Source organism: Magallana gigas, chromosome 6, assembly GCF_963853765.1.
Source record: "Magallana gigas chromosome 6, xbMagGiga1.1, whole genome shotgun sequence".
NCBI lineage: Eukaryota > Metazoa > Mollusca > Bivalvia > Ostreida > Ostreidae > Magallana > Magallana gigas.
Window position 1 is genome coordinate 42,637,534 of NC_088858.1, and position 72,089 is coordinate 42,709,622.

At 31.5% G+C, this 72,089-nt stretch overlaps 3 protein-coding genes across 4 annotated transcripts in view; 1 reads left to right on the forward strand and 2 right to left on the reverse strand.

Annotated features, from left to right (window-relative positions):
• Window positions 1–915: 915 nt before the first annotated feature.
• Window positions 916–16,872, reverse strand: LOC136276106 (allene oxide synthase-lipoxygenase protein-like). 2 transcript variants are annotated; one of them, XM_066087077.1, is made up of 15 exons: window positions 16,352–16,872; window positions 15,678–15,722; window positions 14,758–14,886; window positions 14,527–14,624; window positions 14,021–14,153; window positions 13,800–13,895; window positions 13,620–13,716; window positions 6,537–6,654; window positions 3,743–3,835; window positions 3,494–3,554; window positions 3,262–3,373; window positions 2,749–2,840; window positions 2,477–2,653; window positions 2,085–2,248; window positions 916–1,509 (listed from the first exon to the last, which is right to left on the reverse strand). In XM_066087077.1, the coding sequence occupies exons 1-15, from the start codon at window positions 16,805–16,807 to the stop codon at window positions 1,395–1,397; spliced, it is 1,986 nt and encodes a 661-aa protein (XP_065943149.1). In that variant the 5' UTR covers window positions 16,808–16,872; the 3' UTR covers window positions 916–1,394. The 2 variants fall into 2 exon arrangements, with proteins under 2 accessions (XP_065943149.1, XP_065943148.1); XM_066087076.1 differs by having other exon boundaries at window positions 917–1,509; window positions 16,346–16,872.
• An 8,458-nt stretch (window positions 16,873–25,330) lies between these two features.
• LOC105327235 (allene oxide synthase-lipoxygenase protein) lies at window positions 25,331–44,027 on the forward strand. The gene is made up of 15 exons (XM_034470609.2): window positions 25,331–25,836; window positions 27,745–27,789; window positions 32,295–32,423; window positions 32,737–32,834; window positions 33,022–33,154; window positions 35,195–35,290; window positions 36,281–36,377; window positions 37,293–37,410; window positions 37,519–37,611; window positions 38,094–38,154; window positions 38,414–38,525; window positions 38,641–38,732; window positions 39,858–40,034; window positions 41,034–41,197; window positions 43,654–44,027. The coding sequence occupies exons 1-15, from the start codon at window positions 25,375–25,377 to the stop codon at window positions 43,766–43,768; spliced, it is 1,992 nt and encodes a 663-aa protein (XP_034326500.2). The 5' UTR covers window positions 25,331–25,374; the 3' UTR covers window positions 43,769–44,027.
• Window positions 44,028–62,283: 18,256 nt separating this feature from the next.
• The window catches only part of LOC105327236 (allene oxide synthase-lipoxygenase protein), a 15,282-nt gene continuing 5,476 nt past the window's right edge, over window positions 62,284–72,089 (reverse strand). The window contains exons 3-16 of the mRNA XM_020066806.3: window positions 71,883–71,927; window positions 71,634–71,762; window positions 71,328–71,425; window positions 70,973–71,105; window positions 69,976–70,071; window positions 69,633–69,729; window positions 69,358–69,475; window positions 69,143–69,235; window positions 68,166–68,226; window positions 67,054–67,165; window positions 64,351–64,442; window positions 63,881–64,057; window positions 62,814–62,977; window positions 62,284–62,545 (exon numbers count right to left, since the gene is read on the reverse strand). Of these exons, the coding sequence (XP_019922365.3) occupies window positions 62,431–62,545; window positions 62,814–62,977; window positions 63,881–64,057; window positions 64,351–64,442; window positions 67,054–67,165; window positions 68,166–68,226; window positions 69,143–69,235; window positions 69,358–69,475; window positions 69,633–69,729; window positions 69,976–70,071; window positions 70,973–71,105; window positions 71,328–71,425; window positions 71,634–71,762; window positions 71,883–71,927 (1,530 nt within the window). The 3' untranslated portion in view covers window positions 62,284–62,430. The remainder of the gene's footprint in view (window positions 62,546–62,813; window positions 62,978–63,880; window positions 64,058–64,350; window positions 64,443–67,053; window positions 67,166–68,165; window positions 68,227–69,142; window positions 69,236–69,357; window positions 69,476–69,632; window positions 69,730–69,975; window positions 70,072–70,972; window positions 71,106–71,327; window positions 71,426–71,633; window positions 71,763–71,882; window positions 71,928–72,089) is intronic.

The following is a 72,089-nucleotide window of genomic DNA, read 5'->3' on the forward strand; positions in this document are numbered from 1 at the left end:
AAATTTATCACATGTTTATTTCAATTTGCGGTGGATATCACTCATAGGATAAATTTTTGATATTCTACTGTGTGTTCTTACGCCACATGACGTCATAATTAAACATTACGAAGCTCTAGGCAGACTATGGACGTAGAATGAAAACGTAACAAAATGATTCAGATGAAAAGCTTTCACTTAAAAATGTGCAGCATTTAATGTTGTGTCAATTGATAAAAATATACCAGAAAATGAAATGTTTGTTTGTTAATCTTCAAGGAACTTTTTTCCATGCATAAAGGTGTTGATGTCTTGTAGTGAATGTGTTGTGCGGCTCACAATTATACTGTTCACAGAAAGATTGAGGTTTATAAAAAGATTGAGATTTAACTTGTGGTAAAACATGTGCTAAAAAGAATCTATCATGATTTGTGATTGTATATGATTTTATCGAACTTGTTTGTTTTTTATAGAAAACACACAACTCGTTGGATAAAGGTAATATACCATCGCAAATCATGAGAGATCCTATATATATTGAAAGCCCTTTCAGTTAGAGGAGAAACCACATCTTCAGCTGTAAGAAGATTGGATTTTAAAAATGTCACCCTCATACAAGCACTCCCCCGGATGAAATGGTTGAAGGGCACTCTTGGAAGACAGCCTTAGGCTAAAAGAGTATCAAGGTTCCCTCTTCTTATAAAAAATTTCTTGCATACTATTTTCAAAACCAGTTTATTATCTCTGACAATAAATATCTTTCGATTTATGAGCGATATTAAGAGTATTTATATACTATATGTGACGGCATTTCAATGTCTTGACACTGTTTAGAAGGGCGATCCCGGTCATATTAGCCCTTTCAATCGGAATTTTTTGAAAGAAATAACGCAGTAACAAAATTTATCTTTACAGTTTATTAACATGTATATCATGTGTAGCATATTGATACATGTATCTCATAGTTATAAATGTAACCAATAAGAACAGATTGTTGTAGTTTGAAAAAAAATCAATACAATGAATACATTTGAGTTATTATCAGATTATGAACTACATTTGTAGTTAATTTAACATTTTAATTTTGATATTAGTCTTCCAAAACGGTTGTAAAATTATCTTTAAAAATAAAAAATATGTAAGTGAAGGTAAATATTGTGCATAATGGAATATTTAAAACATAGGTTGATATTGATATGAACATTGACATACCTTTTTATTGTACGGTATGTTTTATTTAACAATGCTTTAAGATTTTTTTTAAAAACCCGAAACATAAGAAACACCTTTAATCGATATTGTTCCTGATAAATTATAAAAGTCAATTCAGGTAGAAAAATAGCAACATCCAGCTGAAATTGACCAATCTGATCTTTTCTTCCGGTGCATGTATAAGGATTACAAAAGCTTTAAACTCATAAGCTTACGGAGTTTGGAATTTCTTCTGGGTGGAGGTATTCAAATTTTCGTTCCAGTTTCTCATTTCTTTGATTGATGTTTTGACCGATATCTTTCAATTCCTTCCTAAACCTGGGAAAGATTAAAAAATATATATTGTGCAGTTTACAACTTAAACACTTCAAATTTTTTTTAAATCTATGTCTGATTCTCCAGATTCAATTAATGAAAACTTAAAGATTTTAAGTTGTGGTTATTATGCATTATTTTTGTTTTCATAAATAACTAAAATAGAAATCTAATTAAAAACTTTCTTTTATTTTTCGTTCTGGTATTGGTATTTTTAATTTGTGTCAGGTGTCCGCTCCAGAAAACTTAATGCACAACCCGAAACAAAGTCAGTACTCTTACATTTGTGTTCCTGTAGGGATAGTGGTTTTGTGGGTTTTTTACATAGTGTTACCTGAAGGTTTTTTAATGACTCAATTTGTATTGAAATTGTCATTGTGTATTAAAAAATTTAATAATTTTATCTAAATATCATTTTATATACCGATACCCATTTGACAACATTTCATTGAAACAAAAGATTTCGGGGAAAATACACATAAACAATTTGAACGCTTTTATAGTTGCCGTTAATGAAAATTAAGATTTCTTTTACTTCAAAATATCAAAATATAAGGAACAACTGTAAATAAACTTACTCCTCTACAATCTTCACTGCAGCTGGGTCATATGTGTAGTTGACTTCGAAGTCTCCCAGAGCATTTTTAATTTTTTCGCTGAGAATTACAGCGAGGGAGATGACTTCTATGGTTGTTTCCCTATCTACCACACACTTTACAATATCTTCCTCTGTTAGTGGGCTCTGAGGGAAAAAAGGGACTTTGAGAGGGAATAAGACTAAAATTATACCATATTACAGTCAAAAACAATTTTTTTTAAACTTATTTATATTTCAAACTAATCTTTTGACCATAGCGCTAAAACACCTGAGGCTAAGTATTCAAATAAATACAATAGTTGTAGTTCATAAATAGAATGTTTAATCAATTGTGTATAAAAAAAAGTTATTGAGTTTAGGGTGTATACACACTTTATTTTTTGGCGGTGCTCCGTCAAGTCTTGTTGGATAGTTTGGTGGAAATCCATAGGTATCGTATTGAGCAGTGTTAACTGCCGAATGTACAACAGTACTCGTAAAAATGATGCTAGTGAAGACAATTGTAAGCTGTTCAGCTGAAGTGAACCTCCCATTTTTAAAGGGTACGCCCTTACAAAATAAAAATGTTTAATGATTCTTAAATTATATAAGCTAAAAACTGTACATTAACTAAAAATTGCATGTTTTAAAACATGAATACTAACTAAAATACCACAGCCTCCATCCGACTTGGATTTGGTCAGCTCTTGTCCAAAGGTTTGGATTTCGTTATCACCAATGATTTTGTCACTAGTGTCTAAAAAAGTTGTGTCAACGCAATGTAAGGAAATATTGTGTGCCTTATCGCCCAACTTTTTAGACATTATACTCAAGTTATATTATCATGAGCAGCAGAAACAATTAATTTGTTAAGAGGTAAGCATCTCAACAACTCTTAAGATATAAACAATATTTTTATTTTGATTATTGAAAATATAATTTTACATGTAAGTACATGTAACATTTCATATTAGTTAAAATTGCATTCATTTTACATCTGCAAGCTTAATTATTTCTGTTTACAGTTCTTATACCAATGCTTTGAAAGATTAGAAACATCTTTTCTATCCAAAAGAGTTTGCGATACACTATGATTCTCAGAGAAGTGTAGCTTATCGGAAACCATTGGCTAGCGAAGATGGATTTAATAGTATCTAATATAAATTTACTTTACTCACCATAGTAAAGATTGACGTATTTGGTTACGTAGCCATGAATAGCTTCATATAGCGTAAGCATATCGTCACGTTGGTAAAAAGTTGGAAGAATTGATCCGTCTTTGCAATATACCTATCAGTGTATTAGTTTAGCTAGTTTAGAGTTGTGATCTTAAAGGAAAATAAAAAAAAAAAAAACACACCAAAAAAAAAAAAAAAAAAAAAAAAGAAAAGAAAAGAAAACCAAACAAACCCCTTTGCTCTTCAATAGTTCTGGATAAATTCCATCAACATTCATCCTCCATTTACGAACTCTGAACATTAAACAAAAAATCAATCAAATACAATAAAATTTTGTTCCCCATGATTATAGAATTTATATAATTTGAAATAATTTTGCTGATCTCCATTGCCGGATATAATTTGTTGATGATTCAACAAATTGACTAAATGTTCAGGTCAACATCTTAAGTAATAATGAAATATGTGTAGTTATGCTCACCCCTTTATTATAAGCTCTAACGCACCAGCATGCCCAATAGCCATGGTAGTGTCAAAAATGCCCCCTGCGTCTATTAACGAGCTTAGGCTATGACTAGAAATAAAAAAAAAATTAGCTTTGGAAAATGAATAGTTTTGTTATATAACCCAGTATATATATATATATATATATATATATATATATATATATATATTTATATATATATATATATCAGGCTTGGGGTAATGCTAAATGTATTGGTAATTTGCAATGCATTACATGATTTCAAAGTAATGCTCGTGATGTGTAATGCCACAAATTTAGCATTACAAGTAATGGTAATGTAATGCATTACTTTCCAAAATCTAGTGAAATGCTGGCATTACATGGCATAACTCTGCATTACTATGCTTATTTATGCATGTTCACTTTTAAAAAATGTTCTAAATAAATGAACAACTGAAATTGTTTTTAATTAAAATTACTTTAAAGAAGAGAAAAACAATTCTTGAGAAAAAAAAATGTTTTAGTTGTACATGTATAACATGTATTTAAAAAAGATTTAAAAAATTAATTTTTAAATTGTTAATATAAATAGATATAACAACACAGTTTAATAACATTTTTAAGAGTGTTGTTATTAAGACTTAGAAACCATTTAGAAAATTTACTCCAATTAGATTGCACTTCAATAAAGAATGTGTCAACAACACACTTTGCCCCCAGGATAATCATAGAAACATTCTATTGTTTTAAGAAGTGCTAAACACCCCAATTCCCTTCCCTTGGCTATGTTCCAATAGAATAGTTGACAGATATGCACCGTTAAAAACAACATGAATGCACTGTCCATCCATGATGAAATCAAAATCACTTCCAACATTAAAACCCATTTGAAAATTATTAATATCTCTCTCTCTCTCTCTCTCTCTCTCTCTCTCTCTCTCTCTCTCTCTCTCTCTCTCTCTGTTCTATATTAAGAATATTAGTTTGGACTGATAGAAAATACAAGATTCATGTATTTTTTCTATTATTCCACTTAATATATCCTAAGATAAAGATTGCCAAATAATCTTTCAGTCCCAGCTTCAACTGTTCCTGCAGAACGTTTATTTAGTATAGCTGGGAATTTTTTCAAACCTTTCAGGATGCATTTGAAAGATGGACCCTTTGAGACTTTGATGATCATAAAGTGCAATAGCAATCTTTTGTCTTAAAGTGTCCCCAGTATTAAGAAATCCAATTAAAATATATAAGGAAATATTACTGTAAAAATTCCTCTGTTCATATTAAAATTATTACAATTAAATGTCAACAATTTTAAAGATTTGTGTAGTCTGGGGAAACATCTCTATTTAGCTTTTAATAACCCCAACATTAAACCATAATTATGATTATATAGTGAGCAAATAAAGAATTAATCTTGTACAATGTTTAAGTCATGAAATTTGAACCTGATACTGAACAAGAACCTGTACAGATGTTAAAGAGTGTTTTATACTGGAAACATTTGCAAAAACTCTTTATTTAGCTTTACTTTTCAAAGACATATTTTTGACTTTTCACAAAATAATGGTAATGGTAATGCATCTTTACAATGAAATTCGCCCCAAGCCTGATATATATATATATATATATATATATATATATATATATATATATATATATATATATATATATATATATTGGTATCTATTGATAATACTTTGTTTAATAGTATGCTTAAACTGAGAGGTAATTAACAAATGGTGCTGTGGTTCTATTTTTCGATAAATCACGCAGATAAGGTTAACAAATGTACTGCTAAGTATTCAATTCAGTTATGTATTCTCAACAGGACTTCACGGACATTCATGAGAAAAGTACTTCACTTTAAGTATATGTTAATGCAGTCTACGCGATCCTTGACTTTTGATCAACATACATATTTATCAAATATACCAAGAGGTTGGAATGTTTGGGGAGATTTTTGTGTTCACCTAGAGTCAGTCTTATAATTTTGAATCATCATTTAATTTCTACAATGCCAAATCAGATATTTAACTAAATAGTTTATTATAAATTTTATTTATACGAACTTTATTTTGTGGCAAAAGGTTTTCAAAAAGAAAATAAACATTTCTTCTTTTTCGACATTTGTAGGGTAAAAAGGTCTGGTTTTCCAATTTTAATGCAAACTAGACTTCCTGATATTTTGTTCATTGTGATATCTGGATCTTATTATATTCCAATAACATGATACAGAAAAAGCTATTTATCTGTAACTTGCAAAGTTTAGTGAAGAAAGGTCGTGTAAAATAAACCAAAACGCCAAAAAAAGCGTTAAAGATCCCAAGTTTTTCCTCAGATTTAGAGTTAGGTTGGTTGTGAAGATATCTGAAAATTTTTGTAAAATCAAAATATTTCAGCTGCAGGATCAAAGATCATTTAAATTGTGACTGACTAGGAATAATCGAGTACGACATTTCTTTTCCACTATGAACCTCAACCATTCTGTAAACTGATTGTTAACATAGAAAGTCTAGGAGCAAAACTTAGCCATTCAGTTACCTTTCAGTTTTATTTCAGCTACCTTTCACTTTGTAAAATGGCACAGGTTGATTTCTGTTTAGGGGAGGGGGGGGGGTTAATTCATTTAAATCGATTTGAAAATTTCCTCAAATAACACTTATTTGATTAGGTCAATAAATATAGAATGGATACAAAAAACGAATATTCAAGTACACACATGGAGTATTTTAAAAATAAATGTCTCATTCTTAACTACTTAACACAGTGGCAGAATACAAATCTTACTGTAAATTTAAACACTTACTCGTTTACGGCAATATGGTAGAGAAAATGAGGCGCCAACAGTTTAAACATTGGGTGTGATGGCGAAAGACATCTATTTGATGCTATACAAATCCCTTCCATTAATAAATGGGTGCATCCTTTTATTTGAAAAAAAAGACAAATAGTTTTTATATGAAATGTATTGCATGATATGAATATGTTTGATTAACGATAGAAATAAAAAAAACACATTAACATAAATTTTTTGAATATCTACAAACATGCATAAACTTTAGCAATATGTCATTTCAAAACTACATTCCAAAGATAATGAAAGATAAGATCAAAAAACACAAGTCAGTTGGTTTCTTTTTATGCTGGGACTTAAAGGACTATGTGCGGTTTTATGCATTTTTTGCCCCCAAAATCAGTTTTAGAAAAAGCTTTAAAAATATGGTGAAAGATAGTTAAAATCATATTGGAAATAAAGGTGTAAAAGGTTATCACCACAGTGACGTCATAATATAGAAATGACGTCATGAAGATTGCATTATTTTGATAAATTAATGTTTTGTGGCAAAATATGGGTGTTTTCCGATGGTTTTTCGACTGGGAAACATCGAGCGCAGGCTTGCTCAAGTACCATTTTTTAGTATAATGTGTATAACTATCTGAAGAAAAACATATGTTAAAATCGCACTTGAGCAGACCTGCGCCCTATACTTCCGAATGCAAAATATAGAGCAAAAATGAGAATATTTTCGTTTGTGTGGAAATTTGCAGGAATTATGTCATTTAGGTGACGTCATAGACAAACAGCGAATGACCAATGATGACTAAAATCAGCATTAAAGTTATAGGCATCCTCTATATATACAATGATTTGTAAAGATTTTATTTTCATACGATACTATTTAAAAACTGGTTGAAATCGGGGGCAGATATTTGACCATACAGCACATAGTCCTTTTGAAAAATTTTAAATAAGAGTGAATAAAATTGACAAAATATGATTTGTATCAATAGTTTAAAATGAAATGATATATATAAAAATATGCAAGAAGGGCCTTCTGCGATTTTTACACAGATATTAATTCCTCGCGTTTAATTAGGAATTTACAGTATTGTACAATATGTATCGTAATAAAAGACACGTTTTTGATAACTTTTAGACCCAAAACGCAAATATTGAACAAGTTTTAACTTTGTGTTTTAAGCTGAACATGGCACATAAAGAGGAACTAGCACACGAACACATGTATATAATCCCCCGATTTCGTTACACACGATTGCACACCTTAAACGCAAGTCGGAAATGCAGTATCTCTAGGTTGTCTTGGATTTTACGGTATGGTTAACGGCTTGGAAAAAGAAACTCGGCGGACAATACCTTTTACGAATTAGAAATAAAATGAATAAGATGGTGATATAGGTAAGCGCAGTTATGTAATCGATGTTCACGTGAAAAAATAAATGGATTGGACAAAACCCCTTAACCTATCACATGGCATCATTAAACACTAAACAAGAGGCCCATGGGGCCACATCGCTCACCTGAGCAACAATGGGCGTTCAAAAGAATTGTGCCATATGGCTCCTCGGTAGAATAACAAACAACAAATATTGTAAAGTATTCGAATTTAATATTTATTTTTGCATACACATAATCTTTGACATTGTACCTTTATAGAATACCATTTTTACCGAGAATAACAAAATCCTACCCAAGACACAAAGCTAAACATTTGGTAGGGGTCAACTGTTAACTTTTAAAGATTTCTCCCCCCCCCCCCCCCACTTTATAAAGCGATCAAAATATATGAGAGCATATACGTACATTTTTTCCTCAACTACTTACTAGATACTGTATTTTAAAAAAAAATATAATACAATAGTTATTGTATTTTATTTTTAAAAAATCCTATAGAAAGTGAAAATTGTGCCTCAATACTCTCAATTCCTCAAATTAAAAACATTCAAACATTTAAATTGTCTTTTCCAGTATAATTAAATGACTGCTGTTTACCTAGAGTAAACTCGTGTGACTTTTATAACTTTACTCAAACTTGATTGATGGATACACTGGAATGAAATATGTTTTCACGTAACATGTTAAAGAACTATAAGAATCAATGTTACATTACTGACAGGCACATCACTCTATTTTACTAAGGCCAATCTATCATTTTGATATTTATTGAAAAATAACATATGACTACAAACCAAGATATTTTTCAACTGTAATATTTTCTTAGGAATAGTGACAATTTTTATTTTATCCCCGCAACAGAAATGTGTCAGAACTATAGAAACTGTTTTAACGGTGTCGTTTTTAATAATTCGTGTTTGAAAAACTATCAAAATTGATGTAGATTTTATATTATTCATTGTATAAAGAGGGGGCCCCAGAGAGTTGTTATATACAGCATATCATCCCTTAAATTTTTTGTGCAAGTATTTAGCATTTAGCATTTCATTTCTAATGATCAACCAAAATTTCAGCGTCAATCGTAGAATTATAAGCAAGATACAGAGCTCACATTTCTGCTAAGTTTGAGTTATATTTTTTTCACATGAGTTTATTACATTCAGCTTAAGATTTATAACTTGGTATTTCCTATTCAGCATTTAAAATGGAAAAAAGAATGGCCTCAGATCTGTGTACAAACATAGAATCATGAGTAAATCTTGTTTATATCTTGCTTATAATTCGAAGCTGAACACTCAAATATGGTTAGTAAATAAAAATTGTAAACAATTTAACATACGAAATATGCACTATAACAAATAAAGAGCACAGTTTATTTTTCAAAATGAATCACATACATTTATAAACCTACATTTTTCTGTCAGCAATATGTAACTCTATTTAAACTAAATAAACTTGAGAAAATGCTGAACATCTCAACAAAATACATGACATTAATCTACCATGTTACGCAAACGATTTTACCGAATTACCGATAGAATGAATTGTATTTTAGTACTTTTTTAATGCATACAGACTTTGCTTAATTTGCGCAGGTAAACAGTTAACTGTCTGCTTTACCGAAGTCTCTGTTTGATTTGATACGTAAAATTCAGAAAATACAGGCGATGGTTCCCAGGTTACAAAGCATAAATAATGAAAACAAAACAAAAAACAAAACAAGCTAACACCACCGTCATATGTAAAACTGCCAACGCATCGAAATATTTAACACATTTACTTCACAAAATCGTCACCAATGTATTTTGCATGTTTCAAAGATTCCCTTCGTACGCAAACTGATGCACAACAAACAAATTCATCATTGTCAGATCGACCCGTTTATTATATGTCATGGCTGTTTAAAACAAAGAGCTTCGTTTTAGAATGATGGAATACGAGTCTTGGTAAAATGGGTATGCTAACCTGGGCCGGGGCAAAATAAAAGCCGGGGCTGATCGGCAATCGTCAATTCCAAAATACGCATTGTTTTGCAGCGATATTTACAGCGCATACAAATAAACTTGTTCGGAAAATATCCTGAAAAGTTTAATGAGATTGGCAGATTAATAACTGCCAATCTTTTCTTTTGCCCCCGCCAGGTTTTGCCTACCCATTTTACCAAGACTCATTGATACCGAACCCGAAGCTATAAACTGATTGAAACACGCCCTTCCATTATTATTATTTTCGTAATAACTCAGATTTGAAACAGAACTTGCCCATAATTTTTACAATTTATATTTTCCTTTCCATAAGGATTATTTATGCTAAATTACATTGAATTTGACTCTGTAGTTCTTGAGAAGAAGATTTTTAAAAAAGCACCCCCATTATCTACAGTTTCGATGTTTTCTCCGCTTTGAATAAAGATCGGTCTTTCACTTTTGCAATTGATATTTGCCTTCCAATAAGGATGCTTTGTGCCAAATTAAGTTGAAATTGGCCGAGAGGTTTTAGAGAAAAAGTTGCAAAATGTAAAAAGTTTACAGACGGACAGATGGACAGACAGACGGACGGATGGACGACTGACAAGATGTGATCAGAATAGCTCACTTGAGCTTTCAGCTCAGGTGAGCTTAAAATCCTTGTAAATTCTACTAACAAATAATGTTTTAGCAGACAGAAGCACAGGGACATTATCTGTCGCGTCGAACGCGAAATTAGCTAACGGGGAAAAGCTGAAGTAATGTAATGTCGCCCTCTCCGACATTTCTATATCTGATGTCTACTGGAGAGGACTACAATTCCATAGGATCTCTATAATGGTGCAAAATTAGTTAATGCGACTGACTTCGGTGTGGAAAGATAGTTTTCGTATCTAACTTTGTTTAGATAAAATGATTTTTTAATTCAGGTTGAACAAACTAACCGCATATAAATCGAAAACAAATAAAATCCATCAGCATGTTTTTTAGTTGTGTTTTTCAGCAGCCATGACACTTCTTGCGTGATTTTATGGGATTTACGCTTTAAGTTTTAACCGGCTTGATAAAGTGACTGTCAGTATAAATAAACGGTCTTACCAAGTTCTATCACTAAAACATCATTTAGGGAAATGATATATAATGGAAAATGCATATTTATTTATGTTTAAAATTTAAGAATTACTATAATTAGTTCAAGATCCGCTCCTGAATTCTAATTGGCTGTCCCAAAATAAAAGCGATCAAGGTCGGTAAACATGGCGGACAAATTCAATTTGCCTTGTTGACATACACAAAAAAAACCCGAATGTTACTGTCATGTATATACAATTTGAGCCGAAATCGTTGCAGGAGTGAATCACTCCCGCACTTGCCCCATTACGAAGATCCTATGGAGTTTTGACCCTCTCCCAAACAAACAAAAAATCGGGAGAGGGCTACATTATTGCAGCTAACAGGGATAAATAGAAGTGACATGCGTATAAAGGACAGGTAAAACAACATCAATTTTTATACAAAAGATCAGCTCGTTTTATGCATTAGTGTGCATCTTTCAAAGACTTACAAATGAGCGCAGTGATTTTTTCTACCTTCACATAAAGATGTTCGATGAAATTCATCGATCAGCTAAGGACAAACATTGACCTAATTGTACTCTTATATTACAAGAGCTTTAAGGTGATCTTATATGTCAGACTCTGAAACAAAGCCTGGCCTGGCATTATTATTACATGTATTATTATTATTATACACAATTTATAAAGCGCTAAATATAATCTTAAATTACTCTAATGCGCTATACATAAAACCAATTACAGACAGAGAAACAACAAAAATTACAAAAAGTCGGGCATATTAAAACACTTATAATATACAATGTATATACTATAATTAAACGAACTAGTAAGTTTTAAATGTTAAATGATGTGGTCTCTCATTGTTTTAAGATAATTAAAAATAGAAACATGACCAACCTTAAAAATGTGCAGTTTAGAATAATATGGGTATGCAATAGAAAAAGGCAATTTTTTATATTTTTTCGGAAAAAAATCTTCTTAAATCTAAAATTCCTAGGTAAAATGTTGTACAAAGTAGCCCTGGCCACGTCGAACCGCATACATTGTACGTTCATATGGTTTTGAACAAGGAGCATAGACCCATTAGCCTGGCTTAGCCTAACTTTTGGCCGCAAATTAACCCTTATACTTTCTTTACAATTTTGTAGTTTTATTGATTTTTCATTGATGTCGCTCAATGCACATAGAAAACAAGTGAATTACAATATAAGGCTTTTAGTGTTTTATAGTTATATTTCTATTGAAAATTGAAAATTTCTATTGAAAAATTTATGACTACAGACATGAGGGATTAAGATTGGTCTAGTCTGTTATTTAACTCTAAAGTACTTAAGAATGTGAACATGCCATTGTATTACTATGGCATGTTTTTTTCACAATATACTTTACTCAAATTGTTCTAAGAATCAAACAATACCAATGTAATTATTCTTAAATCAAATACTTGTTTGGGACCAAAATAAGGTAGATACCTATTTGTTTATTCTTACCAATATCAAAGGTCACAAAATAGTTTGCTTTGTATAAACTCTGATAACAAAATTTCTCCCATATGTAAAAATTGTTCCTAAAAATACAAACAACAAATGCATGAAACTGTACATGTAATCAAGAGGTGATGGTTAAGACCACTGCTAAATCAAACTGTAGTGAATGCAATTGCTGTAATTTACAGATAACGTCGATTAAATTACACCATATTAAATGTTAAACGGCGATAATGGTATTGAATCTGACCCCAATGTAACAGATTAGCGACAGAAAATGTGGAAATTGTATTTCTGCTTCGGAGGGAAATTTTGGTTTGACTGTTGCTTGAGAGTACTGTAAGCAAACTGGCATGTTGAAAGCGCATTACAGGAGGGTAGAAATTTGATGCTTTAAACCAGTTTACAAATGTTTTAGATATTTATTGATCATTTAATCAGATCTGTCCCTTAAAATGATGTTTTACTTTGTTATCATAATCATATTTGAAAAGGGAGGGGGTAGGGGTGGCATTGGGCATAATCCATTCCTTGACAATAATAAGAGTAATGTTGTCATGCATTTTATATGTATTTGTTGTGTGTATTTAAAATCAATTGAAACTCACTCAGTCTAGTATGTCACATGTTACATGTGTTACATATGTTAGTATATACACATATTCTTTAAACTTAAAAAAAAAGAGAATTTTCAATTTCTTAGAAAAAGTATTAAAATTCACTGAAAATCATGTTCAATTTAGGGCAAGGAAAAATATGAAGCCAAAGGAGGGACCAGGCTGGGCCAGGCCTGGTGTTAGATTTTACTAGGTCGTTTTGACGTATGGTTGCATAAAAAATATTAAACGTGAATTCTGTTGAAACTCCTTTTAAATTACTCAACGAAAAAACACAGCTTATTGCTTAACATTTTCTAAAATATAAAAAAAAATAAATAGGGGTAAGTTGTAGTAGGAAAGGAGGAAGAAGTATAAAAATGCAATGAAATAAATGCCTGGACCGGGAATCGAACCAGGAACCCTGCAACTCTAGCCAGTAGCTCTACCAGTGAGCTATCCAGGCCGATATCCACGGTCCATGTGGCCCCAACTACTACAAAGTAAATGATAATGGTATTCAATTTGTATATAAAGTTTTAATTTTATTACGAGGTCGGTTAAGTACCTAAGTGGGATATAGATTGATGATAGCTAGTATCAGCGACATTGTACCACATTTTTGCAAATAACCAGGTATATGGTGGATCACTGGGGAGAAAAACCTAAAAAGAAAACAAGTTCTTTGTTAAAAGATAATTCATCAAATTCCTTTTTTCAAAATCAAAAATCTGCTGATAAAATTTACCGGGTTGTCGGGACCTTTCTGCTGGAACAGTTGGATAGCTACCGGCATAAGTTGTCCCTTATCGTTAACAAAGAATAGAGCGATGGGAGCTGGGCACTGTATCAACGGATTCAAATAAGAAATAAATACACGATTATGTAGTTGTGTACATTTCTCTCCTCTAACATCTTCAAAGTAAATATAAAACATTAATGTTTCCTCAAAATCAAAGTAATTCTTACGACATATTCCTTGAAGCACGTCACTCCGTCTAGTATTTCGAGATCAATAAGAAAAAGACGTTTCTCTGAGATGGCTTCAGAGATAGTCAATCCCTCGAGAAAAGAGGCTATATCATCTTCTGTCACTCCAAATCTGAGGAATATTTAAGTATAATGGAACAATATCTGTGTGAACGTAATTTTCGTATCACCGAGAGAAGGCGAATAAATTAGAGGGTAAGCGAAGGCCAATATTACCTTTTATCAAGGAATAAAACACAAAATTTCATTAGTTCTTCTGTTGAACATAAATCAGTTTTTGAATTATATCGATTTACAACCATTTTATGATTGATAAATTATTTTTTTTAACTGTAAGAAGTATGTAATTTAATGAACTTATAATCGGAAGAATAACATGTTCAGGGATATGTTAAATGATTTTTGAAAAAAAAATAGAACAACAAATGATGAAAAGGGGGGAGAACCGGATATATTTGTTTAAAAAACATTTAAAAACATATTACTTGGTGGGTATTTCTGTGCATAGATAAATCAGGTTTGGATTGACGCTGTTTAATCGTTGCCAACCAAAACTTTCATCCCTTTTCCAATCATCCACTGCCTATTTCACCAAGAAAATTGTATAGAGTTATCACAATCTACTAAATCATTTAAAAAACTTTTTATGCAAAATGACATTCAAAACCTTTTTCTTCTTTTAAGAGAAACTCAATATAAGAATATAAATACATTACCTTTGGGCGTTCAAAATAACTTGAGTAGACACTAGTTAAATCGTCAAATGTTTCCCAACGACCACAGCCAAAGATTCTATCCAAGCCTTTCTCCGCACGCAGTCTTAGTATTTTAGTTGCAATATCCCACTTAATACAAATAACAAATTCCAGAGAACTTAATTCGAGTTAACTTAATTCTGCCATATTTTAAGATCAAAATTATTGTTTTAAATGATTAATACATCGTATATTTCGTAATATTTTTTTTACTGCAAACAAACGTATTCGTTGTTTTATCATTGGAACATATATTTTAAAGGTACTGTTTACCGTGAAGAAATAAAAATCAGAAAGTTTGATAAACTTTCAGAGTAAAACAATGCAAATATATATGTTGAAAAAATCTTAAACTGACACCTATATTTTATTTTGTTTATTCAATTGCGCATTCTAATTAAGAAACCCGTACACGGTGTATATAAAGATAAACTGCATATAATTTAAAAAGTGTCATAATTCAGAGATAAGCAAGTTTTAAGAAGGCTGTTTTGTTAACAAATAACTTATTAGAAGTTTGTTATATTTTAATATATACGAGTATGACTATCTAAGCTTTTACCTATTATTTAGTAAAGAAAACTTCCATGATATTTTTGCTTAAAAGTTTGAATTATTTTTTAATCTCTATACAGAACTCTTCCTCTCAGTGACTTCAATCTCAGATTGAATCTTACTGAACTAAGTTGGATGAACACCGACGCCACCTTCTCGTTCTAATTTTTTTAAGTTCATTTGTTTTAAAGTTTCAACAATATATTTTCTCAATGTCTTGTTCATACATCCACAGTAAGACGTGCAATACCTTAATAGAATTATGCAATTTTTCTATAATCTCTTTATTTATTAATATATCATACATCATTGCTGCCCTGTCTTACCTTTCTGGATATTGAATACTCCTCGTCCTCAGGAACATTTTTTATCTAAAAACAAAAAGTGCATGATAATCTGATAAACTTTAAAAAAAATAGTTAGCCCAAAAGTTTTTAAAACCGTAAGCCTTGATAAAATCATGTTTAAATAAATGTCAATTTGTCTCTGACACTGATTAGATAAATTCCAGAATCTCGTCCAAGCCATGCAATGAAAAACGGCGGCAGCCTTTAACATTACATGTACATGTATCACAATGGTATCATGTGTTACTTTTTTTCTTAGATATGTGTATTGTTATCGATTTCATTGTTAAAGCATTAGTTGTCTTTTTTTTTCATCTTGTTCTGTATTTTTAATTCCTGATGCAAACACAGCTTTTATTGTGTCTGATTAATACCACGTACGGTTTCTATTCATCAACTCTCTTTTGTTGTTGTATATCCACGAACATTTAACTTTCTTACCTATTATGGGTCTATTATTAAAGGCAATATTATCTTAATAATTTTTTATAAAATGATGGATTTAATGAAATTTGAATACATGTATTTTGATTAATTTCTTCTGAAAGAACATTGAAACATGTAATTGCCGTACTTTTTATTTCCAATGTAACAGCTTTTCAAAGATTTGTTTGAACTATACAGCTTTAAAAAAAATGTGAAAAAACCTGTACAGGTAGACCGGGAATCTTTTCCTCATATTCATAAAGCGTTCTCTTCTCTTGAAGTTCAGCATTTCTCTGTTGAAGTCTAGGATCAAATTGCGGTAGAAAAGTATCATGTCTTCCAATGAACAGGTCAACATTAGGACGAATCCATCGGAGAACTGGAAAAATAGATGTGATTTTAGTGTTCTTGTTCAGCACTTCTATTTGATCAACGAACCAATCGCTGAAACGTCCTGCCGTGTCTCTTCGCAACTTAATCTCGGTCACTTCTGGTATATCTGTTTCATCTTTGATGGTGAATACATCCAGATGGCCGCGCTCAAAATCGTCCCTGAACCAGTTGTCTAATTTGGCAGGTTTCGTATGCTTTCCAGAGCCATCAAAGAGAACTATTTCTATATTAGCGTTTGTACCGCTGCCTAGCCTGTCCCCTGTCTTTATCTTGATTTCGTAGGTTGTCATTATGAACTAGAATTGAATATGTATAGTGTGTACGTACATATCCAAGCTTTAACTGGCGGATGAAGCTTTACTGACGGTCGTCTGGGTTAGGGTTAAGATATCAGCTGATCATAGTCAATGCCGTAGTATAGGATTCTATACCTCTCAAAGGGATCATAGGATCTTTGTATCCGTTAAGTTTACAAATCAAAACAGGAAACAAATTGAATTAGGAATCAAAAGGACGGCTGCAATCCATTATTTTATCTCAATCAAAATATATTAACACAACACTATTTGAAGCACACCAGTTCTAGTATATAATGACAACTAAAAAAGCAAAATAAAAACAGGGTACAAAACATTGTTGCAAGGCTGATTTCTATACATATAATCATGCTTATGCCCTCTATACGAATGTGAAGTAATATACCCTTAAACTGTTAAATGCTTAATTTTGGATTCTTTATTATGCGTGTCATTGAACAGTATAAACATACATAGTATTAAATGATAAGGATATTACAATAGCCAAAATATCCCTAAATACCAATTCGTAATCATTCGGGATTGTTACAGGAAACAAACATTCATGTATATACATGTATTTAACCATAGTTAACTGGGGTGCCACCTATTAACGGCTTTTACAACTGTTAATGGATTATTTATTTCGTATATTCCAAAGGTAACTTGAAAACGGTAGGACAGATTGTTTTTTGACGAGGAAATGACAACCATATATTAGAACATGTTCACACTGGAAAAGTGGTTTCTTGTTGATACCAAATGATTTGGTAAACTCCAGCTTACAGCTCAGCGGCCATGGTAGTATAATCATAATCATTTCGATTATAATTGACATCGATTGGTAATTGACCAACCATTGTTGCATTTTGGGTTAAACAATATGGCCCCGCTGGTTCCTATTTGAACGAACAAAAGTTGCTTGAAGGAATGTCTTAAAGTAAGCAAATAAATATCAGTTAATAAGCATGAAAAGGATACTTTAAAAAAATTGAATGAATTATAAGAATGCAATGTATCCCGTTATATAGATTAAAAGGGGAAAACTATAACCGGACCTTGAAAGATAAACAAAAACCCCACAGAAACCGCTCCTTAGAACGACAATACAAAATTGATTACACTTACAGAAAACGATATCCATTTCAACCAAATAATCACTACCTTTGATCTTCATTAAAGACACATGTACAATTAAGATTTTACGAAAAAACATATAGTGGCCCTTCTGAATTCTCAGTAAGGAATAGATGCATTAGCTTGCTCCAATATCATTGAAAAATATTACCAATTCTTATCCCTCTGTCCCAAAAGACACGTCAACTCAAAAATGACCAAACTTTATAAAGGTATGCTACTTGGGATTTTTGTATTTTGATGTTACCGTATACAAGTAACGATTTTAATTTCTACTTATCAGCGTCCTTTAAATATAATACTTCTGAGCTAAATAGATACATCTTATTCTAACCTTTGAAAACAAAGTATGGGTTTGATTGTTTTTTAATCACTAGATGATATCGGGAATTAACACTTTACACATTTAAAATATGATACAATGCTAATTATGTAGAACCGTATTTTTTGTTCGTTTTTGTGTATACTGTGTCCAAAATATTTCTAAATTGGTTTTTTTCCAATCTATTCTGTAAAAATTTAAATTAAAAAAACTGCTTGGCTGAACAGAGTTGAAAAATCTAAACTAAAATGGATTTAATTTATATATATATATATATATATATATATATATATATATCAGTACAGCTCACGAGTATCCCGACAAAAACACCGACCACCGTGTTTGAAAGTCCACGCTGAGCGTGGAAGTGTCGGTACCTTTGATCTAGTGTTCTCTGTTACGGCCACAGAACGAGAAAAAACACGGTGCGACACGGTGCAACGCGATGCAACACGGACAATAACACGGTGTAGCACGCGGTATTTACCTGTGAAAAAAGGAGGATTTAGGAATAAAACTTATAAAGAATAAAATATTTATTGATGTACGCAAGAGAATCAAAGAAAAAGACAAAGAAATAGAAATAAATAAAAAATTTCTGCACGCAATTTTCAGACGTATGCGATTGACACGGTTGATTTTTGTTAATATTAAAAATCAATATCGCCCACATAAGGGTTTGATCAATTAAAACACTAACACTTTCTTTTCCTTTTTAAAATTCAAATAAACGGTTCCATAAGTTTTTGTTTCATTCCGTTTTTAAACGTAGTAGTAATCGTAGTTACTGTAGTTTGGCAGTTTCAATAGTGCATAAAACCATAACGGTGATCTTTTCTCACTTATACTCTATTTAACGATAACAAATCTAACGGGTTGTTGAAAACAAATGTACTTTCTCTAAATAATATAATTATACAGCTTTATATCTAATATATTTTCAATTTTTCTTTCTTTTATACATATGTGTGATGTACTTGTCCATGTAGTACTGCACGGTACATATTCATAGCGCTAAGAATCCGTGGATCGGTACTTGATAATTTTTTATTTCGTCTTTATAGCAACTTGAGTTTAGAAATTATTTGTGTTCCAAGAAACTGCTCAGTATTGCAATAATTACTGTTTGATTGTTTAATGATCGTCATATAAGAGAGAGAGAGAGAGAGAGAGAGAGAGAGAGAAAGAGAACCAGTATGAGTTTTATTTAAGTACATTTTACTTGTAATTCAGTGTAATAAGTTAGATTTATAGTTTCCATTATATTGAACCCTTTCCCCTAAAATTGCGATAGAATATACGCAGTCAGGGTCCACGTGCTATCCCTGTCAATCAAATGAGCCCGCGAGATAAAAGTCCGCAAAATAGAAAATGTTTAACAATGAAGTATTCAGTGTTTGAAATGTTTAGTTTCTTCATTCTTATACTGCATGCATGAGGGTTGGAATATTACGTTGTATAATCTCTCTCTCTCTCTCTCTCTCTCTCTCTCTCTCTCTCTCTCTCTCTCTGTGAAAGTGTGTACTTTTGTGCAATCATTTTAGAATTGTAAGTCTAAGAGTTATATTTGTATGAATTTAATTCATTTATTTTAGATCCATGGTTTTAATAACGATTTAAACACAAAGACTAAACGTTTGTAAAGTTCACGATGTAATAAGATTTTTCGTTACAATTTCGACGCTATTTCACATCAATAAAGTTGTGTTTGTTCTAAATGCTTGCAAAAAGTTACCGTATTATCTCATTCATCTTTTTAATCAATCAGGTTTTTTTTGTACATACATGTAGGTGTACCCGGTACTGTAAATAATTTCTTATCGCAAATTAATACTTTGTGAAATTCCCGCATTAATTTTATAGAGCTGCTGAATTGTTCCCCGGATCCACGCGCCGATAGTCTTACGTGTAGTTGTTTGTGTACATATCTACAGACAATTTTTTTGTTTGTTAGAGAATAGGAAAAATCATTGAACTAACAAAGTAGAAGTAAGATATATTCAGACCATACACACGACGGGTTGTGATGAGTTACCAAACAGGTGTTCGCGGAAAGGTGTGAATAACGGCATCTCGAGTACACCTGTTCAGACGTCCAAATATACACAGTTAGTTGTAAATTCCAATGACACCTAACAAGACAGACAATAACACCTGTTGTGTATAGAACCCAAGATGAAAGACAATGTTGTGTATCTGATCAGCTTCCGTACATCGCACGAGTGATTTTTTCATGTGAAATCACGAGTCCATTACGAGCTATACGGAAATAAAGTTGAAAATTATTTTATGAAATGCGGGTATATTTTTAATACATGTACAATGCTTAAATATAATTTAACAAGAGTTTGTACAAGTATTTATCTATAATCTATAATATAAAAGTGAATTTTTGTTTTTGTATTGCTACATAAATAGCTGAAGTCCAAATTATTCGAGTCACCGGTAATATGGGGTTGTTATTTACTACAGCACATCAACAGCACATGTTGTTAGAAAAAACATGATCTGAAATGTTTTCATTTCTCATTTTTAATTGGTTTAAAGTAAGGCTGTAAATTAATTGATAAATCAGAAAGTGTTTACAGATAACAGAAATAAGACGTTTAGGCTCCCGACATTTTAATAGGATCGTCAGTTACAACATCACGTGTTGTTGTACAAGATGAATTAAATTGATTTGAATTTTGATTATATATTAATTGAATATTAAATATTTTTGATGAATTTATTTCAATTTATTTAAGAACAAATGAATTAAAAGGTACCCATTTACGTCGAGTTTTCAGATCACAAAAAATTAACTACACGTTGACAGCCCCGACAATTTTCTGGGTCCGTGCAACTTAGGTCGACATTCTTTTTTTTTTTTTAATATGAAAAGGATATATATGTTTCAACCCTTGTTTAGCCATAATTTCTTTATTTCTAAACATACGCTATTTCTATCAGCGTCTCAGGTAACGATATCCACGGAGTAACACAGTGGCCACGGAGTAAGACAGGCGGCCACGGCGCGACACGGTGCTTTTTCTTGAATTTTCCAATACACATACACGGTGTCACACTGTGTACACGGTGCGACACAGACCGTTTTCCACCGTGTTTTATACACGGTGGGTGTCGGGATACTCGTGAGCTGTACTGTGTGTATATATATATATATATATATATATATATATATATATATATATATATATATATATATATATATATATATATATATATATTTATATATATATATATATATATATATTGTTGCACTTGACCATGCTGGAACAAAATAACAAAACTTTTTAATTTTTATTTTAAAACAGTAATTGGGTATCTAGTGCGTATAATTTCTCAAAGTAGTTTTCATGTCAAACTGAACTATAATTTTATTACTATTCTAAATAAGGATATCAGATAAAAACTGTTTTTGTGACAATGTTCAACGTTTAATACAAATAAGAAATTATATAAGGAAGAAGGAATCATTCTTTGAGTATTATGAGGTGATAATTTCGGTCGGAGCGTGATCAAATCCAATAAAGCTCGAAGGGCTTTATGATAGATTTGATCACGCCCCGACCGAAATTATCACCTCATAATATTTAAAGAACGATTCCTTATTACTTATATTTATATAATTTTAAGACATCGTACGATTAAATATAAAAATATAAATAAGCAAACCCCGCTGGCGCCTCGATTTGGCGTCATTTGTATTATGGATTTTATAGTACAAAATCGATACGTAGTGTTATCACAGGCAAAGACAGTGGAAAATGTAAATATAAGATATTTTAATTCAAAGTATTTTTTTTTTCATATCAGTTCTATAGTCTCAAATACTCATCCGGGGTAAGAAATGCTTATAGAGTTACATTAGAACTAATATTTTCTGTTGTTTATGGCTTACGAAGGTTGGTTAATGTAATTAAAAAACAGGTACACTTGTTAGCCAAGGAGTCTGTTGCTTGACAATTAAAAAAATGAAATGCTTTAATTTGATTTAATTTTTAATTTCTTTTGAGCATGGCAATTTTCAGAGCCATCAGGATTCGTGTTAAAATTTTTCTTGCAAAACTCCTTTTATACATGTAGTTTGCTGTGTTATCTTTAAATATACGCAATATCATTATTTAGCAGTTTGAAAAGTCAAACAAACACGCAAACTGAGAAGAGACTGACTAATGCGAGGTTCTCGTTAGCATTATGACAAAGTAATAAATAAAGCACAACCATGAATTTTAAAAAAGTGAGAATCTAGCATTAATCAGCAAATTAATGTAAATGACAATCTGAAATTCGAAAAAAAAATTCCTGATGTTCCATCCTTTTCTTCTTCGTCGTTTCTAATTCAGTGATTTAGCGATGTTTACTTCCAAATGTTATCATAGCTGTCATGTGATCACTGAGTGTCATGAGATCAGATTCCTTTCTATCCTTGTGGCGGTTAAACAAATCACTTTCCGGATGTTATTGTACACCAGTCGGATATTCTGATTACTAAATGTCCAACTTATTAGACAACATTTACACTTATTGAAATCTAAATGATTTTTTTTCTTGTGGGTGATATGTGAGACTGGTTTGCAACAAATATTAATTTTCATCACACATAACCATCACTTTAAAAATCAAAAGACACTTAATTTAAAGAAAGATAAATAGATATAAAATTTAAACACTTTTTTATAATTATTTTTTTTTTTATCAAATATTAAAATTGTTTTTTCTAAATAAATCTGTATATGATTTTTTATTAATCAGCAAATGTAAATCACAATCTGAAATTCGAAAAAAAAAGTTCCTGATGTTCCATCCTTTTCTTCTTCATCGTTTCTTATTCAGTGATTTAGCAATGTTTACTTCCAAATTTTATCATAACTGTCATGTGATCACAGAGTGTCATGAGATCAGATTCCTTTCTATCCTTGTGGCGGTTAAACAAATCACTTTCCTGATGTTATTGTACACCAGTAGGATATTCTGATTACTAAATGTCCAACTTATTAGACAACATTTACACTTATTGAAATCTAAATGATTTTTTTTCTTGTGGGTGATATGTGAGACTGGTTTGCAACAAATATTAATTTTCATCACACATAACCATCACTTTAAAAATCAAAAGACACTTAATTTAAAGAAAGATAAATAGATATAAAATTTAAACACTTTTTTTAAATAATTTTTTTTATCAAATATTAAATTGTTTTTTCTAAATAAATCTGTATATGATTTTTATTATTATAGCTTGTCTTTTTTTTTATAGTTTTTGAGTCAATTTGTGGATTTTCAACTATCCAGCAGTATTTCTTATCTAAAGACCCCCCCCCCCCCCTTCTTATGTCGTACAGTTACATGCTTTTAGGGTAGTGTGGAATCATGGTCGATGTTATTAACTTTGGATAGTTTTGTAAAAAGTGCTACGTATGTGTATACAAAACATGTCGCAGTTTAAGAGAAGAAAGATATTTGCTACACACAGCTACATTGCTGATATTTAAACGTGTAACATAAGCCAAATAACAAATAAATTGTAAATAAAAATATTTTTTAAAGTTTACGGATTGGTTAATATCAAATATCAGAAAGAAAGATATTTGCTATATATACATGTAGCTACATTGCTGATATTTGAATGTGTAACATAAGCCAAATAACAAATACATTGTAAATAAAAATATTTTTAAAGTTTACGGATTGGTAAATATCAAATTTTATTTTTACGAGGTCGAATTGGCATATTTGTGTAAAAAATACTAGTACAATAGACAGTTTCTTTAATCTATCCATACAATATGTATCTTTTATATAACAAACAGTAAATTCAACCATCTGAGTTAAGTTCACCTTAGCTTAAAGCTCAAGGAATAAGCTTTTCTGACCACTTTTTGTCCGGCGTCAACCTGTCTGTCTGTCCACCTGTCTGTCTGTCTGTCCGTGTGATTGTAGACGTTTCTTTGTCCACACTTAAGCATGGACAATTCTTAAAGGTTTTCTGTAAAAATTTTATATATATATATATATTATTTTAAAACATGCGCCTGCAATTTAGATATAATTAGGACAATAATTAATGATTTTTGTTATAATGCAACGTTTTTCATGTTCCTCAAATTTTGCCAACCACGTCGATAAAAAAAATAAACAAAAGGCTTTGGCATGATAGTGTCTCTGCATTTGTAAATTCAAAATTGTGCAATATTTTACTTGTTTTCTACTTTGTAATGTTTCAATGTCATTATGTTATCTTCTTATATTCATGTATTTCATTAGCATATACGTGATAGTATTTCTAATATCAATTATTTTTTCTGAATGTATTTAATCATTTTATCTACTTTCATTAACCTATTTGTTAAATCCAATATTAGAATTTAGATAACCGCAAGTTTTACTCTGGAGCTAAATTAAAGTTGACTGAGTTACATTGTAAGTATTTGTTTCATTAGTTCTTTGATTTGATTGGTCTTTTCTATATCTATTATCCAATAATAATCTTTAAGTATAGTTATAAATGTACCGCGTTTTACCTATGTAATTCAGAGCACTTATGCATATTGAATATCCAAATTCATCGTATTTATAATAAATCATGTGGTATGACACTCTCAAATCTTTAAATAAGGTGTTTTATTGCCGTGTCAGTTTTTGACTTTAGTAAAAAAAAATTATTGCAGGTTTTGTATATTATTGTATTTTTGTAGTCAATGTTCAAACCTTTATATTTCAAATTTGTAATATCTAATTTGAATTAATTACATATTTTTTATAATAACTATGGCATACTAAAACGTTAAATATGGGTAAATAACGCAATACATTTTCATCTATGTAAAAAACTTGATCTTGAATTATAACTTTATTTGACTGTTATTTTAGGTCACTGCATTAATTATTTACGTTAGAAATATTCATATCGGAAACCATCATCTGCCTTTATTCTGCTCCATTACATGTACACATTGGATCCTGATATCTTACCGGATAAATAAAGGGAAGACATCGTAATGACCTGTATGTAATCCGGACATTGGATGATAATAAACAGTGGTTTAATAAATAGAACTCATTCGAGATTTTATAGTAGTTCTGGTCAGGTTGAACAATGACCACCTACGAAATCAAAGTCAAGACAGGAGACCGATTCGGCGCTGGCACGGACGCTAATGTAGAAATAGTCCTCCTTGATGGCTCTAAAAAGCAAACCAAACCTGCTTATCTAGACAACTGGTTTAGAAACGATTTTGAGCGCAACCAATTGGACGTCTTTACAATCGTTGATGAAACAGATATACCCGAAGTCACCGAGATTAAATTAAAAAGAGATCAGACAGGGCTATTCAGCGATTGGTTTGTTGACACGATAGAAGTGACTAATGTAACAAGTGGAGTTTCGTCACTTTTTCCGATTCTTCGATGGATTCGCCCCGACGTTGACATACATTTTACGATATATGATACTTTTCTGCCTCAGTATGATCCCAGACCAGAACAGCGAAATTTAGAAATTAAGGAGAAACAAAAGCTATATGAGTATCAAGTGAAACGGCCTGGATTACCTGTACAGGTACGTTATTTGTAACTGTTACTTAATTTTGCAGTTGAATCGATAATTTATTCTGTGATGATTTTTAAACATTTAAAGGTCATATAAAACGATATCCTGAAATGAGTTATATACGATAATGAGTTCTTTAGTGCCTGTTTAAGGTGGCTCTATACACCCACAGTTTATTCCAATTTTCAATATAAGACCACAAAACATATACTTATCAAATATGAAAATGATGATAGGGATACTATAGGTATTTTCAAAGATTTTTTTAAATAATTTTTTGTGTTTTTGTAAAATATTTTTTAAAAGACAGCTATTATCAAATTTAGAGAATTTTTTTGGTCATATGATGAATATTTCCTTCGGACACATAAAAAAACCCCACTTCTTAACATTCAAAAATGTTTTCATTGCAATTTTTTAAGTATTTCCCCAAAACATAATTTTTCATATTTTCTTACTCTGTTGACAAATCATCTGAAAAAGTTGCTTGATGTTATAAGAAAATGTATTTTAATAAATGTGACATAAAAAATTGAATGAAAATCATTGCAAATAAACACAAAAAATATTTTATTTGGCATGAAAGTTCCTCAGGTAAGGGTTGTCTTTCCTAAGTTCCAAGGCCCAAACAACTTAGGGACATTTCATTTATGAGTTGAAAATTTCCTAAATATAATGTTGGAATGATAAATAAATAAGTATTTCATTATAGACCTGTATTAGTGAATATATTCGCTTTAATGCAAAACTAAGTCAAATAAATAAAGGGGAAAATTGACTAGGCTAATAGGATTTAAGTATCCCAACCTGAGAAAAATTCAAAGCAACCCCCCATCCCCTTAAGATGTCGATATTAATGTGCATTTAAGTATATTATAATTGAAATATTTTCACCGGTTTAGAATTTTCTCTCACAGTATTCAACCAAAAAATTCGTTAAAAATTTATTGTTCCCAACGGGAGTCGAACACATGACCTACAGGTTTGTAGTGAACCCACTAACCCACTGCGCTACGGTATAACATATCAATAATGGGAAAGAAACTATTTAAAAAATAATACTTGATTTTATTGTTTTAATTTGATAACGTGAAGGTGTCACATACCACATTACTCATAAGTAATGAATTTTCCAATTATCAAATTAAATCTATTCATTTAACAATTTTTTCAAAAGAGCGGTCCCTATACAATTCGCCTTAGTTTAAATCAGCCAGTACCAGAATTGCATGCTTCCAGATTTACTTTTTTGCGTACTGCGTCATCAAAAAGTGGTGTATAGAGCCACCTTAATAAGATTGCCATTGTTGGAGTTTTTTGTTTTTGTTTTTTATGTGGGGTTTTTTTTTGTTAAGTTTTTTGTTTTTGTTTTTTTTTTTTATATTTTATGCAAAATATCAGCGCCACAGTCGATCAAAATTATACAATTAGAAAAAGGAACATCGACCTATGCGGCTTACTTCCCTTACTTATGACGTCAGTAAGACCCAATCGCCTAAAAAAACACTGTAGTGAATACAAATATCCATGTCAATTTACAGTAGATTAAAAGAAAAAAATAAATATGACCTTTCAAAACTTAAACTTCTATATCAGAATGATTGTTTGTTAAGTTACTGCATCCGTGAGAAAACAAACTCTTAGATCCTACAATATAACATTTGGATAGTTACCAAAAAGGTAATTTAGTATCATTATATAAACTTACTTAAGTTAAGTTAAGGTAAGTATTTTTTTAGGTTTGAACGTAAAAAGAATTGCATCACTTAAATTGAGATTCGAGATTTAATAAAAAAATTATTTAAACTTGCATTTTTTTTCATAACTTCAATTATATGAATGTACTACTGCACTATATTGCATGCTTTCAAGATTAGAAAGTGGCAAAACAAGGTTACAATATTACTTCTTTTTCAGATAAAGAATCTTCCTGATGATGAACAGTTTTCCGATTCACATATGGTAATACTATATCAGTATATATTTTGTTCTTAATTTAATTTTAAGCTAGTTTAATACAATATCAATTAGTTCAGTTCATCTTAAAATCATCTGAACTACTTATGAACAAATTATCAAAAATGAAATAAAGAAAGAAAGAAATTCGGGGAATCGCCTAATGAAATGATATCTACACGGTATTCTGTTGATATTTGAGGGAAGGTGAAGTTTTGAATTATTACAGTGTAATCGTGCAATAATACGATGACGTCACGGGTTTAGGTAAAAATGTAATATTTTCTAGCTAGTGGTATGACTAAAACAAGGATGCACCTGGTAGTTAGCAACATTTGTCATAAAATATATACCTAGATTTATGAGTGTATATCAAAATGTATATTATTGTGATGAAAACCAAACAAATTATTTCTTTTAGATAAATGGGTTTAACACTGAATAGTTAAAATATATTATCAAAGATAAAATACAGAAACAAAATAAGTTTGTGGAATCGTCCAAAAAATGATAACTACATAGTATGTCAATTTAACTTTTATTAGGCGATATAACTGAGGAAGCCAGGCAACAGTTCTTGCCATACAGAACATTCCTATCAAACAAGCAAAGCAAACACTTGATTCATGAGGCGTGTTCAATAGAACAAGCGCTCGCAAGCTCTCGCCAAAATTTGTGTTGCGGGTATAGGAAATTTTGGCTGTTGAACATGCCTCTGGAAATATATGCTCAACTGCTTGCTCAAATTGCAATTTATATTGTATTATATAAGCACTATGGTACAAGTAAGCCAGAACGCCTCACATGACTATCCACAGTATATTCTTCGCCACCAGTAGGGCCATTCCCATGAACAAGACTGATTTAATTATACATTATTTAAAGCGAGATCTAAGCCCGACGGACGAGCATGATTTTAAGGCGGAATATTTTACAATCGCCCCAATTTTTACTTCTTTAGACTTCAAAGTGATGCCGCTTGTAAGTCAAGTTTGAAACAATAGCATCTATTTTGATTGACGTGATTTCAGAGTGTGAATTGGCCATGGCCAGGTGCGTAGAATTCTGTTTACTAGCAATTGCAAACATTTTCTTTGATATCTTCCGCCAACTGGCGACGCAAATACAGTTGGGTCCGACAAGAATGTTTGAAGTTCTTGTTTCAAGCGAATCAATTGAAAAAAACAAATCACTGCCCACGTCAGAGAGATGTACCTTGCCTGCAGCAAACAAACCAGGCCTATTATGCAATGCGCAATTCTAGATATCTTATATACATTTATTTTCTACTTTTAGATTGAACAGCCCTATTTTTTAACCTTCTTAACTTTTTCTAAAGCAACTGGATTCCTCCCGCCTTTACATTCACCCACGAGACGAAACTAAAGTGTGAAGATATTGATTATACAAAGGCGCAACTCTATTGATTTAGCTCCATGTTGCAGAGGGATATTATTGGCCCCGCAATATATGATCAAAATCGGAGGTGGATCTTCCATCTAGGCAATTTTTTTTAACTTAGTGTAAAATTCATCCCACTTAGATACTAGATCCATGTTGGTTTGATGGTGTATAAATAGGAATGAATCACCTTTTCAGGTACATATACCATGTTCACAGGTTACAATCTAAGATTAGGAAGTGATGAATGCATAAAGGGACCTGCAAAACACCCCTAGAAATATTTCCTTGTTAAGAGCCTGCATAGCCTCTGCTGTAAAGAGTACACGAATGTTTTTAGCATCTGACGCTACCTTTGGATATTGGTTGCAAAGCATAAAGTCGTGTGTAAAACCTTTTAATGATTCAAAAGATGCTAGTTGATCCGAATAGCTGGTATGGTATTTACTTAAGGACATTAACTGGAGAGTGAGTAATACTACTAAGGTTTAAATTGATAGGTTGCTTGAGGAGGTAGAAATAGACACGGTCTAGTAAAGGCTGATAATAACTACATTTTAGGTAACTGCGAGCTCCTGAATGTTAAAACACTGCTTGGCCTGCAAGTTTAATGAAAACCTTCACCGCGTCTGCACTTGATAAAGGACTTAGTTCAAGAACACACCTATGTTTTTTTATTAATATAAACTTTTGTTGAGTCAACATTTTTATTAAATTCATAACATCTCAGATGAGAAACCTGTCATGAGTGAGTCAATAGACCCTTGAAAAGCAAAAGGCCTGTAATTAAATAAAAGCCACAATTCTTGGTCAACAACAGCGAATGACATATATACGTTTCTTTTTCAAACGACATTGTATGTCGTAATCTCTCTTGTAGAGAGCTTTTGCATGACCGGCGCTTAGTCTGACAGTGTGCATGTATATACCTGAATAGAGCTGTACTGCATTAAAGTTGACTAGTACATACACAGATGCATAAGAAATCAAAGTACCGAAGAACTGATGGGAGTTGATTTTATCGATGGTTATTTATTTTAAAATCAATGATATGTTATTGTGCATGACAAGTACAGGTTGTTTCTAATCTGTATTTGAATTACACACATTTTTATAATATGAATTTTCGGACTTTTTCGAAACAAGAATGTTGATAAACCCCCATATGAATCATGTTAGGTAATATTAAAAGATAGAATAAATTCAACCAAACTATGTATCAGTGATAAAAATATTTCTGGAAAATTTATGGATCCAAGCAAATTTTGAACTCTCGTCTCGTTCAACCAAACGCTCGGCTGTCGCCGTTAATCTCCAACAAGCAAGAGAGACTCTCTGCTTGTCGGAGATTTACGAAGACAGCCGAGCGTCGAGTTGAACGAGACTATAATGAACTCTGGCGTAAGAATACATACAAGTACAAAAAATATCTAAATTGTTCGTACCATTTAAAATCTGATTATTTTCAAGGCATTTATAAATATGTTTCATTGAAAACAAATGCTTTAGCATAGTGACTTATACATTATTTCGGATTTATCAATTATTCTCAAGAACTATTTCTTGTCAGCGGCGAAGATTTGTGCTTTGGTCCAAACACTGTTTCACTTTCGGTTTTTCAGAGTAACTTCATAGGAGAGTTGATTAAAATCAACTCCCAAAAATGTATCAGCTCTACCAGAGGTGCTGGTAGAGCTTCTTGGATTTTACTTTTTGGCATAATTTACTCATTGGAAAAAAAACCCCCAAAACGTACATTATAATGATACCCCCCCCCCCCCTACCCACCCGAAAAAGACAATTGATATATAAGTTTATCTCTGAATGATTAAATCTTATTATTAAACATAAATGTATGTTTTTGTGTGCGTGTATATTCAATTTTTTATAGTAATATATATTTGGCAAAATATTAATAGTAATAATTATTGACAAAATCATCAATTCGTTTCATTTAATTTCAATTTCAATTAGACTAATGACAATGTAAGTAATGGAAATTTATTAATGGTGAACAGTTTTTATTACATATTTTTTGCAAGATCATTATTTCCTTACAAAAAAACAAACCAATAATGTTATTACAATTTGTTTATCCAATTGAAAACCATTTACCATTTAATGTGGAATCATTTTTATTTCTGGAGGTCAATGTTCGTGGGTAGCCAAACTTTTCCTGGTTTTGGGGACGTAATTTCGTTGGTACATGTAGCAAATTCTATTTCGTAAATATATATTAATCATATACACGTTCGATGTACAAAGTTAGAGGGATTACGTTTAACTAATATGCAAAAAAGATCCACTGATAGTAAAGGAAAATCCTTCTATTATGATAAGTGACTGCAAAAAGTATATTAATAATGTGTTATATTAGAACCAGATATGACAGCAGTAGATATTCATATTTGACAGCATAATATTTTTGTGTCTTTAAACCAAAAAAGAAAAAAAATCAGCGGACTCAAATCTTTTCAAAGTTAGGTGTGGCGTATATAACCATAAAATATTATTCATTGCAAAGTCATAAACGATGCCATTTTGTCTGTATGATAAGTTGTACTAAAAAACTTGGGGGGCAAATTCACCAAATCATTTATAGTAAGCATAATGAGTTGGCATACTCAATGTAATTAGAAGCAGAGGTTTTATAATGCATATTTATAATAATTCTTTAACAAAATTTAATTACACGTATTACCTTTCCAATTTTTTAAAAAAATATTTTTTGGTCAAATATAATTAAATTTGAAAATTATAAAACGGTGAAAGTATTTTCATTACAATGTACTTTTATCCACCTTGATATCGACAGGTGTCCCATACCACCATAACATATTCAGATATATTTGCAACATCACGGCTCCCTGTTAATTTTTAAATTGAGCGCGCTTTACGGTTTGAATAATGATTATGTCAATAAAAAATAATTTTAACTCTTTTGAACGCATTTGAATCACTTATAGCTTAGTGAGAAAAAGTTCTTTTTAAGATGTTTCTTGCTCATTGAATGCAGCGTTTGTAGTTTATTTTTTTGTGACTAGACTCGTCAGGGGAAAATTAAGGAAATGCTTATCTTATGCAATGTTAATAAATTATATTTTCTAAAGTGGGATCTGCTTACAAGAAAATACACCATAATGGCTGGAAAGACTGTGGAGATGATTTTTGGACAAACGGCTTGGGAGACTTTAGAGGACATGAAAAGTGTATTTTCCAACATTTTCGGAAACCCTTTGGTAAAAAGTGCATTTTTACAACACAGTGTTATCTTGATGATGATGTAAATAGAAATTTAAGTTTAACTATATTTAATTTTTTTAAATTAAACGTTTGAATACTATTATATTTTAATATTTACGCTTGGTACGTGATCAAATCTTCCAAAAAGCCCTTCGGGCTTTATTGAATTTGATCACGTGACCAACCCGTACTTATATCCCGATATACATCCAAAAATGATACCTTAATTCTTAATTAGATTCAGTTGTTCCCTATTCTTTGCTTAATTCCACATATGTTGATATTTTTAATAATTATCGTTTTTGACAGGATATGGATGTTTGGCATACAGATGAAAATTTTGGCTGTCAACGTCTCAACAGAGTAAACTCAAATCTAATTCGACTGTGCACATCGATACCTGACAAGTAAATTACAAGATAACGTTTTAATATATACATTTGAAAATGTATGTTAACTTTATCACTTAAAAAAAAAACATTGAGATTTTAATCACCTTATTGTAAAACTTGAATTATACTTTGAAAAAAAAAGCAACTTTGATTTAGCAAATTATTGTTTTTTAATTATAATCTGAGTTTGTTTTACAATCAGATTTGGAGTAACAGAAAGCATGATAGCTCCCTTCCTAGAAGGTTTCACATTATCTGAAGCCATTGCAAACAATCGCGTGTTTATTACAGATCTAGAAATACTTGAAGGAATAGATTGCCAAAAAGGACTTCATGTAAGTCACATTTAATTACATCTGCTGTCTCCAATTTCATAAGTAGCCTGGGCTTTTCAAAGTCATTTGTAATTCTTTTCAGTTTAATTTTGATAAGAAAGATAATATCCATAAATATAAAATATTTAATCGTATTAATGTAATTTATTTTCCAAAATTCGGTCATCTGTTAGTCATTAGAAGCAATTCGATATTTCAACGTATTTCCGAGTTTTCCAATATGTCTTGCTTACCTCAAGATAACTAACTGTAAGATGAATTAATATATTTGAGTTTCGTTAACCTGAGTTTGCAGAGGGACATCGGTCGGTTGGTATAAATTATGATTATTGTCAAAACATGTCACGGTTGACAGTGAATTTAGCTGAATAAAATAGTCAAGTCTATCAAATATCGTTACAGTTATCAATCTGTTAACATTTCAATCTGTAAATATCGTACTTTGTTTTTTAAGAAAGCCAAATCAAATGCTTAAGTGATAACGGTATATTTACATTTTCAAGTTCCTTTGCCTGTGATAACACTATGTATCAATTTTGTACTATATAACTCATAAAGCCAAATTGAGGCGCCAGCGGGGTTTGTTTTGTATATGTAATTCGTATTTTGATTTTTAATCGTACGATGGTTAAAATTATATAAATATAAGTAATAAGGAATCATTCCTTGAATATTATGAGGTGATAATTTCGGTCGGGGCGTGATCAAATTTTTCATAAAGCCCTGCGGGCTTTATTGGATTTGATCACGCCCCGACCAGAAATATCACCTCATAATACTCAAAGAATGATTCCTTATTCCTTATATAATTTTAGTGATAGCATGTGGTTATTTTTTGATTTTATACTCAAACGTTCAATGGCCCTTGTTTAACATCGTGGTTTCGGAAGAAAAGTTTGTAAGTTTCAATGATGGCAACAATATAGACAGAAAACCGCGATGTACTAGTTGCTCCATGTGGTCACGAATATTTTTCGAAATTTCACACAGTCTGCTTAATTTTTTCTTCAAATAGATACACATTAATTTTCATAAACAAATTTTAAAACGTAAGTTTTGTGCTTTTTAAGTATTTTTACGACTTCTAATAAATGCTTGTAATTAAATTGAGAAATGATGTGTCACAGAGTGGATTTTAACACAGTTTATCGATTGGTCGGAACAAATTGCGAGCGCAATTTATTTATCGATTTTCATCATTAATGAATACCATATTCACATAATAAATATTATTAATTATGATAAAATGTTTAAAAAATGTATTTTGCGTGTGATTTACTGGTGACTCGGTTATGTTTGACCACTCGTCCGGCGTCTATCTGTCTGTCCGTTCGTTCAAACGACCACTTGTCTACTGCTAATAATATTTTTTATTATACTTTCATGTTAAATACTGAAATCTGATTGGTTTAAACGCAGTTGGTAATCCGTTCTATTACCCTCAGCGTTAGCAACACACTTGGCAACGGGTAACACAACGAATTGTTTCATGCGCGTAAATTATGCGCGTACGGTTCCCTTAGAATTCACTTCATTTCTATATAAAAGCAGTAATATTTTCTTTAAAAGTAAGACATTCAGTATAATAAAATAAATAGTACCTGTTTGGGAGGGTAACTGTTGAAATTGACATCCCTCGAATACCATTGTCAACCTCCGCTTCGCGTCGGTTGACAATGGTTTTCTCGGGGTGCCAATTTCAACAGTTACCCTCCCAAACAGGCACTATTTATATAATGTTATGCCACAAAGCATTTATAAATGTCTGACTAGTTTGTTTAAATTAAGAGTGTACATGTACATCCCAGAAAGAAAAATAAATACAAACCTAAGAAATTAGGCAAGAGTGTTAGTAAATTACTATTAATATATGAGTGCACGCGAGGAGGGAATTATTTTACGGTTTTAAATTATACAAAATGGGAATATTATTTAAAAAATAGATACAACAAATAATCAAAAAATAAAGAAAGACGTATCTTCAAGACCTTAGGTGAAAATAAAAACCAATGTAGATATTTTGTTTGCTTATATCTGCAGTGTACTGTTCCACTTTGTCTGTTCTTTGTAAATGGTAAAGGACAACTCATGCCAGTAGCTATCCAACTGTACCAACAGAAAGGACCTGATAATCCAGTAAGTATTTTTATAATTACCTAATCAAGAAGATTTTGTTGTTTTATTACAAATTAAATAATTATTTGCGTCTATTTTGAACTGTCGGTCAATAGACTGCGATCTATTTGACCGCCGGTCAATAGACTGCGATCTATTGGACCGCCGGTCAATAGACTGTGATCTATTGGACCGGCAACGTGTACATGTATGTTATAATGTTACATCCTTTCTCAGGGAATGTATATTCCTTTACATAGACGCTTTTTTTAGTACTTAATGAAACCAAATTCAATGTTATCAAAATGGAGTATCAAATATTCAACAGTTTTAAAGCCTCATATAAGGTAAAAGACTATTTAAAATCTAATGGGTTGAAGACTCCTCCTTCTTTGTGTAAACTAATATTAAATTGAGATGTTGTAATGCATGCAACAAGTTTGGTGCATGTAAAAGATAAAAAAAAAATCTTATTGCGTATATTGCATAATGGCACAACCATCTGCAATATGCCAATTGTAAACCCGGAAAACTAAAAAAGGAATTAGGTAATAAAACAATTATTTAATGCCTGAACAGTCTATAGACCAGAATTTTTTCCCTTGGTGCAGGGAACAGCTCAGTATTATCTATTGCCCGAGGCCGTTGGCCTCGGGCAATAGATCATACTAAGCTGTTCCCTGCACCTCGGGAAAAATATTCTGGTCTATTGACTGCTCAAGCATTAAATAATTGTATAACACTTTATTTTTAAAAAGGGCATCAGGTATTGCCTTTGGCTAACAAACAACATTGACGGAAATAATAGGGCATTGTCATTTAAGTGGGCACATATACGTGCTCAAATTAAGAGGATTTTTTAGGATGACAGATTAAAAACAATATAAGAAATGTAAAAGAAAGCGGTTTTCAATTTCTTATTTATTAGTACTGTTCAAGCACGCGTTTTCAAAGCCCCCTTTAATGGGTTATATTTTATTAAAATACATAAAACAAATACTTACGTTTCAGGTGTTTCTTCCCAATGACCCGCCCTATACTTGGATTGCTGCCAAAATGTGGTACAATCTTGCTGATTGCCATTATCACCAGGGAGTTGCACACTTAGGTATTATCACAAAAAATTGTTTCATGTTGTTAAATAAAAATTTGATAGAATTACAACGCCACAACCCATACCATACCAACATGGCATACTAACGCGACGTAGTTCTGAATTGTTCAGGTGGTAAAACGTCTGACGCTGTTGTTTTAGTGATATACAATCGTTTTACAATATGAATTTTTTCTTCAGGTTATTTTATGGGTTTTTTCAAATGCATGTTTTGAATGAGCTAGTTATGAAACCTAACAGTAATGCAGATGTAAAACTGAAGATTTGTCCTGATATTTGATCATAAACATACGCCATGGTAACACTACCAGTGATCGGTGGAATTGCAAGCACGATGGAATTGGACATGTACTAAAGACTTTTTTTCTGTGAGCATGCGCCTATTGGTTAAAAAAAACCATAAATAAAAAGAAGCACAAAAAATATAACTCGGTCTCCTTTTCGCTGCTTTGAGAATATACATCCACAGTGACAACAGAGTATATACATTGTGTGTTTGGTATGAATGGTGGTTTTGTTCACATTATTCTGTATTAGATTATGGTGAAAATTCAAACATAAAATGCACGAAGAGTAGTCTTCATTGTTCAAACTGTGACCCGGATGACCACATCCAGGTTTACACCCAAAGGTTAGTCCGCGTGGAGAACCAAAGTGTGAAACGGAATAATTTAGAATTTCTGATATTCTTATTCATTCAATTATCTTGATAAAATGTAAATTCTAATTTTTGGGTACGACAAACAGTAAAAGTTTAAGCACAATACAAAATATTACCATTTGGGTATAACAATGGAAGCACGCTTATAATTAACTGATTGAACAGTTTGGCATTATTCTGTATTATCAAGCATGTGTATCATCTACATTAAATTTAAAACAAACTCAGTTCTTGAGGTTTTCTTTTAGGGTGTACTCATTTGATAATGGAAGGATTTTGGATAGCAGCGAACAGATGCCTTTCTCCGTCACACCCAGTGTATAAACTTCTAGGCCCTCATTGCTATGCACTCCTTGCAGTCAACACGTAGGTTTATTATCAAGACAAAGATTTTGTTTTCCGGTATCTGAAACATTACAAAGGAATAATCTTTTTTTTGTCATTGTGTGTATTTATAGTAAACATTTCTTTAAGGCGTGGTTTTGACGCCCTGCTGCGTCCGGGGGGCTATGTGGACAAAACGATGGCGCTCGGAAGTGATGGTTTGTCTGAGCTTATGGTGCGAGGGTGTGTATTATGACGATAGGGATAGGGAAACAATAGATTATGCCATTTTCATTTATTAAACAGAAAGAAAAATATAATACACGAACTTGTATATGTTAATCGATGAAAAAAAGACTACTACATGTACACTGTTTGTAATTAATGATAATTGGTATTGCAGTTATTTATGATCAGAGAAGGATATGAACAATAGATGTCCAAGTGCAGTTTTTTTTATCTCTTTTTTATGTTTAGGGGATGATATGCTTGAAATATTTTTTTAAGACTTTAAAAGTTCAAATTCATGATGGAGAAGTTTGTCAACATATTTAATTTACATATGTACGCATAGATAATGGGTAGAGAAAATGATTGTGGTCTTGTCATCGAATTTAATTTTTCAATAGGTAAAGACTGATGATCTTGCAAATCTTCACATTTTGATAAACCTTATAACAAAAGGAAAATCCATTCAATTTAACAATGCTTGATTTGGATTACAGAATAGGCCAATGGCGTATGAATATGGAAGGAGATTATCCGGAGTTTTTGAAACAAAGAGGGGTTAGTTGGATTAAATTGTATTAAACCATACAATCATTCATTCTGTGCATTTTCTTTGTAACTTCTTTATAACTATGGTACTATACGATAACTCGCGCAAGTTTATAAATTTTTGTATGGTGTATATTTGATAAATGATTTAATATTTGATCCTGGTCCAAATATGTTAGTACACTTCTCAAATCCTGAAGAGCTTTCGGAATAGGACTATGCTTTGATCGATGATATACGAGATATAAACATGTTTTGAAATAAACAGGTGTACTGTAGAGACGGATCCATTCTTCCAACCTTCTACCAACGTGATGACTCCTTGGCGATATATGATGTCATCCGTAGCTACGTCACCGACTACGTCAGTCTCTACTACGGTTGGTACTCTATTTAAAACAAGACGATAAATAAATGAATTACAAATATCGTTTTGAATAAACATCATTTAATGTGACGCAATTGTGTCAACTTCATTCAATTTTTATTTTGCAGATACAAGTGAGAAATTGCTCAATGATGCTGAAATACAAAACTTTGGTCAAGAACTTTTCAAACCAAAATCTGAAAACGGCTGTGGAATTTTAGTGCGTAATTTACCATGATATTTTTTATTTATTAGCATTTATTAGAAACAATTCAAACAGGTTCACTTTTGATTTGTGACTCACTATGTTTTTATGATTGTAGGATTTTTTTTACACAAATCTTTTTATATTAAAAGCGCTTATAAAACATAATGTGAATGTAATTCGAAAGAAAAATCTCATTTTAAAAAAATATTTTGAAACACAAGTATCTTAATTATTATTTGTTAACATTTTAATTCGATGAAAAATCCGGCATTAATGTTATTTTTTTAAAAATGCTGAATAAAGTCTTAAATCTAAAGTAATTTTATTTAAATTACAGAAAATGTGATATTTCCTTTCGGAAAACATGTGATACTTACGGCAATATTCCGTCAAAAATAAAGCCCTTGTTAAATTCTAAACTTTGATTGCTATTTCTTTGCCAAGTTGTAAAATAGTAAGAAAAAAGAGAAAAATATGATTTATTGATTTCCTTTCATCTTTATTCAATACAAATCAATTCACTTTAGACAAGTAGAAAACCTGACTCCTTCCTTACTTTTAAATAGTGCTTGAAGACTTTATACAAAATAAGTAACTTGATATTAAATTTGGAAAAACTCCCAATTTTTTAAATGTATACACTGAATATCTTACTTCACAAGATACTGGGTCTTGTTGTGAAATTGCGTAGTTTGTTGTGGAAATATTCAGAGGTCACAAGCATGAAAGTACATGTAAATAAACTGCAGCACAAGTATCGGTATTTCACCTGCATTGGGTAATATCTTATCCCCGTTTGTTAATTTGTCATCAGAGTAAACTTTATCCTAAATACAATATTGCTAAATTTAAAAAAAAAAGTTTAATTCATGTGTATTCTATCGAAGACCATTTGAAAAACCCTAATTTTCAGGCTTAAAAGTTGTGAACCTTTTAAAATTCTACAACTGCCATATTGTTCCAATTAATTCAACGGAATTAGCACGTTCGTTATTAATAGATATTGATTATTAAAATGTATTGATGTATTATATGGATATTGATATATGTAAAGAGTTATTTGAAGTGATCAAAAACGAACTTGCAGTTAGCGATATTAAGCATTTCTTTTAGTTTTAATATATTTACTTTTGTCAGGGACTTCCTTTTGAGAATGGTCGGTTTACTTCAGTTGATGAACTTGTTGTTTTCCTGACAAGCATGATCTTCACATCTAGCGTTGTTCACGCAGCTGTCAACTTTGCTCAATATGATACATACGGGTATTTCCCAAACTATCCTCCAATGCTCAAAGGACCTCCACCCAAAAATAAGGTATACAACATAGATAATCCTATGTTTACAATAATTGATTAATATGTCATCAACATAAACTTCACTCATTATCTCGATCACAATAACATGTTATATTAATGTACAACATGTGTTTTCTTTCTTTGATAATGTCCCTTTTTATGTTGCGCAAGGGCGTAGCTGCCAATTCGCCATCATGCAATTGCCAGCACATCTTTTGGCCAAAAAATAAAACATAAAGAAAGAAAAGAAAAATGAATAAATATGAAGTATACAAATTGTTGACAATAAAACTTATATCTTGTAAATGGTATTGCATTCTTCAAATTTGTACATGTACATAAGCACGAATCTCCGGACTGGTTTATCAGTTACGTTATCTTTCATACGGATATAAGGATTTGGGAATTACTAAGAAGTAAAATCAGGTAGAACATCTGTATTTAAATTCTTACGGTCGGCGGCATATTACCAGTGACCGTTTGATGCTGAGGATATTTTGGAAATGAACTTTGCACAAAATTGAATTCGTGAATTCTTTGTTGAGCTGAGAAAATTACGGCGATCTGTTTTCAATTACTTTCTTAAATTTTGGTTTGTTTCTTCATATAACAAAACAAATGTTGACTGTGGTTGAGGGCAACATTGATTATATAAGCCCCCTTGGGACGAAAATATTGCCCTCCGCTTCGCGTCGGGGAATACCTACTACATGTATGTGTAGTACCCCTTAAGATATTTCAATAGGGGGGCAGCAATATTCTTTTTAAAAATTAACATGTTACTCGAATTTTTGCATAACTGTATAAAAAATGTTGATTTTAACATTTCTTGGAATTTTTTTTTTATCAATTTGCATGATTTGGTTGCCTTTAAAGATGGAAAAATTGGGAAAACATTAAATACAGAAATCTTTCTATCGAGAATATAATCGGTGTTGCATTGATTCAAAATATTTGTTGATTGAAATAGAAATTTGATTTAATTTTGATTATAAAATAAACTTTTATTACATTTCAGAACCCTTTAGAAGAAAAGGATATTCTAAACATTCTCCCGGACAAGAGTGTAATTTTAGAATCAATGCTTATCACCAAAATTCTAAGTGGAAGGAGCGTGAATTCCATTGGTGATTTTGAAATGACCTACACGTATGACCCAGCTGCGGCTCAGATAATAGACAAGTAAGTATTACCTTGCATTGCCAACAATAACTCTAGAAGTAGAATACTTTAAAATGTGTGTTTTCGGTCTTTTTTTTAATACAAGTACCACATATCAAATATATAATTTATGAACATGGCAATCTTCTGTTCATGTACATGTAAAACAATGGTTAAAATTTGATGTGTTTGATGGATAAAATTGTATTTGATGCAATTTGATGTATTAAGTGACTCGTTTATATCGAGTATTAAGAAGATGTTGCTGAATAATGAGATTATTCCCATATCATGACGAGGGCTTTTAAATATCCATGACGCATAAAGAGTCATATCTAAATAGATACCGCTACGTAGACAACTATATTTACATGGCCCTTTTTTAAGGCAAATTAAACAAATTTTTACACGCATTTCTTTTCGAATACGGCATCCGCCAATTAGTCTTAAGAAATACACTAATAAAGATAGGAATATATTCTGTATTTTAATATTTACTTAATAACATTGATTTTTTTAACCAGCGTGTTCACAATGTTATTCTGTGAAGGTATGAGAGTAAATCTGAATAGACTATTCCAAAACGTTAGAGTTTGCTCTAGTGATAATTGCATATGTCTACAATATCGAAATAAACACTTAATTTAGCTTAACACTTCAAACAACGTTATTATACATATTGCTTCATCGCAGATTGATATATATTAAATTATAGCATTTAATGACTCGTACATTTATCTTTGAAATGGAAAAATTTTCTTTAAGAAATAATAAATAGAATTCTTTGATTCCGCAAAACCGCTCGACTATTAAAGACACAATAAATATTTGGAAAATTTAATCTTACGTTATTTAATTTCAAATATTTCTTTTTATTTTTAAATTTAAATTTTTAACAATTAATTTAATGCCTTTTGGAACGAGATGGGAAATGCTATTTTTCTTGAAAGTTTTGCTCCAGATGTTAACATCAAATTTATTTTTTATTTTTAAGGAAGCAGTAGTTTCCAAAAATCAGAAATTCTTTGTTTTAAAAAGCCGCCATGAAATCTCTCATATTTGCCGTGTAACCATTTTAAAATACAATTCATTCATACAATAAGCGGGTTATGTAAGTTTTTTCTGCAAAGATCGATACCCTCATAACCTGCATGAATCATCAAGTCAAAGTACTGAAGTACTGAAGAGAGTTGATTTTATTGATTATCATTTATTTTAAAATCAACTTATCTTGCATGGCAATTAGTTTCTATCTGTATTTGAATTACAGAATTTTTCATCATATGAATTTTTAGGCTTTTCCGACAAAAATTTCGAGAAACCCCATATGAATCATGTTGTGTAATATTTAAAGATAGATTGCAAACTATGTATTAGTAATCGAATAAAATTCTAAAACTCGTATGGATCCAAGCACTATTGATATCGAACTCTAGTCTCGTTCAACCAGACGCTCGGCTGTCTCCGTTCATCTCCGACAAGTAAGAGAGCCTCTCTGCTTGTCGGAAGTTTACGGAGACAGCCGAGCGTCTGGTTGAACGAGACTTTATTACACTCTGGCGTAGGAACACTTGAGACTACAGAAATATCTAAATTTTTCGTATTATATAAAATCGGACTATTTTCAAAGTGTTTATAGATAAGTTTCCTTGAAAAACAATGCTTCAGCATATGTGACATCGAATTTTTCATATTATTTTCAAGAACTACGTCTTGTCAGCGGCGATAATTTGTGCTTAGGTCCAAACACTGTTTCACTTTTGGTTTGCCAGAGTAACTGCATAGGAGATTTGATTAAAGTCAACTCCCAAAAAGCATTTTATTGTTAATATTAACATATTTCTTTTAACTAATTAATAAATTGATTATTGAAATTAGTAAAATTTCCTAAATTACTGGTAATGTACACAAGTACGTTTAACTTAGCTAAACGAAAGAGCAAAATCGTCTCCTGTGAGACTTTGAGTCTAACATCATCATGAATACTTCGTGCAAACCGTGTAGGTTTCGACTATTCGATGAACAAAGCGTGCCAATTTCCATCCTGTCATTTTCAACCAATTGATAAACGGGGCGTGTAGATTTCAGTCCGGCTGTTTCTATACAGTTATGAATTAACTACAAGTTTCCGAAAGAAATAAAGGGAATAATACATGGTAGATGTAAATATAGTCTAATAACAGTTGGTTTGTAGTTTCCAAAAATAATTCTACTTTGCATTTTGTATAATGTTGCATGTAGAATATTTATGTCGAATTCAATTTTTTTCCACATTATCTGAAACACCTTTAAAAGAAATTGCATAGAAACGGCAACTTTTCTTTATGGTGAAAATTTAAGCAGAAACTTATCATGTTATAACAAATGCATTGTTTATTACATATTTCGCATAACCCAAACGTAGTAGCAGTTATATAGCGCATGGATGGGTTTTTTCTATCCGATTGTGAATGATAAAGTTATTTTAATTTTTTCAGGTTCAGAGAGGATTTAAAATCTGTCAGCAGAAAGATTCACCAGAGAAACGATAAAGTGGAGAACAAATACGATTACCTTTTGCCAGAAGGAGTCCCGAACTCAATAAGTGTATAATCTCCAATGGAGTTTGGATAATTAAGCAAAAAAAAAAACAACAACGAAATGAAAGCAAAAAACCCAAACATTAAACAAGTTAATGGCATTTATCAACATGTATCAGTGGTTTGTATATGTATGTTCAAGCATTTATCTTAATATAAAGTCGTTAATTAGAAATGTTTTTGTGACAGTTATTAATTTTTTAAAACCACTATCTCTAATATAAGGTATAATAATGTTATAAAGTTGAGTGCAATAAATAATTTAACTATCATGACATGATTCATATGTATTTTTATGGGTTTTTGTAAAGCATTACAATACCAATGAAGTTAAATAAGGAATAAGGAATCATTCTTTGAGTATTATGAGGTGATAATTTGGTCGGGGCGTGTTCAAATCCAATAAAGCTCGAGGGGCTTTATGATAGATTTGATCACGCCCCGACCGAAATTATCACCTCATTATATTTAAAGAATGATTCCTTATTCCTTATATTTATATAATTTTAAGCCATTGTACGATTAAATATTAAAATATAGATGAGCAAACCCCTTTGGCGCCCCAATTATACGCCTATGAAGTTATGGGTTATATACATGTAGTACAAAATCGATACGTAGTGTTACATTGTATCACTGTCAAAGACACTGGAAAATGTTAATATTTTCATATATTTAGATATTTTCGCAGTATTTTAGTAATTCTTTCATTCAGAGTAAAAGCTATTGAAAAAAAGGTTTCCAAATAATGTAATTTCTTTTCTACATACAGTAACTGTACGTTGATGAAAATTGTTTAACATTTTTAATCAATCTTGTTTTTATCTATATTTCATGTTTGATTTATAATGTGAATTGCGGATGATTTGTATAAAACAAACTTAACTTCTTCTGCACGTACATGAAGAAATGAAGATATATGTTAACATATATTTTTACAAGTATTATCCTCTCAAAGTATTTTAAAAGCTGTTTATCTATGTTAATTATGCCACAAAAAAGAAAGAGAACACAATCTAGGCTTAATAGGTCGACATGAACCAGGCGATACAAGAGAAATAGTATGGTTACAGAGCAGTGACTATCCCTCGCCGCCGAGAATTTTGCGCAACAGCAAAGTTCCTTTTACCTGCTAGCTGATATTCAGATGTAAACCAGATCCTTTTGAGTGGGGAGGTGAGGAATAAGGGTACGATAAAGTTAAGCCTCTTTATTTAATGAATAAGAATTTGGACAAATCAGCTTGAGAAAGATTTTCTATTGGTATATTGAACATATGTAATCAAAAACATGACTTGTTTACATGACAATGAACTGACAGCACTGTATTGTGCTTATTATACTACGACTGGCTCTCAAATTTTGGTTGATCGACAGAAATGCATTCCTAAAGCATTGTTTATAATAAAAACAGAAAAATACAGTTTGACAAAAATTGTGACCATGCCCTCTTTAACGTCATGCATCTGATTTAATCCACTGATCTTGAGGCTCTTTTTAAATTGTTATATGTTTCAAAAATAAAAACAAAATGATTATTTACAGGAAAAAGTCATCGTTACGTCAACATTTTCTCGCAAGAAAGTCGATCGAAGATTAAGTGCAATTCACACTGTATGACTCAGTCGAAATCAAATTAGATAAAAAAAATCGAATGGAAATCCGATTTAAAAACAAATGTGACCGCAATGTCATTCACACAACTGCTAAATATCGGTAATATGGTCAAAATATTTCAAAGAGTTTTCGGGAGTTGTATTATGACATACCTTCATGTATATATACTGTTTTAATAATTCATCCAAAATAAGCTAAATTCAGTCATCACTGTTTTGTCTGCAATAACAGGGCACATAAGCTACATTAACAATATTGTTTCTTGAACATCTAGTTTGAACAATTTTACATATTGTCACAAAGTCAAGATTTTCACTGAAGCCTGCCATTTTTAATTCACTTTTTATTTAAATACCACAAATTGTTCATTCAAAATTAATTTATTTTTCTTTGAATATCTAGTTAAATAATCGTTGTTATTTTACATTGAAGATAAAAATCATTTCTGATTACGATATGGAAAGGAGTTCACTTAAGAATTAACTGAAATAGAAATGATATTCCAAACTCAAAGTTAATGAAAACCAACATCAACATCTCTTTATGAAGTCAATACAATAAAATATAAACTACAGTAGATGGCAAGAGTCTACATAAAACCCCCTAACCAAAAACGTGACTTATCATTAAACTTTTCACACACAAACAAAACGCAGACTCGGATGACAATTACAATAGAGAAAAAAAACTGTCATTAAAGTTATTTACTATCGAATAAGGTGAGCTTCATCAAACTGAAAAAAATAATGATATCGTGATCAAAACACAAATACAGTGTAATAATAAACAAAACTAGACACGATCTCGTTGCGAGCAACGAGGAGGTCTTCCGTCCGATTTTTAGAATATGGAATGACCTTACTCTTGATCTTTGACAACGAAACGTATCTTGAAAAGGAGGCGGGATCTAAAAGATCTAAGGGTAATGAGTGAAAGACTATCTATCCCTTTGGTGTCCCTTATTTGAGGGATCAGCTCCTTTTCATTCATTTTAGTAAAGAGGTATATTTGTGTACCGCTAATAAGTGTTTAAAAATTGGTTGCCGTTTTTGAGATATCCGGGGAAAATCGTTGTGATATCCGGTCCTAAAACTCCTTTTAGGGTCCAGATAACAAACAAAATATGGTCGCACATTATTTTGAGCATCTTTTGAGCATCTTTTGTTCAATATGACAAAGGAGTACATGATTGCCATGTAAAGGTAAAAAAAACCTTAGAATGAACATAATTGCTTCTATAACGTATCACAAAATATTTCACAGTAAAAAGTTATCATTAAAAGACTTTAGAGCCCCCTCAGCCCCTTATTTGAAGGGCCAGCCCCTTTTTCTTGGTTTCATATGAAAGCTCTTGTCACTTCAAACACTTTTTGTTCAACAAGTACTTACAAATGTGTACCGTTCTCGAGGTATATTAAAAGGGTCATTTTAGGGGCCGATCCTGTAAATCTCATTATCGCATTACAAAGAAATTATGGTTGATTATTGTTAAGCTCAATATTTTGAGCATCGTTTGTTGAATATTGCTTATGAAAAGTTTCCTCCCTTTTACGATATTGAGCATCAAAGTTTTGGACTTCTGGCCCCTTAAAATCCCTAATTACGAAACATAGGAGTGAATGGCTGTCATGTATAAGTAAATAACGTTAGAATAAACATAATTGCTTCTATAATGTACAACAACATATTTCAAGGTAAAAAGTTATCAAAAAAAGACTTTAGAGCCCCCTCAGCCCCTTATTTGAACGGCCCGCCCCTTTTTTATGATTTCAAATGAAAGCTCTTGTCAATTCAAACACATTTTGTTCAACAAGTGTTTACAAATGTTGTACCGTTCTCGAAATATTTGGAGAAGGCCGTTTTAGGGGCCGAACCTGTAACTCCTTTTAAGGACCGCATAACAAAGAAATTATGGATGCATATTGTTTAGCTCAATATTTTGAGCATCTTTTGCTCAATATTGCTTTTCAAAATTTGCCTCCATTTTGAGATATTGAGCATCAAAGTTTTGGACTTCTGGCCCCTTAAAATCCCTAATTACGTGACAAAGGAGTAAATAATTGCCATGTGTAGGTGAATAACGTTAGAATGAACATAATTGCTTCTATAGCGTATCACAAAATATTTCACAGTAAAAAGTTATTATCAAAAGACTTTAGAGCCCCCTCAGCCCCTTATTTGAAGGGTCAGCCCCTTTTTCTTGGTGTCCCATGAACGCCCTTGACTTTATAAAGATTTTTTGTTCTACATGTTATAACAAAATATTATCGAGGAAAGAGATATTGAAAGAAAACCACGAAAATTCACGACGCTTTTTTAACCGTGATTTTCGAGCTCGGGCGAGCTTCGGCGCTTTTGGTCACAGGAAAATATATATACCACATGTCAGATCTACCACCTTTTGTCTACAATCCCTGAAATTTTGAACCCAATATCTTAAATCGTTTAGGAGTTTACCCCTGGACAAGCCGACCCTCTGAAAATCGTTAAATTTTGAATAACTCCAAACCGGAAGTGACGTCATCGGTAAAAAAAATTTCCAATAAGGTTCAGGCCACTATCTATCAAATCTGAAAGTTTCGTGTAAATCGGTCGAGTAGTTTTTGAGAAATCCTGTACACAAAATTTGTAAGAAAAAAAAAGAAAAATAATAATAAGAAGACTAGACACGATCTCGTTGCGAGCAACGAGGAGGTCTTCCGTCCGATTTTTAGAATATGGAATGATCTTACTCTTGATCTTCGTCAACGAAACGTATCAGGAAAAGAGGCGGGATCTAAGAGTAATTAGTGAAAGACTATCTATCCCTTTGGTGTCCCTTTTTTGCAGGATCAACTCCTTTTCATTCATTTTAGTTAAAAGGTATTTTTGTGTACCACTAATAAGTGTTTAGAAATTGGTTACCGTTTTTGAGATATCTGGGAAAAATCGTTTCGATATCCGGTCCTAAAACTCATTTTAGGATCCAGATAACAAACCATATATGGTTGTACATTGTTAAGCACACTATTTTGAGCATCTTTTGTTAAATACTGCTTTCCAGAACTTTCCTCTATTTCGAGATATTGAGGATCAAAGTGATGGACTTCTGGCCCCTTTAATTCCCTAATAACATAACATAGGACTAAATGATTGCCATGTATAGGTAAAAAACCTTATAATGAACATAATTGCTTCTATAACGTATCACAAAATATTTCATAGTACAAAGTTATCATTAAAAGACTTTAAAGACCCCTCAGCCCCTTATTTGAAGGGCTAATCCCTTTTTCTTGATTTCAAATGAAAGCTCTTGTCAATTCAAACACATTTTCTTTAACAAGTAATTACAAATTTTGTACCGTTCTCGAGATATCTTTAAAGGGTCGCTTTAGGGGCCGACCCTGTAATTCCCTTTAAGGACCGCATAACAAAGAAATTATTGTTGCAAATTGTTAAGCTCAATATTTTGAGCATCTTATGTTCAATATTGCTTTCCAAAATTTTCCTCCATTTTGAGATATTGAGGATCAAAATTTTGGAATTCTGGCCCCTTAAAATCCCTAATGAGATAAGATAGGAGTAAATGATTGCCATGTATAGGTAAAAAACCTTATAATGAACATAATTGCTTCTATAAAGTATCACAAAATATTTCACAGTAAAAAGTTATCATTAAAATACTTTAGAGCCCCCTCAGTCCCTTATTTGAAGGGCCAGCCCCTTTGTCTTGATTTCAAATGAAAGCTCTTGTCAGTTCAAACACATTTTGTTCAACAAGTAATTACAAATTTTGTACCGTTCTCGAGATATCTTTAAAGGGTCGTTTTAGGGGCCGACCCTCTAACTCCCTTTAAGGACCGCATAACAAAGAAATTATGGTTGCAGATTGTTAAGCTCAATATTTTGAGCATCTTATGTTCAATATTGCTTTCCAAAATTTTCCTCCATTTTGAGATATTGAGGATCAAAATTTTGGAATTCTGGCCCCTAAAAATCCCTAATGAGGTGAGATAGGAGTAAATGATTGCCATGTATAGGTAAATAACGTTAGAATCTATAACGTATCACAGAATATTTCACAGTAAAAAGTTATCATTTAATGACTTTAGAGCCCCCTCAGTCCCTTATTTGAAGGGCCAGCCCCTTTGTCTTGATTTCAAATGAAAGCTCTTGTCAGTTCAAACACATTTTGTTCAACAAGTAATTACAAATTTTGTACCGTTCTCGAGATATCTTTAAAGGGTCGTTTTAGGGGCCGACCCTCTAACTCCCTTTAAGGACCGCATAACAAAGAATAAATGGTTGTACATTGTTAAGCTCAATATTTTGAGCATCTTTTGTTCAATATTGCTGATCAAAATTTTCCTCCATTTTGAGATATTGAGCATCAAAGTTTTGGACTTCTAGCCCCTTAAATCCCCTAATTATGTAACATAGGAGTAAATGATTGCCATGTATAGGTGAATAACGTTAGAATGAACATAATTGCTTCTATAACGTATCACAAAATATTTCACAGTAAAAAGTTATCATTAAAAGACTTTAGAGCCCCCTCAGCCCCTTATTGGAAGGGCCAGCCCCTTTTTCTTGATTTTAAATGAAAGCTCTTGACTTTATACAGATTTTTTATTCTACATGTTATAACAAAATACTATCGAGGAAAGAGATATTGAAAGAAAACCACGAAAAATCACGACGCTTTTTTAACAGTAATTTTCGAGCTCGGGCGAGCTTCGGCGCTTTTGGTCACAGGAAAATATATATACCACATGTCAGATCTACAACCTTTTGTCTACAATCCCTGAAATTTTGAACTCAATATCTTAAATCGTTTAGGAGTTTACCCCTGGACAAGCCGACCCTCTGAAAATCGTTAAATTGTAAATAACTCAAAACCGGAAGTGACGTCATCAATAAAAAAAATTTCCAATAAGGTTCAGATCACTATCTTTCAAATCTGAAAGTTTCGCGTAAATCGGTCGAACAGTTTCCGAGAAATCGCGTACACAAAATTTGTAAGAAAAAAAAAGAAAAATAACTAGACACGATCTCGTTGCGAGCAACGAGGAGGTCTTCCGTCCGATTTTTTAGAAGGAAATATGACATCATCGACTTTGAATTTTGACAACAAAACATGATATGGTAAAAAAGAGTGAAGTACTAATGCTTTTTTTGTACCGCTTTTTATAAGTTCTCTTATATTGCTTTATTAAATACTAGCATTTCTTCCAATTAAGATAAAAAAGATTAAACTTCTTTACCTCTGGTCCCTAAAAACCCTAATTGGGTAACACAAGAGAAAATCGTTATATTGTTAGTATATAATAACGTATTATACCTATCTTTAATAACCTTTCACAAAATGGCTCTCTTGAAAGGGCTACAGATAAAAGATTTTAGAGCCCTTTGATCCGCTAATTTAAGGGACCAGCCCCTTTTTCTGATATTAAATGAAAGGACATTTAAATCTAAACACATTTTGTCAACAAATTTTCAAAAATTCGTTACCGTTTTGGAGATATATGAGAAAAGAGGTTTTAGGGGCCGATCCCATTTCTCCTTTAAGGGGCCCTTTAACGAAATTTTAAAGGTTACATATTGTTAAGAACATCATTCTGAACAACTATTCTTCTGTACTGCATTTCAAAATATTTTTCCTTTCTGAGATATGGGTGTCCAAAATTTTGGAATTTTGGTCCCTAAAAACCCTACGTAGCACATGAAAAAATCATTACATTGCTTGGATACATTATAACTGTGGGTTAAACATATTTGCTTCTATAACCTTTCACAAAATATCTCTCAGTAAAAAGTTATCATTAAAAGACTTTAGGCCCCCTCAGCCCCTTATTTAAAGGGCCAGCCTCTTTTTCAAGATTTCAAATAAAAACTCTAATCAATTAAAACATTTTTTGTTCAATAAGTAATCACAAATTTTGTACCATTCTTGAGATATCTTGAGAGGGTCGTTTTAGAAGCCGACCCTTAACTCCCTTAAAGGACCACATAACAAAGAAATAATGGTTGATTTTTGTTAAGCTCAATATTTTGAGCATCTTTTGTTCAATATTGCTTTTCAAAATTTTCCTCCATTTTGAGATATTGAGCATCAAAGTTTTGGACTTCTGGCCCCTTAGAATCCCTAATTACGTAACATAGGAGGGAATGATTACCATGTATATGTGGATAACGTTAGAATGAACATTATTGCTTCTATAACGTATCACAAAATATTTCACAGTAAAAAGTTATCATTAAAAGACTTTAGAGCCCCCTCAGCCCCTTATTTGAAGGGCCAGCCCCTTTTTCATGATTTTAAATGAAAGCTCTAATCAATTCAAACACATTTTGTTCAACATGTGTTTACAAATTTTGTACCGTTCTCGAGATATTTTGAGAGGGTCGTTTTAGGGGCCGACCCTGTAACTCCTTTTAGGGACCGCATAACAAAGAAATAATGGTTAATTATTGTTAAGCTTAATATTTTGAGCATCTTTTGTTCAATATTGCTTTTCAAAATTTTCCTCCATTTTGAGATATTTAGCATGAAAGTTTTGGACTTTTGGCCCCTTAAAATCCCTTATTACGTAACATAGGAGTAAATAATTGCCATGTGTAGGTGGATAGCGTTAGAATGAACATAATTGCTTCTATGACGTATCACAAAATATTTCACGGTAACAAGTTATCATTTAAAGACTTTAGAGCCCCCTCAGCCCCTTATTTGAAGGGTCAGCCCCTTTTTCTTGATGTCACCTAAAAGCTCTTGACTTTATAAAGATTTTTTGTTCTACATGTTATAACAAAATACTATCGAGGAAAGAGATATTGAAAGAAAACCACGAAAAATCACGACGCTTTTTTAACTGTAATTTTCGAGCTCGGGCGAGCTTCGGCGCTTTTGGTCACAGGAAAATATATATACCACATGTCAGATCTACAACCTTTTGTCTACAATCCCTGAAATTTTGAACTTAATATCTTAAATCGTTTAGGAGTTTACCCCTGGACAAGCCGACCCTCTGAAAATCGTTAAATTGTAAATAACTCAAAATCGGAAGTGACGTCATCATTAAAAAAAATTTCCAATAAGGTTCAGATCATTATCTATCAGACCTGAAAGTTTCATGTAAATCGGTCGGGTAGATTCAGAGAAATCGCGTACACAAAATTGGTTGGAAAAAAAAAGAAAAAAAATAATAATAATAGGGAAAAAGAAACCGAACGAAAACAATAAGGTCTTCCGTTGGAAACGGAAGACCTTAATAATAAGAAGAATAGGGAAAAAGAAACCGAACGAAAACAATAAGGTCTTCCGTTGGAAACGGAAGACCTTAAATAGGGAAAAAGAAACCGAACGAAAACAATAAGGTCTTCCGTTGGAAACGGGAGACCTTAATTAAACTCCCGATCTATCAAATGAAATACAAAAAGGAAAACTCACAATGATTGTTTACCAATTCAAATGTAAATGTTCTAATTGAATGGCTAAATAGATAGAACATGTCAATTAACCAAGTTAGTCTACATCAATTCAATTTTTTAAACTTTATCTTGCTTCAGTTTAACAGTGTTCTTAATGAGTTATATACTGATGGAATTTGGGATTTCTTCCGGCAACAGGTATTCATATTTTCGTTCAAGCTTCTCGTTTCTTTGATGAATTTTTGAACTGATATTTCTCAATTCCTCCCTGAATCTAAAAATAAAAAAAAACATTATAAGTTTGAGGTTCAAACGGCTTTTGTAAAAATAACAATTTTTTTTCAACTTTTATGCCAGTTACAGTCTTTTACTGATTTTTACCGGGTATGTGTAATAGTTTTGTGCAAAACGATCTCAACCGTTAGCGACATAATTTACTATAATTAAAAAGGAGATTTAAGGCTGAACGAAACTTTCTCCCATTTTCTTTTTTGTGAGAGGAATATCATCCCAGAACTGGGCTCTCTAGTCGTAGCCATTTTTAGAATTCATCGATATCAATAAGAAGGAAAGTTCCATATGAATATATAGAAAAAAAATTCAAAGCTAAGATATATGATTTCTTTGATATCAAATAAATATGGCTGATAGCTGAATTTCACACAATTTTTGGAGTAGTATTTTGGTTTATTCAAATTCACTAGTTAACCACAACAGTTACTGTAATTATCACAGGGCGAAAAACCATCTTTAAGCAAGTCCTTAAAGGTGGCTTAAAGGTGACTTAAAGGAGCTTAAAGGCTATACAACCTTTAAGCCGCCTTTAAGTCACCTTTAAGCAAGTGCTTATAGGTCCTTAATGTCCAAACTTCTTTAAGCCACCTTTAAGCCACCTTTAAGCCATCTTTAAGCATCTTTAAGTGGCATTTACGCTCTCTTTACACTGCCTTTACACTGTCTTTAAGTGGCCTTTAAGTCAATATTGATCAAGCTGAACAATAAAAACTTATATTAAATGCAAAAGCTCTTTTATAGAGATGGGAGGGGGTCATCCGAGTGATAATATAATTTCCAAGGAAGGGGGGGGGGTGTTCCAGGCGGTTTTAATCGTCGCTCCATTAAACACAGATCGCTATCATTAGCACCGCTCCGATGGACACAGATTGCCGTTATAAAATTCTTTATAATTTTTGGGGGGTTTCAAAATTATTGTAGGGATGAGCGCAGTCTCTGTATCTTAATATGTGCATAAAACTAATTAAAGTATGTTTGTTTCCTATTATAAATTAATCGGTGAAAAAAATCTCTCTCTCTCTCTCTCTCTCTCTCTCTCTCTCTCTCTCTCTCTCTCTCTCTCTCTCTCTCTCTCTCTCTCTCTCTCTCTCTCTCTCTCTCTCTCTCTCTGTTCCTCCGGTTATTAAACAAAATAAAGATAATGAACCAAAAATGCATGATTTAATTTGATAATCGGTTTAAGGTTTGTATTTTTTTTTTCAATTTTCCTTATTTCTAACTCTAGATCTGCTAGATACATGTTAAAGATGAAAAGACCCTCAACTGCCTTTGTTATATCAGGCAGGATATTACTGCTTTGTTTGTCTAGACATAGTTTTGTTCGTTTGTGTATATCTAATTAGAGTCTATTGTTTGTCCAACTTAAGAAAAACCCCTGGAACTAACACAGAATATACAAGATATACACAACAGTTGTGTCGTGTGCCCAGGTGCATGTTTGTGTATATCTAATTAAAGTCTATTGTTTGTCCAACTTAAGAAAACCCCTGGAACTAACACAGAATATACAAGATATACACAACAGGTGTGTCGTGTGCCCAGGTGCACGTCAGGGTTTCTAAAGACGTTGAATCTTAGTATGTACGAGTATACGATAAGTCTAGTGAATAAAAGTTAATTTACATTTGTAATTCATTTTCAAAGTATTATTTCCTAGCTCTAGGTTTCAAAGATGTTACGTCTACAAACGATACATGTATGTAAGAGTAAAATCTTGAGGCTAATTAATTAATGTACCGGTGATTATAAATAGGGGTTGATTATTTAAATATATGTATAAGGGTAAATATGTCAAATATACCCGGCCTGGCTCATCATACAATTGTATATACAAGTCATTTGCAATTGCCACATGCAGTAAATACGTCACCGGTAATTGGTAATTTTGTTTGTTATAGAATTGATAGTTTAAAAATCATGTACATACAATTACATGTAAATATTTAAACATATTGGAACGGCGCCGCGATCATGAAAACCGGGAAATTGCGGGAGATTGAACAAATACCCTAATAGTATCAATGCATTTCATAAAAGAAATGATTTCATTTTCTTTCTTACAATTTTATAGCTATAAATTAGATGAACGTATATCTACTCGGTTTAAATTTATTAACTAAGAAAGCCTACTATAGTGAACCTAACGGTTTCCATTTAGGTATAATATATTTTTGTTCACTGAAGACCAAGTTCCGTATTTCATTCTAAATACACGCATGCATGTAATTTATAAATTAGATATAATTGATTGTTACAAACTGAATGGTTTGTCAAAATCTTTTCAAGTAAACACATTCAATACAGTGATTCAATATCCACTCATATATAGGATATAAAAACGCTCATATATATGTAAGTTGCCGTGGTGCAGAGGAAGTGTGGTGATGCTAGTAAACTGAGGGTCCCGGGTTCAATTCTCGCTGTGGCCGGTTTTTTTTGTGTTTTTTTTCATTTTTCTTTCTAGAACAAAAACCGTTTTAATACCTTTTCTTTTATAAAGTTAATACATTTTGTTGGAAATTAAGCACAATATTGAAATAAAAATTTTTTAATGGCTTAAAGGTGGCTTAAAGGTAGCTTAAAGGTGGCTTAAAGGTGGCTTAAAGAAGTTTGGACATTAAGGACCTATAAGTTGTCCTTAAAGGTGGCTTAAAGGTGGCTTAAAGATAGTCTTTAAGCTGCCTTTAAGCCATCTTTACGCTTTCTTTAAGCCATCTTTAAGCAACACATATAGCTTAAAGGTAGCTTAAAGGTGGCTTAAAGATCGTCTTTAAGCTACCTTTAAGCATCTTTAAGCTATCTTTAAGGAGAACTTAAAGATGGTCATTCATCCTGTGTATCTGAGAAAAATCACTTAATATATTCTAGCAAGCTAATGAAAAACATCTGATCATTGCTTCTACATTTACAAATAAATTTAGAATCCGGACAATTGAAGGAAATCAATATTTTGAGCTCCATGTGTATCTTTATTAATTATATTTATACAAACCAGTTACATTTAAAGAACTGAAATTAAGGCTTTAAGAATAACAAATATAGAATTTTTATGTACAAATTTAACATTATAATATTCAAATGTATCCCCCAAAATACTTTTTTCACTGTTTTTCACTCTTTAAAACAGTGTATTTTTGTAATGATTTAATAAAAAACAGTCAATTTTTAGTGATAATGTTTACCTTGAGTGCGATTTCAAAAATTCTGAGAGGTCACTAGAAGTAGGTGATTGAGTAAAGGACTATATATGATATGTGCCTAAAATGCCCCCCCCCCTAATATGTACATCATCATTTTACTGTAATTCTTTGATATTTTAGTTCAGATATATCTGTGATGTGTTAACATAATTTTCATTTTAATTCAAGTGCCCACAATATCGAAATATGACATCGTAAAGACCTTTTCCCGCCATTTTTGCATTTTTATCATAAAACAGTGTGTTTTCAAGCAAATTCTACATGTAAATCCGTTATTTTACTTTTTGTAAGATTAAGAAATACACAGATACATTTGAGTTCAATCAAACAAATAACACAGCAGTTACTGTACATGTATTTTGAATTTCATCATACCTGTGTCAAATTATTTCTTTTTTATTTGTCGTTTTTAACAACGCTCTATAACATTCTTTTTTATTTTAGTTATTTTAACAATGGCGTAGCTGCCCTTAAGCACTTAAGGCACGAGCCTACACATTGTTTCAAAACCACAAATTAAAATAATATTAAAATGTCACATTCAATTAAAAACCACAATAAAATACTAAACAGCAAATATCTATCGTTTCTATTTTTCAAGACTCTAGATGTTTCAAACATGCGATGTCGTTGATAAGAAGTATTTTGTAGTATCAATCGCTCAGTGAAATCCATGTGACTTTAAAAATGTTAGTTATTGCGTAGTCAATCAGTGAAAACAATGTCGGGTAACAAACCATAAATAGGAATTTGGGATGAAATTTTCAAAATCATGAGACAAAGCTTCGATACTCAAGGTATTTCTATCAATGAAAAAACACCAGAAGAGTTGCCTACTAAACATTCTGATGAACTGGACAATATTTCTACTTCCACTTTTGCTCGTGTTCTGAGACTTGCAAAAATCTGCATAACCCTCCTTAACCTGATAATGCAAAATTAATAACTATGGCAATGGATGAAACAAGCGATTTTGAGTTCAAAGTGGGGCGATGCACATTTGTTTACATTTCCTTACAGATAATTTAAGTCCAATTCAACAAACTTGTTTTTAAAAAATAATAAATCACCCCCACTCTATCACCTCACCTATTTTTTTTTTTTTTTTGTAATTTAAAAACAAAATAAGTATTATGATCATTGGGGAATTGTTTTGTTCAAATTGATAAAAGGCGATTAGGTATAAATAAGTAAGCTAAAGATAAAGGCTTTATTAAAAGGAAACTTGTAATACATCAGTGAATACAATAAATCAAAAAATGGATGGAATTAAAAATGTTTTTGCCTTTAAACTACCAAAAATATGTTTGAAGGACTCTACATTTTATGTTTAAAAAGTGCCTAAAATTTGTTTTTTGGTCATTCGTTTTCCCAAAAGCCCTTGCCTTAGGCCTATTTGTTACGTATTTGTCATTCTAGTTCTAGCTTTCTACGCAACTGATCAATGCTCATTTGAGCCTTCACTTTTTGCAACTGATTAAATTATAGATTTCTACAATAGCACACAAGGTGCATTGTTATAGATATCTGTATTTGTTATGAGATAGACTAAATTGATATTAATTTTAAAAACTTAATGAGCCATGAGAGTCAGTTTTTTTAAAAAGGAAAATGCTTCTGGTCAAACAAAATAGTGTCGAAGTGACGGGAAAAGAAAGAGGCATTATTCTGTAATGAAGAAAGTAAGATATATGATTGCCACTGATACGAAACTTGAGACTTGAATGACAGCAAATATTACAAGAAATGTTCAATGTTTTTGTCCTGAACGTTATCTCTTAACAAAGAGGGTCAGATCAGTAAACCATTGCTTTATACCATGATTGAACCCTTAACAACAGTCATTTTTAAACAAAAGTCTCATTGTAAGAGACAAAGGCTTTTTAGAATTACTAGATTTCATACACAATGAACGGTATACTAGAGCAAGTGTATATTTAGGATATTTAGAAAACCCGCTGTATAACTTGAAAAGAAATTAAAGGAAATGTATTCCTAAATTTGTGAAATCTACATCAACCAATGTTTGTCAAGTCTGTCCCAAGACATGTATGCAGCACGTTTGGGTGACTTTTAATAAAAATACACATAACAGCAAAAGAAGTGAAAATTGAAATATTAGATTATAAAAATTTATTAAACAATGCGATAATGAATAAAAAAGAGATATATAATGACTAGACATCCAGGAGATGTATGTTAAACATAAATTTCTTATTATGTACCACAATTACAGCTTCTTCAAGAAAAGCGTTAACATATCTATCATGGGTTTTTTGTTTGTTTGTTTTGTTTTGGTTTTTTTAATTTCTTTTTTTTCTTTTTTTTAATTTATTTATTTTTTTTTTTTATTTATTTATTTATTTATTTTTTTTTTTGCTTTTTCTTTTCTAAAATAATAACATTATATATTCGTAGCTTTCATATATTGAAATGCATTTAGACAAAATATAAGTAATTAAAAAGATCGATAAATATTGTACAATAGTCTATCGAGGGGAGGGGGGGGGTGTCATCACATTAAAAAAGTCCAAACAGGTCCCCATGGACGATACCACTAGAGAACGATCTCTTAAAGAAGCGAAGTAACTTCTAAATTTAATATTACATTTTTTATAATGTGTTTGCAAAAAAAATTGTGAAAAAAGGTTTTGCTGTTTATTGCATTTCATCAGTTGTAAGAAGGAAGAATTTTAAATAAGTGCATTTTAACACTTCTTAATACGTCTGTTTCAGTCTCTTGAGGAGATTCAATTCTACAATACATTTAGTATTTGTATATTCTATCAGCGATTCAATTATGATTGTCTTTTTTTTTCAAGTAAATACCAAAAATACCTTAATGCTTTCAAACGTTTTTACATATATAAATAATATGTCATTTTTTGTCTGCTTACCTCGGAATCGTCCATGAATTGAAAGATCCTTTATCGCAATAACACAATTCATTTAAATGCATGTGTCTTTAACGAACCTTAGCAGTCTAACGTATTGTACAGGTATTTAATCATAGGTGTGAAAATGTTAAAACAGATAAACACTCATACATTTACTTGAGATTTCAAGAATTTTGAAAACTTTGCATTGAGTTTGTTTAATGGAAGGTTGCAAGATTGAGCGACCTCAAAGCGGTTTTTAAAAAGACGTAAACTGTTTCAAATCATTTATATCGTATAAAACTAATAAATATTGAATTCATTGCTTATTATTTAATTTATTTACTCTTCATTGTAAATAAAACGGTCATATGACCTTTAAAATGACGTAAAATTGTACACAATTCAAACGTAACGTCATGCGTATTGATACGATTTGTCGCAAGTCTTACTATGACGTAGGCAACATTCTTTATACGATATAAATTTTTTTTTAGCCATTCAGAAAGCGCGTTACAACCAGAATTAAAATCATTGTCATAAAGGTTGTTTTAAATTATATTAAACTATACACGTATATGTATGAAGTATTATATACAGAAAAACTATTCGAATAGCTACTTTGTATTATGGACATTAAGATTAAATCCAAATCTAAATGACTCCCAAGCAAAGTAAGAATTATCACATTTTTATTATTTTTTATTAAAAGAGATAATGAAAATGATGTGTTTGTTTTGCTCTCCTAGAGTGCGTACTTGTAAATACTAACTAGGAATAAAAAAAATATTAGAACCTTATTTGATAGCGTTAAGATATGTTTATTTAAAGCTGCTTGATTCGCTTTATATCAAATTTTTGGACCGATTTTAAACGATGGTTGTTCTGAATACGTGTATAATAAAATGCATTGCAGTAGTTTTTCTGGTCTAACAAGCGATACTTCAGTGGAAATATGATCTACAAAATCTGTTTTAAAAACAAATAAAACGAAGGGGTACTGCGTTATTTCGCCTGATATAAAAATCCGCCCCTGACGTAGAGGCAGGTATGATTGTACTTCGACTTTGACATAGCTATAAATAAAGGTGATAATGTTTCAGCAAATTAGAAATAAACCTCTGTACATTTTGTTCACTTAATTAAATATTTCTGAAGTTTGCTGTGTTTACAATCGATGGATAACGTGCAGATTGAATAAACCTAATCACTCGGGAGACAAAACCGCACAGTTCTCTTTTTCAAACATTCCCATGATGCAGTTTGGTTTGGGGATTTTTGTATTTTGTATGCCCATAAAGAATTATTTTATTTACTTTGATTATTTCTAACTTTGAAAGGAGACCGAATCTTTTGGTGTAAATAGGCGAAAGTCTAGAGCTTTCTAAGATAATTGATTTGTATGGAAAAAAATTTGGTACTGTGATAGCGAAAAAATGAGACCATGTAGCTTTAAAGTTGTCATTACATTGATATTTATTATTGATGTTTTTGTGTGTTAATACTAACAAAATCATAAATGGTAACTCTTAGACAGAAAAGAGCAGGTTAAGGATCACACTTTTTAGTATGTATTGGTCCTGTATTTCATTTTTATTGGACCATCATACAAAATCGATTTACAATTTTAATTTGATTACATTGAAATCAATGTGAAATGCAAAATCAATATTTTGGAGAAGATCTTTACTAAGAATGGTACATGTGGCTTGTAATGCTTGCTGTGACCCATAGAAATAGCATACAGTATATGCCATTTCTATGAATTACTACAGTGTTTTTAAAAAATAGAAGGCTTTTTTGGTGATTCATGGGGGATACGAAAGTGTCGACGTTGCAGGAAAAAATACATAACTTGCGTTAGCGTTAGATGGATTTAAATATAAATAAATAAAAATCTAAGTAAACGTTTTGTGAAAAAATTCAGGTTTGTTGCAATGTCCCTAGCAAATCCACAATGTTCATTGTAAAGCATTGCACAGTCGTTTAAAGTTACTTGGTCCGATTTTTGTGTTATTACAGAATAAGAAAAATTTCCAAACAAACCAATTCTTTTACAAAGTTCTAGACTTTTGCTTGTTTATATCAGCAATTTCGGTTCCTTTTGAAAGTTCGAAAAATTAAAAGATAATAAAAATAATTTCTTTGAGGGAACACAAAACCCCCAAGCAATGCAACACGAATATTTAGAAAAAGTATCAATTGGTTTTGTCCTCCCAATAATTTGGTTTATTCAACAAACAATTTATGATTGTGATCAAGACAAATTTCAGAAATATTAGTGAGCAAAATTTACATGGTTTTAAATGAACAGACCTGTTAATGAAGTATAATTCAAATCGATAAAAGAGGGAAAATCCAAGATATCGTCATCGATAAGTATTTTTATTTTACCAGAGGTAATTCATGAACGAAAAAACACCGTAAGAAGATTCAAAGTTGGAAATGCTTACTTCTTCTCTCCATTCAGGATTACTCGAAATACTCTCATACTCTCAGAATATTTCAATATGATCAATCGGGGTACTTTAATGGCTTTTGAAGTGCAAAATCTCCGTAGACTTTCTATTTTTGGTTGTGTACTGAAACCTTAAGCTGTAAAGGGGTGGATTTTTTCCAAAACAGAAAATCTGTATTTTTTTTTTATCTAGTGAATGGATATACATTTGTAGTTTGGGTGAATTTATGATTATCGAGATATCACGCAACCGTGGTGGAAGCAGAATCTGGGGATTTATATAGTTATACAGGGCTTTTAGTTGATTCCGCTCTTGTCCTATATCGAAATTACTGAGCACGTATTTATAAAACATATAGTGTCAACTACAATCCATGCAACGACCATAACTTACCGACTGCCGTAGTATAATAACAAATAATGAATACATGTATATCAATAAAAATTAAGCGTTTTGTAACATAGTAACACGTTTCTATTTAAGTTCAAAACGAATGACGTCAAAATGCTCAAAAGAAGAACTATTTCGCACTGACTGTGTATGAAATATACATGGCCTTAATTAACGTGACTGCTGTTTACAAATGATTTGCTCACAATTAAGTATGAGTTAAGTTATATGAACGTATAATTCATAAAACAATTTTCACTTTGCTTAAATGTAGATTCATTTGAATTAGATTATTAGGATTTTATTGACTAAGGCAAAGATTATGTAGTATAGCATATGAAGATTAAGATCTGTAATTTTGCGTAAAGTTTGTGTTGTATATCTTGTGAAGCTGTCACCATTTTTCATTTTTCCCTCAGACGTCTTTATTATCTATGCACTAATAGAGTTGGGAATATCTTCTGGCAAAAGGTAGTCATATTTTTTCTCAAGTTGCTCATTTCTTTTGTGGATCTTTTCACTAATACATCTTAAATCCTCTCTGAAGCTGAAGAAAAAATATAAAATAATCATTCATTGAATAAAAATAAAGATAATTGAATTGTAACAAATTATTTAATTTTTAATCTGCTTATTTAAAACATATAGACTTATTATTTGATTTGTGTATATTACGCGAGTTACTTTTTGGGTAAAAAAAAAATGTGTTATGTATAATATTATGTGTAAAAGTATAAATAACATTACAAAAAATGTTTAATGATTGAAAAATACAATATGTCAGACAAAAATCAAGAGATCAAAATAAGTATTACTCTTCTACTATCTTTACAGCTGGGGGGTCGTAGGTATATGTAACTTCAAAGTCGCCCAAGGAATTTACACTCTTTTCGCTGAGAATTTTTGTAATGACCATTGTGTCCAAAATAGTTGATTTGTCAGGTAGTGCATCAAGGATATCCTTTTCTGTCAATGGGTTCTGGCAAAAAATGAATAGACTATTTATCTACCCTCGTTTAAAACATAAAAATACAATGTTTGAACAATTTTAAGTTCATATATGGTGTATCTTTTTTCAAGGAATGATACTAGTTGTTTGTCATTTAAAACTAATTATGTTGATTTTCTATGCTTGTAGTCCATTTATAACACGATTTTTTATGTTTAAAACGTAAAGATATGATTCGAGATTAAACTCCAAATTCTTATTTTCGGGGGTTCATTTTAATCAACTTTTCTATGCAATTAATCTGGCGACCCGGAAGTGAAACGGTGTTTGGACCTAAGCTCAAAACATCCCTGCTGACAAGACTTAGTACTTAAAATATTCGATAAATTCGATGTAATATATTTCGAGGCATTGTTTTTTTAGAGAATTTTTTATAAATACCTTGAGAATAGTTATTGTTTAAATATCACAAACAATTTAGTATGTTCGAAGTCGTGATTAAACGTACGCCAGCGTTCAATATGGAATGGACACAATTTTCCTGAAATATTTCGATCACTGAAGCATAATGCATCCGAGAGTTAGATGGAGTTTATATCATCTTTAAATATAACACAACATGATTTATATGAGCTTTTCCGTCTACAGATGAGATTTTTTTTCTCAGAAAAGCTCGTTAACTCATATTAGAAATGTGCGCAATTATTTAAATACTTCGGTTTTAAAATCATTTAACTATACCTTCATTATGAGCGACTGGTAGGGAACAGTTGAAAAATGTTTTAATGTATTTCAAACTACATTGTACCACTTAGACTGATAGTTTCAAAATGACCTATATAAATGTCTGTGAATGTGAACATCTCTACGGCAGGATACATATTAATGATAAACTAATATCATATATTATGGAAATACATCCTAGCGGTTTACCTTATTTTTGGGAGGAGTTCCTTTGAGCGTTGGCGGGTAATTTGGTGGAAATCCGTATGAATCATATTGAGGGAAGTTGACAGCGGCATGTACAACACTGGACGTGAATATTAGGGTTGTTATGAGAGCTACTAGTTCATCAACTGAAGACAACCGTCCATTCTCAAATGGAAGTCCCTATTAGAGAAGAATTTACACGTTGTCAAAATATACAACTAATGTAACTACATATAAAATATATAAGCCACTAATTAGCATGATATATTTTTTCTGTTTATTCTGTATACATAATTATGGTAATCATCGAAATCAATTTTATAAAATATTGTTCGCCAAATTTAAGTGAATATCTTGAAAAATGTATTTCAATTTTATGAAATGTTTGTTTAGAATGAATGAACTTTTAGCTAAAAATAATTTTGATTTTATAAGACGCACAAATAATTGTTTTCAAAAGGTAAATAACGTACTAAAAGTCCACAGCCGCCCTCTGATCTTGGGTTGAACAAATCTTTTCCAAAGTTCTGGATTTCAAAATCCTCAATTAGTTTCTCTGTTTTATCTAGAATAAATATCAATAAAACATACTCACTGTTGCATTTCATTGCAAAAAGTGCATTTAATTATGTTTTAAACATTTTTTGTGAAGCATATGGTCAGCCCCTCGAAAAACTGACTATAAACTGTAAGTAGTATCCATCCAAAGCTTATCTTATATATAGTTAGCTAAAGGGAAACTGACAACAGCTATATTTCGCAATTCTTAACAAGTTAAACAAGAGGCCAATTGGCCTTAACGGTCACCTGAGTAGCATATAACCCATACCCAAACTTGTCGAGAGGCTCATATATGCATCTAATTAATTAGGTTTCATACTGGAGTAGAAGAATTTTAGGCATTTATACCATTACAACCGTACCTAGTTCTTTGTAATGATGACCACCTCCCTGCCAGAAATCTTTCAAAAAGAACTGTGAAACCTATAATTTTGGCGAAGAACTAAAAGATCTGGTCTACAAAATCATGAATTCAGTTTTCCTCTCAGGTGTGTGTGAGTAAAGAAGATAATTTTTTGACATTATATGCATTAACACCTATACATCCATTTTGGTCCTGCCCTAGAGTCAAAACCCATCCTTGAGGTGATATGAAAATTTAAATTTCAGTAGAGGACTTCCTGGTAAACATAATTATTATTCAGTTTTTTAAACAGATGTGTGAGAATAGAGAAGACAAGTTTTACAAATTATATGCATTAACACTATATTGCAATATTGCCCCCCCCCCCCCTCATGTCCTGAACCCCTGACCCAGGGGCCATGAATTTCACAATTTAAGTAGAGGAGTTAGTGGACATCATAACCATGTATTCAGTTTTTTGCCAACATGTGTGGGAGTAGAGAAGAAGATTTTCTAAGATTTAATACATTTTAACTATATGGCCATATTGGCCCCACCCTAGAGCCTGAACCCCTGACCCAGGGGCCATAAATAATTTCACAATTTATAATACATGTTTACTATATGACCATATTGGCCCCACCCTAGAGCCTGAACCCCTGACCCAGGGATCATGAATTTCACAATTTTGGATGAGGGCCTCATGGACATCATCATCATGCATTTAGTTTTTAAGAAATAAATATGGGAGTAGATAAGAAAATTTTCTAAGATTTAATACATTTTTACTATATGGCCAAATTGGCCCCACCCTAGAGCCTGAACCCCTGACCCTGGGGTCATGAATTTCATAATTTAGGTAGAGGGCTTCATGGACATCATAATCATGCATTTAGTTTTTAAGAAATAATATATGGTAGTAGAGAAGAAGATTTTCTAAGATTTAATACATTTTTACTATTTATTTTGCAATTACTGTTAGATTTATAGATGTTTTAATAAAATAGTTTAGTTTCCATCATTTTCTACAAAAATACGGAATGGTAGACAGTCCTATTTGCGAGGACCCAGAGGGACTCGAAGGTCTGAAACCCCATGAAAAATTCTAATTCCCTAAATTTAAGGATGTTGTTTACTCAGGGTTTGAGTTCTAAAATCCGGATTATTAAAAAGTTCAATTTCATGATTAAAATTTGTTTTAAATACAAAAAGTATCCATGAAATGAATTATTATTGACAAAACAATCGATACGTTTACTAAATTATGGAATTAGGCTCTGACAAAGTTTGACTTTAAGCAAAACAGAGGAAATTCGGACTAAATTTTTCAGATTTGGTTTTTTACTGAAATATTTTTGGTAGTACTATAATATTTAAAGTTAAGATTTTATTTGTTAGTCAACATCATTTTGCATATTTTCTGTTGGTTTTATCTTGCTTTTTCGTTTAGATAATTGTATGGCACACATTCCAAAAATATTGAAAAATGCTTAAAAATGACAAAAGACACCATATCTCAAAATTTTGATCATTGACCTCATATAAATTTTATGCTAGCAGAGAAAGGTCATTATACTTAGTTTAATACTATAAATGTTTTAGTATTATCATCATTCAGTTTTTTGTTATATTGAATCAAAAATGGGTAGTAATTTGAAAACTGATAGAGGAAATTCGGACTAGAAAATCTATAAAAATTGTGAATGAAAATCTAATACTTGGTATCCATTTAATGTCACTACCATTCATAAACTGTATTTTGTTTGTTAAAGAGTTAAGAAATTTGTATTATTTTCACAATTAAGAAAATTTCAATCATAGTGTAAAATTTTTATGGATTTTTCTTAAATTTTCAAAAAATATTCAATGGCCATTAACTCAAAAAGTAGGTCATTGACCTACTTTTTTGAAAGTGAAGAATAAAGCTACCATGTAAGGTCTATAACACACAATAGTTGGTTTTTCATTATCATCAGTGGAATTTTTTTTCATTCTGAGTAAACGTCATCCTTAAATAATAAAATTAAGTGTGCCTCGAGCCCCTTCCCCAGGCAACACATAGATATCTCTCAGATCCCCTTCGGAAGCATTTTCTGGATCCACGCTTGTACAACAATTATGGGTTAACAAACCTACACTTTTTTAACCCCCTTCGAAAATCGCAAGTTGGGTATAAAGCCAAAAGATGGGGTAAAGCTATAAAGTGAAAAATTCTTTTTAAGGCATTGGAATGTTGATGAGTAAGAAATAGTTGTGATGAAATCAAACAAACCATAGTACAGACTGACGTATTTGGAGACATAGCTACTGATGACATCATGCAATGCTAAGGAGTCGTCACGCTGGTAAAACGTTGGAAGAATGGATCCGTCCCGGCAGTATATCTGATATTTGACAACGTAGAGATTAAATGTAGGAAAAAAGTCTAATTGAACATGCAGTAATACACTATTTTGAGTAAAACTGTTGTCGCGTCACAAACTGATTTCAAAAATATATATTTATATGTCTTAATTTGAAATATTGTTGCCAATTGTGGAATGAGACTAAAACAACAGCAACACAGGCTTTTAGACATCCGGTTTAAATTTTTATTGCAGAGTCCCTCTGATGCCTTTGAAAAAAATATAGTGCAATTAAAGAATATTATTTCATATTGTTTCAGACGTTAAAGCTAAAAGAGGCTTGATAGCCAATAAATTACCTATTAGATTTACCTTCATTTTGAGATATGATCTTTTAGGCTGTATACTATTATTGAAAACAAACCCCATATTTTTAGCTTTATAATTGTTTAATAATATCCTTGATCAATTTTTTCATATCCTTGACCCATTCAGTCATGAGACTTTATCTTAAAGAAATAATGATGTAATGTTTTAAAATTATCGTGATTACAAAGAGTTGTAATTGAGTAGATTGAATTGCGCCTTAAGGTCAGACGACACGTTCCTCAATTTTATAAAACATTTTCCATGAATTTGTTAATGGTTTACTACAACTCTAACACGCTTTCTTGCAAAAAATTAGGATACCTTTTCAGGCATTTCTTCAAAATACTAGAGAATGCAATTTCCTATATAATCTTCTTTAAAATACAATTTAATCGCTGATATAAAAATAAATAAATAATACAGCACTATATGGGGTCGGGCTTTGAACCCACAACCTTTAGAACCTAGGCTCCAAGCAGAGAGCGGCCACGGATATAACCACTCGGCCATCTAGGCGTATATACTTATACAAGTAAATTTTAATCATTTTAAAAATCATTATAAAAATAGTAATTTTATTGGAACTCTTTATTACGAAGAGATACAAAAAAGATGCTCGAGGAACGTGTCGTCTGACCTTAAAAGTAAGTAAAAAATTTAACCAACAAACCCCTCTTTTCTTTAGATTTTCTGGATAGCATCCTTCATTATCCATCCTCCACAAACTTAATCTGAAGTTTAAAATAATATTTAATTAATTCTTTTAAAGATAATGATTTCTTGTTTTGCGAAATGTTTATATACATATAGCTTCTACAAGAAGCTGCAAATATGTACATGTAGCTTTGGTCTCCCTGGCTTTTCTTTGAGCTTAGAATTTGCAGTATTGTCATCGAAAAAGCAATTAAATTAATTTTCGCCCATGAATAGTTTGTGAAAAGTCGAAAAGTCGAAAACATCATATTGAAATACATTTTGGATCTTGCATTGCGAATAGCGAACTGCGTTTCAAAAAATGATTGCCATTTCTTATTACTATGCATTTTTGTTTGTTTCGTACAATGTACGTGTCAAAAAGTAAGAAAAACTTTAAACAGTTTGATGTGTTTTTCATTTTAATCAATAAAACCTCGCCTTTTTGTTAGACTGACTGACCCAGGAGTAATAAATGCGATTGATTTTCCTTGCACAGAGTATACTTGCTATATGTATATCTGGTTGTCCAAGAAGTATAGAGAATATTTAAAATGCACGATAAATTTTCTATATTAAGAACGATATTTTTACAGTTTAGATTGAATATTACTTTTATTTCGCAAGAATTGGTGAGAGAATGGGAAGCAAAAATATGACAATTAATTAATTTTCTTTCAATACAGATGCTACGTAAATTAAATGAAAGATTTTTGGGACAAAGTAATCATTAAAATTACCTATAAAATAAATAATATTATCTTTGATATAATTTCATGTTAATTTCATAACTTTTACAGAAAACTTTGTTATTAATTCAAATAAATTATATCTATGCTCATTTTAAGTAACATTACAGGTTTTCGATGTTTTCATTTATGTCACTATGCCTTTAATTTTTATTTATTAAAGTTCATTGTTAATACTTTACTTGGTCTTCATACGAATACTAACCCTCTACCGATAAGTTCAAGCATACCATCCCTTCCCAATGAGATCGTTTTGTCTACCCATCCTCCTGAAGGGAGCAATACCTCAAAGCCCCGCCTGGAAGTTAATAATTTTAATCTTTTATAAACCATGTGCAGAAAAAACTTTAAAAATATTTAGTAGATGATTCAAAGAAGGGTTCATAAGAAATTTTGAGACGTTAGAATTGCAGATCCTACATATTGACAGCAAGGATAGCAAAAAAGTGAGGCCCAAGAAGTTTATAGATGGGATGTGTTGGAGAAAGGCATCTATTGGCTGCTATCCATATGCCCTCCATCATAAAATGAGTACCTCCTGAAATATATGATTAATTAAAAACATATAGAATATCACTACATATATTTTTACATATTTATATTATTCATATTCATAATTTATTCAATATTGTAGACTAAATATGTGATATACGTGTTCATTTAGTTCAACATTTCGTATGAAAAAAATACCATACCTAAATGTGCTACACCCTGATGATAGCTTGAATCGGCCAAATTGTACCACATTTTTGCAAAAATCCACGTGTAAGGCGGATCATTTGGAAGAAAAACCTGAAATATCAATGATCTTATAGTCTAAATGATGTTTTGCTATTATTTGCTAATATTTTGGGACTGCCTTTTATTAATTTTCGGGGTCATCTTGAGTCCACTTTAAATTCAGTGTATGTGTCAACCACTCTGATCCACTCAAGGTAAACCCACAAACTAAATGTTAGAGTAATGCATACAATTATACTACTGATCACGGTATAGTTTGAAATTAATTGATTTAAAATATAGTGTAAATGTACTTACAGGATTGTCGGGACCTTTTTGTTGGTACAGTTGGATTGCAACAGGCATGAGTTGTCCCTGACCGTTGACAAAGAACAGAGCAAGCGGAACTGGACACTGCATAAAATAACAATAACATACATGTTTATATACTAACACAACTTAAGAAGTTGTGAAAAAATCTCATTTTATAAACGTTGAACAGTTTTATTCTTAAATTGTTATTACTAACTTATTAGTAAGAGGAAAAGAGAGGTCAACTATACTCTGTCCCAAGTTTTTCCTTCTACCATGTTTTGCTTTATATCTCAGTCGATTTCATAAAAACCTTTGTGCCAAAACTACATCTTTTCATAAGAATGACAAAAGTCCAGATTTTCTGTTATGAAAAAAACCTCTGTAGCTTCAGATTTCAATTCACAACCCAAAAGAGAAATTATATTGGGATTTTGCATTGAAAAGACATAAAGATTACCTGGATGATAACGTTGAAATATTATGCAAGGTGTCTCGAGTATTTCCGAATGGAGAAAAGATGTTATCATATCCTATAGTAAATCTCCGTCAGAATTTGATTACGTTTATATTAATCTCTCCGGGTAAAAAAAAATATGAAGTATCAATGAATTTTTTTTTGGATATTTCCCTTAAATCGATTTGATTTGTACTTCATTGACAGGTAAGCTTATTTTGATTAAAAATCATTAAAAAAATTAGTTCAAAAGCAAAAAAAATGAAAAAAAAAGTTTTAACAAATGATTATGCACTATGAGAATTAGTAAGTACCCTTATAAGTTATAAAGTTGATATAAAGTTTGGCTATTATGCCAACAATAAGATATCTTTGAAAAAAATTAAAATTAGTCAGATGATTTAGACTTCGTTATCGTAATGAGGTTTTGATATCTTATTCTATATTTCAGGTTTCTCTTTGTAATATACGTGCGATAAATATTATCATTAAAGAAACCAACTAAGTTGACAAAAAGTTATTTAGATATTCGTGTATAAGACTTACAACATATCCTTCTTTACATGCAATTCCTTCAAATATTTCAAGATCTGTAATGAACAACCGATTGTTTTTCATGGCTTCGGAGATTGTCAGACCTTCTAGAAAGGGGGCTATCATATCATCAGTTACTCCAAATCTAATATGAAGATACTCATATTAAATAAAGATATATCATCAAAAATAATTAAAGATGACTTTAATAACGATAAAAATAATTACAACGGAATTGGTTGTAATATTCAATATACAAGAAAAAAATGGCTGTTACAAAAATAAACTCTAAAAACAATATTTTGTTTCCATATGCCATGGGTAAATGGGAAGCATTTGATTAAAACTAATATGTCTATGATTTTACTTGGCAGGTATTTCTGAGCAACGTCTAATCAAATTTGAGTTGACCCTGTTAATCCGCTGCCATCCAAAATGTTCATCCGTATGCCAATCATCCATATCCTACCAGTTTCAAACATTATATTAGCAAGATGTATTCTTAAAATAATAAAGTATGCAGTCAAGATTTCAAATGTTGTATTGATGTTTTACTTTCAATTAAAACGTGTTTCTGCAAAACTACGTATATTATATCCTTGGTCAATTATTTTCATTGAAAACACAACATATCATTAAAATTTGCAATAAAAACATCTAAAGAAATATTTACCAAGGGATTTCCAAAAAGTTTGGAATATACACTTTTTATGTCTTCAATTTTTTCCCAAACTCTGTCACCAAAAACCATCTCCACGGTTTTTCCAGCAAGTAAAGAGTATTTCTTTGAAAGCAAATCCCACTACAAAAAAAGAAAGACATTATCCTTGTTTTTTACCCTGATGCATGTATATGTACGCCTGTGTTGAAAAAAATATGACGAATTAGAAACATGGATATGATAGATATGGAAAACCATTACCTTGTGGGAAAACGAAAAATCTTCATCCTCAGGAACTTCCTTAATCTAGAAATACATGTATCAAAGTCTATATAATAAACTACTATAAGTTTATTCCACCATGTCGTATAGTTTCGCAAACCAGAATCAAAAACGATTTGTAAAAAATAATAAGTGACTTCAATCAGTTTATCGTGCATTCAGTGTTAAATGAAATCTGAGCATTAC

Bases quoted from the DNA above. Each gene is read 5' to 3' on its own strand.
- LOC136276106 (XM_066087076.1), bottom strand. From the start codon at position 16,807: ATGACAACCTACGAAATCAAGATAAAGACAGGGGACAGGCTAGGCAGC. The intron at 13,717-13,799 runs GTAAATTTTATC...TTTTCTTTTTAG, and splicing joins AGAAAGGTCCCGACAACCCG to GTTTTTCTCCCCAGTGATCC. The intron at 6,655-13,619 runs GTACTTAACCGA...TTCAAATAAAAG, and splicing joins TCAATCTATATCCCACTTAG to GATGCACCCATTTATTAATG.
- LOC105327235 (XM_034470609.2), top strand. From the start codon at position 25,375: ATGACCACCTACGAAATCAAAGTCAAGACAGGAGACCGATTCGGCGCT. The intron at 25,837-27,744 runs GTACGTTATTTG...CTTCTTTTTCAG, and splicing joins GGCCTGGATTACCTGTACAG to ATAAAGAATCTTCCTGATGA. The intron at 33,155-35,194 runs GTAAGTCACATT...TTATATCTGCAG, and splicing joins ATTGCCAAAAAGGACTTCAT to TGTACTGTTCCACTTTGTCT.